The 60,948-nt window shown below is 42.1% G+C and overlaps 1 protein-coding gene and 1 long non-coding RNA gene across 2 annotated transcripts; one reads left to right on the top strand and one right to left on the bottom strand.

The window, feature by feature from the left end:
* Nucleotides 1-28,970: 28,970 nt before the first annotated feature.
* Nucleotides 28,971-49,992, bottom strand: LOC132692944 (L-threonine 3-dehydrogenase, mitochondrial). The gene is made up of 9 exons (XM_078445592.2): nucleotides 49,888-49,992; nucleotides 39,625-39,823; nucleotides 37,547-37,589; nucleotides 37,177-37,247; nucleotides 35,001-35,150; nucleotides 34,736-34,908; nucleotides 33,807-33,897; nucleotides 31,349-31,618; nucleotides 28,971-30,773 (listed from the first exon to the last, which is right to left on the bottom strand). Exons 2-9 carry the CDS (start codon nucleotides 39,806-39,808, stop codon nucleotides 30,634-30,636), a joined length of 1,122 nt encoding a protein of 373 aa, XP_078301718.2. The 5' UTR covers nucleotides 39,809-39,823; nucleotides 49,888-49,992; the 3' UTR covers nucleotides 28,971-30,633.
* Nucleotides 49,993-50,125: 133 nt separating this feature from the next.
* LOC132691888 (uncharacterized) lies at nucleotides 50,126-53,081 on the top strand. Its single transcript, XR_009616043.3, has 4 exons — nucleotides 50,126-50,440; nucleotides 51,148-51,233; nucleotides 51,657-51,760; nucleotides 52,761-53,081. It is a non-coding gene; the product is annotated as an uncharacterized LOC132691888 (long non-coding RNA).
* The last annotated feature ends 7,867 nt before the right edge of the window (nucleotides 53,082-60,948 follow it).

The following is a 60,948-nucleotide window of genomic DNA, read 5'->3' on the forward strand; positions in this document are numbered from 1 at the left end:
TTCTCTACCTTCCGGGGTAGAGGGGGACCTTTGAGAACCTGAGGAAAGCCAACATCTTCTGCCCGAAAAGTGTTGCATCTAATGTGCAGCTGAGTTTGGTTTTCAACTCGTTTGAGACCTGGTTGATACACAGACAGGGTCAAGGGGTGGGAAGGCTACTTGGAGGGTGGGGCAAGAAGCTGGCAAAGGTCTCCGAGAGCCTGGAGAAGGGGGAGTGAAACTGGGAGAAGCCTTAACTAAGGTTAAACCCCGAGACGACAGGAAAGATGTCATTAAAGATGTGAGTAAATTTAAAGATCTAGTTGGCTTAATTCAACCATTCCTGAACCCAGCAGCCTCCCACCTAACAAACAGAAGGCTGCTCTGAGGAGTTCAAACTGGAAGGCTTTTATAGGCAGAAACAAGGACAAGAAAGTAAAGAGCCAAATGAAGAAAAGATTATTTCAGGTGAGCTCACCTTCCCTTAGGGGGAAGGGCAGGGGTCTTATCAAGCAGATGATCTCACTCCTCACTCACGCTGATTAGGAAATTCTGGAGTGTTGGGTTTAAAATTCCTCTCTCCTGGGAGAGGCTAAAACTGCAGTTGGGTAAGATAGGAAGTCTTTCTTTTTAACAATGGGAAGGACTATCTCTCTGACATGGCTGAGAAATAATAAAAAATAATAATATAGGAAGGATACCATATCCTAAAATGGTGGGGTTAGGTGTTAGCAAAGCATTTTTGGATGGTCCTCACCTGATCAGCTGGCCAGGGAAGACTCCAGCAGAAGACGAAGAAGAACATAATTCAAGAAAGGCTTTGGGAGTAACATGAAGTATCTCTACTTCCTTTTCTCTTTGGGTCTTAGTAAATAATTTATCACGTCACGTTGAACTCCCTGTTGTGGCTTTCAAACTTGGCCATTGTAATGGACAGACTATAAGGTTGTACCCACAACCCATGCCTCCTGGGGGAAAACCTCTCCCCTTGAATGTAAGCAAGATCTTGCTTCTAGCCAATAGAAAGCAAGCAAAGATGAAGGAATGTCACTTCCTTAATTAGGTTACATTATGTAAGACTCCAGCTTGCTAGCAGACTTATTCTAGAGACTCTTCCTTACTGGCTGGATGAAATAAGTGGCCGTGTTGGGGAAGCCTATGCGGCAAGAAACTTCCCGAAGTCTCTAGGAGCTGGGAGTGCCTTCTGGGAGCTAAGGGTGACCGTTAGCAACAGCTCACAAAAAGCCAGGGCCCTTGGAGATATAATCTCAAGGAAATGAATTCTGCCAGCCATCTGAGCTCAGAAGCAAATTCCTTCCCAGTCAGGCTTCCCAACGAGAACCCAGCCCTGGACAACACCTTGTTTGCAGCTTTGTGTGACCCTAAGCAGAGATCTTTACCTGGACTCCTGACCCACAGAAACTACAAGATAATAACGATGCCTTGTTTTAGCCACTAAGTATGTTACACAACAATAGATAACCAATATGGCCATGGCCTGAGAAAATAGATAAATGGCTTTCTGTACCTGGGTTGTAGTGATTGGAAGTGTCCATATCAGTTGACAAAAGCAGAGAGATTCCAGGATGCGGATAAATGGTCTCTCATTGTGTCTCGGGAGTCACTATGTTGGCCTTGAGCTTAGCATTTATAAAGTCCTGGACATTATACTGGAAGAGAATTCCTTTTATCCTATGCATTCATTCTATATCTAAACCTTCTCCCTGAAACCTGTTATTACAAGCCACTATCTAGACTTCAGGGAACCTGGATTTGTTTCATCCTCAGAAGAACCCAAGATAGAGATGAGATGTGCAGGAATTACTGATGGTTGCAGAAGCACAGCCCGCAAAACCTGTTCAGGTACTTCAGTAGAGTCTGAGTTGTCCAGATTGAGTAACCCTACCCATCTGGAGAGCTTTTATGTAACTTTGGATTACTTGCGTCAACCTGAATTCTGGCTACCAAATCCTTCTCTGATCTGGCAGTTTTCCCCTTAACTTTTGATTCATGGCATTAATTATTACATAAAGCTAACATCTGTGTAATACTCAGTGATGTATTTCTTCTCTTCTATTCAGCTAGCGTTTATTAGGCATCAACTGTCATGCCAACGACCAGGGGAGTTGACAGATGATGGAAAGTAACCCAGGTTGTTTATAGGACTTGCTCGCTCACATAGGTCACAAGTGACAGGGCTGAGGCTTGACTCTGGTCTTCTGGCTGCAGAATGCTTCTGGTCATAATGTGATATTGCAGGAAGATCCCTAACCCCTTTCCTTCAAGGCTGTCCTTAATCTTTCCAAGAACATTCCTTCTTGCTCCTATTCAATTCAATCCAGTAGACAATCATTGAACACCTACCATTACAGTCTCAGAGACAAATACTGGGCTGAATGGACCACCTAAGGAACCTCTTAAGTCTGAATATCAAGGCTTTTGAGAGGCTGTGAAGATGGCAAATGGGGGCTTGTGTCCCTACACATACCCTGTCTGGTTTTCAGGGCTCCATGTGTGGGTGGAAGACTCCACCCTTGGATGCCCTCGGGCTCTGTTGATCAAGATCAGGCCTTCCATGACAAGTTCCTGAGAGCAAAGATCTTGTGACTGACTGGGTTTATACAAGAGCCAAGGAGAACTAGGACTCTGTGCTGGGCGTCAGGGTAGGGCAGTATGATACTGTGATATGACAAATATATATATAGAGAGAGAGAGAGGCCTTCATCCCCAGACCTTGGCCAGAGTTCCTAAAACCCTCATAATTTCCTAGGTGACAAGAGTGACGGGAGCATCTTATTGGTTATAATATTTTATTTTTGTCCTTAGCTCCCGAGATAGCTCTAGACTGATAAAGATGAAAGACACAACTTTTGTTATTTGCAACATGCCCCTGTCAATGCCACCTGAGTTTATGTGAATGACGTGGCTTTTGGGAAACCCCTCAAGATGGGGTTGCTGGCCAGGGAAACCAACCTGTGTCCAGAGGGTTGGAACCTTCGGCCCCACCCAACTTCCAAGGAGGGGACAGGGACTGCAGCTGGAATTGATCACCAACAGTCAATGATTGAATCAGTCATACCTGCAAAATGAAGCCTCGATAAACACCCTACCTGAAGGAGTCTGGAGAGCTTCGTGGTTGGTGAGCATGTGGAGGTCCCGGGAGGGCAGCATGGCTGGAGAGGGCATGGAAGCCGTGCACCCCTTGCCCATACCTTGTCCGCTGCATCCCTTCCATGTGGCTGCCTCTGAGTTGTATCCTTTGTAATAAACCACTAAGAGTAAGTAAAGTGAATTCCTGAGTTTTGCGAGCTATGCTAGCAATTATCAAACCCAAGGATGGGGTTGGGAGAGACCCTTGAGGTCTGGACTTACACTTGACGTCTGAAGTGAGGGCAGGATTGTGGGAGTGGGCGCTTAACCTGTGGGGTCCACACCAACTCTGGGTAGTGTCAGAATTGAACTAAATCATAAGACACCCGGTTGGTCCACAGGTACTTGGTGTGGAAAACCCATCTATCTGGTGTCAGAAGTGTTGAGAGTAGAGGAGACAATGTTTTCCCTTGTTGGAGGTTTTTACTTTTATGAAGACATTCCTCCACCATCACCACTCCCGCCAGGCTCAGCTTGCTCTCCTAGAGCTCAGTCTATCAGGAGCTTTGTCCACAAGAGTGGCAGGGACCCTGGAAGGTTGTTTGGGGTTGAGCACCCAGGGCTACTTCTCCCTTCCCTGCTTCCTGAGCTCCCACAAATCCTCCTGAGTCTCCTTTCCTCCATCTACTGCCTGGCCCCCACCTCCTCTGGGTCCATCCCTTATGCCTCCTGCCTCCTGATACCAATCCCCACTTTGGAGCACCCTCTCTTCTCTTTCCTCCCTGAGCACAGTGTCAGCAAGGACAACATCCTTTTTGGAGTTGCTGTCCTTAAGCCGTTCATCAGGGTGTTGCCTGAGCCTTGCCCCCTCCTGGATGGCTCCTAGAACACCTTTGCACAGGTCCTTGGTTCTGGGGACAGACCTGGAGGACTTCACCGAGGACTCTCTCCTTTTCCTGAATGTCCCCCTGCCTGTGCAACCCGATCCTGGCCCTTCATCACCTGCCCCACTGCATGCTCCAGGGCTGCCTCCTGTGCTGACACCCTAGACCAAGGGATGGGTACTCCTAAGACCCACATTCTCCTTTATACAGACCTCCTCAGCAGCACCTGCAGCCCAGGCTCTGTGTGGTGCTGGCCGCTATGGGAGGCTGGGAGCAGGTTTCTCCACCTTTCTTTTCTTTTTAATGTTTATTCATTTTCTGAGAGACAGAGAGAGACAAAGCTCGAGCAGGGGTGGGGCAGATAAAGAGGGAGACACAGAATCCGAAGCAGGCTCCAGGCTCTGAGCTGTCAGCACAGAGCCCGACGCGGGGTTAGAAATCACAAACTGCGAGATCATGACCTGAGCCAAAGTCGGACGCTTAACAGACTGAGCCACCCAGGTGATCCTCTCCAGCTTTCTTAAGGGATCCTGGTGTCTTGACTCCTGTGGCGTTAAGTACAAGCCAGCTGTTCCCGAGCAGCGGAGAGAGAGTATCAGCACATGGCCAAGGATGAGAGCCCTTGGTGAGGCAGTAACTGGATGGACTTGTTCCCAGGGGCGGAGGGCTGTACAGATAGAGCCTGGCAACCTGTCGCCAAAGGCGGGCAGGAAGAAATATACCCAGACTCTGCCACATCAGACTGGACAAGACTGGCCCTCCTCACCTCTGAATGCATCCTTTCCATCCTGGCTGAATCAGGTTCGTTGAGAGGCAAAAGTCTTGAAATGCCCCTTTTGGATCCTGCCCTCAGAATTTCACTGGCTCCATTTGGAGGCTGGTGAGTGCCCAGGCTTCCAAAGAACTAACACTTAACTTACGTGCATCTGCTCCGTGGCAGGCACTGTGCTCTCGAGACACTTTTGCATTCCTTTCCCACAGCAATCCTCTCAAACAAATACTATTTTACACGATGTTCATGTAGCACGCCTGTTTCCTAGCATCTAGTTCAATAATGCGTAAATGTGTTTTGGGGGGACTGAGAACACTCAGCTATCAGAGAGCTAGCTCACAGCTCAACAGGAGGCACACTTGTGAATAATAACAATGCTTTTCTTGGGAAGAAGGGCCCATGGTAGTCTGGGTCCTCTGAGCATCTGATATCAAGATGGGATTAGATGTGTAAGAGATGTATTGTGCGGGGGAGGCGATGCCTGTGAGGAAAACAGGGGCTCCCAAGAAGTTTGAGAATCACTGCTTTAGGGAGGAAAATGTTCTTTCCTTGAAAAAACAAAAGCCAAGCATAGTTGTATTTCTCTGGCCCTATTTCTCCATGTAGGGCCCCAACCATCAGGTTACTTTTATAACTTTAACTGAAATAGAAGGCACAGAGGAAACTTCTATTTCACTGAGGAAACTGGGTGGGGTGGGGGAAGGATGGGGAGAAAGGAAGGTAAGAGAGACCTGTTTGTCTTACACAAGCATGTGAGCAGAATGGCAAAGCCCACAACCACACATAATGCAACGTTCTGCAGCCACACGTGTCCCGTTTACATCTTCAAACAGCAAAAATGAACTCAGCCATTAATATGACCCCAAGATACAGCCTCTCTATAGCATAAAAAAAAGAAGCAACAGCATATAAAACTAAAATTATGTCAGTGATCAATGTTTGGGTATTTTATTGTGTTTAGACGTTATCTAGATATCCAATGGTTATCACTAAACTAATTCAACAAAATCAGTCCAAGGTTGTAGATTGCCTTAAAATCTTGGAAAGTTATCTTTCCCTTACAAAAACTTAATTGCAGTTGGAAGAAACAGTTTTTCAGAATAATGATTGAATGTAGTTGAACACAAATCTACATATTTAATAATCCTGTTAAGTAATGTTAAGTATTAGATTATTTAATAAGTAAGCTTATCTACATTTGGGAAAGATAAAGTAAAATAAAATGTATGCTTGCACTACACCCTGATAAATAAGTGAAGTGACATGTTATTTTTTAAATAAAAATGATTAAGGGCACATGGGTGGCTCAGTCGGTTAAGCATCTGATTTCAGCTCAGGTCACGATCTCACAATTCTTGGGTTCGAGCCCCACATCGGGCTCTGTGCTGTCAGTGCAGAGTCAGCTTCAGATCCTCTGTCCCCCTCTCTCTCTGCTCTCTCTCCCTCTCTCTCTCAAAAATAAACTTTTGGGACGCCTGGGTGGCTCAGTGGGTTAACTGTCCAACTTCGGCTCAGGTCATGATCTCACGGTTTGCGAGTTCGAGCCCCGCGTCAGGCTCGGTGCTGACAGCTCAGAGCCTGGAGCCTGCTTCATATTCTGTGTCTCCCTCTCTCTCTGCCCCTACCCTGTTCATGCTCTGTCTCTCTCTGTCTCAAAAATAAATAAACGTTAAAAAAAAAAAATTAAAAAGATAAAAAAATAAAAAAATAAACTTTCAACAAAAATGATTAAACTAGTCTCATTTGCCAAAGATTAATTTTAATTATACAAATGTGGATTCTAAAATGCTTCTTCTGAATTGGTATTAGATACTCAATTTCCTTATTTACAACAACAACAAACATACAGAGAGCTGATAGGGTTTTTTTGTTTGTTTCCACAATTTCAGTTACAGGTCAAGATCAAATTGCACAAACACAAGAGTATCACTTACCCTTGTACAAAATATTAATGGGCTGTTCTTCCCAATGATCACAGAATTCTTGACCGACTTGAGCGAAAAAGAGACAAACAGAAAAACTAGAAAAAGACGAACAAACCAGATTCTCTGTTGTCTTTTACTCACTAGAGAACAGATTCAAAAAACTCACAAAATCAAATTCCCTCATTGCTGCTACTTGGGGGAATTGTTTACAGGCCACATGGAAACCAGAAATAAAAAGAAAACACAAGATCAATAGAGAGGAGAAAAAATAAAACTAAAGAAACAAAGAATCACCACAGTTACAGTTCTGTTGCTGTTTGGATTTCCTGGAGAAATCTGGAAAAGACATGCCCAGGCTTATGTCAGCACAGAGGTACCCTTCCCTGGCTACACAGTTCACCTTGCTCTGTCACGTGGATACGTTGTACCTCTAGGTGGATGGCCTTTGATACGATTGAAATATTTTTTTTTGAAAAAGATTAAATTATGACTCTCATACAAACATAAAATACACAAAGATTATGTTTAACTCATTAATGAATGAGGGAACCAGTAAGGTGTTACAGGTGACTCAAAAGAGGGCACACACACACACACACACACACGTGTGCATGCACAATAAAGAATGCCAAAATGAATTTAATAGATGCAAAACTGGCTTCCTTTTTTTTTTTTTTAACTGGTTTCTTGATGAAGGAACCCAATTGTAACTCCAAGTAAAATCCATTTGCATTTCTATGGACAAGAATAATCTGCATCACTTGCAGTTAATTTACAGAGCTGTGAAATAACTAAAAAGAAATGAAAGGCACAGATAACCCAGAAGAGTGTGCTAATAATCTTCTTGCCCATTTCCAGTCCTTTCACAAATTTTCCTGACAGCAACAAGAGATCTATTGTGGACAATCCAAGTTTGAGATGCCATTTGTATGCCCAACTGGAGATGTTAAAAATTCAGTTAGATGTACAAGTTCGCAGTACCGAGGCTAAGTATTATGTTTCACCTCTTTTTAAAAATGTTTTTATAGGGGCGCCTGGGTGGCTCAGTTGGTTAAACGGCCGACTTTGGCTCAGGTCATGATCTTGTGGTCCGTGAGTTCGAGCCCCGCGTCGGACTCTGTGCTGACAGCTCAGAGCCGGGAGCCTGTTTCAGATTCTGTGTCTCCCTCTGTCTGACCCTCCCCCGTTCGTGCTCTGTCTCTCTCTCTGTCTCAAAAATAAATAAACGTTAAAAAAAAATTTTTTTTAAATGTTTTTATATATTTTTGAGAAAGAGAGCATGATCAGGGAGGGACAGAGAGAGGGAGACAGAGCATCTGAAGCGGGCTCTGCAGTGACAGCAGTGAGCCCAACTCGGGGCTCGAACTCACAAACTGTGAGATCATGACCTGAGCCAAAGTTGGACACTCAACAGACTGAGCCACACGGGTGGGTGTTAGATTTCACCTCTTGAGGAAAAGGCTTCTGACCAACATCCCCCTGGAACCCACCTCACCACAAGACTATATACTCCTTCCTATAAATCATATGTGAACTTTTTTTTTTTTTTTGAAAGAGAGTACACAAGCAGGGGAGAGGGAGAGAGGGGCAGAGGGAGAGAGAGAGAGAGAGAGAGAGAGAGAGAGAGAGAGAGAGAGAGAATTTTAAGCAGACTCCAAGTCCAGCATGAAGCCCGATGTGGGCTCGATCCCAACACCCTGGGATCATGAGTTGGACGCTCAACCCATCCAGGAGCCCCATATGTGAACTTAAAAAAGAAAACTATTATTTAGTACCTATTATAGCTTTTTGTAACCGCCTTTTGACTTGTTCCTGTTTCTCTCCACTAGACTCTCAGGCACTCAGGAGAGGGCCCATTTCTTTTTTTAGTGTAGGATCCCCAGCACCCAGCAGAAACCCTTGCCAAGAAAACAATTAAGAGAGATAGGGTTGCAGCCACACTGTTCTACCATTCTGAGGTCTACCTAAGTGTTTGATAAGGAACTTGATAATCCCGTGCTGACGTCACGGTCCTCTGTGTCATACGGTGGAAGTCAGAGAAGAGGTTGGAATGATAAGAATGTAATGAACTGTATCCACTCCAGTCATGAATAAATTAGTTAACAAATTAATGAATGAACTAGTGGCTTGGAAAATCAGGGAAGCATTGAGCTAGGGCGACTGAGCTCGCAGAAGTAGGAATGGCCACGCAGGAAAAGATGTTTTAGGAAAAAGAGAGAATGGATATAGAGGTTCCGAAGCAAAGGAACAGGAAATGTTTGGGAAGCCACAGATTGGTCAGCATTACTTGAGCTGAATGCAAGGGAGCTAGTGGGAATAAACAAGGCTGGATAACAGATAGGAGCAGAAACCTGCAGGGTCCCATAAGCCAGGCATGAGACGTTGTGCTGTGGGCAGTAAGAAGTTAACTGAAGAATTCTGATCAGAGGTATGGCTCAGATTTATTATGCTTATCAGTGCAAATCTTTGATTAGAAGAGGTGAGGGGCGCCTGAGTGGGTCAGTTGGTTAAGTGTCCGGCCTCCACTCAGGTCATGATCTCGTGATTCATGGGTTCGAACCCCATGTCAGAAGAAGATGAAACTAGGAGCAGAGTGATGAAGGTAGCTCATGAGTCTCACACACCACAATCTGGCTAAAATCACTTATTAGTTCCAGTAGGATCTTGTGCATCCTATACATTTTTTTTACATGCTTCTTTCTTTCTGACTTATGTCATACTGGCTAGAACCTCCAGTAGAGTGTGGAATAGTAGTGGTGAGAGCAGTCCTCCTTGTCTTATTCCTATTTATTTATTGATTTTTTTTATTTTGAGAGAGACAGAGAGAAAGAGAGAGCATATGAGCAGGAGAGGGGCAGAGAGAGACAGAGAGAGAGAGAGAGAGAGAGAGAGAGAGAGAGAGAGAGAGAGAGAGAAAGGGAGAGAGAGAATCCCAAGCAGGCTCCACACCATCAGTGCAGAGTCTGATCCGGGGCTCGAACTCATGAACTGTGAGATCATGACCTGAGCCTAAATCAAGAGTCAGACACCCAGGTGTCCCATCTTATTCCTGATTTTAGGGGAAAAGCATTCAATTTTTCACCATTAAGTATAATATCAGCTAATAATATTATATTAATAATATAATAATATTAGAATTTTTGTAAGTATTCTTTGTAACATTGAAGAAATTCCTCTCTGTTCCTCCTTTTTGGGTTTTTTTGGAGAGATTTTATCATAAATGGGTGTTGAATTTTGTTAAAGTTGGTTTTTTTTTTTGCATAGATTGATATGATCATGTAATTTTAATTTTTTAGTTTGTTAATAGGATGAATTACATTGATTTCTGAATATTGAAATAACCTTGTATCCTTGGGATAAACACTTGCAATGGTGTATAATTCTTTCCATATACTGCTTAATTCTATTTGCTAATATTTTGATAGGGATCTTTGAATCTATATTCATTATACATATTGGTCTGTAGTTTTCTTTCTCTGTACCATCTTTGTCTGGTTTTGCTATCAGTATAATACTAACTTCATCAAATTAACTGGAAAGTATTCCCTCCTTTTCTATTCTCCAGAAGAGATAGTATAGAATTAGTGTTAATTCTTCTTTTAACATTCGGCACAATTCCCCAGTGATTGTACCAGAAGATTTCCTTTATGGGAGTTTTTACTCTGCTTAGTCTCTGAGTCCCTGTGGTTTGGTTTCTGACATTAATTTGGGGAAAATCCTCAATCATTATTGTTTAAAATATTTCTTTTGAACGGGAACCTTCTTGCACTGTTGGTGGGAATGCAAACTGACGCAGCTGCTCTGGAAAAGTGCGGAGGTTCCTCAAAAAATTAAAAATAGATCTACCCTACAACCCAGCAATAGCATTACTAGGAATTTACCCAAGGGACACAGGAGTGCTGATGCATAGGGCACTTGTACCCCAATGTTTATAGCAGTGCTTTCAACAATAGCCAAATTATGGAAAGAGCCTAAATGTCCATCAACTGATGAGTGGATAAAGAAGATGTGGTTTATATATACAATGGAATACTACTTGGCAATGAGAAAGAATGCAATCCTGCCATTTGCAGCAACGTGGATGGAACTGGAAGGTATTATGCTGCCTGAAATAAGTCGATCAGAGAAGGACAGATATGTTTTCACTCATACGTGGATCTTGAGAAACTTAACAGAAGGCCATGGGGGAAGGGAAGGGGAAAAAATAGTTACAAACAGAGAGGGAGGGAGGCAAGCCCTAAGAGACACTTAAAAATTGAGAATAGAAAAAAAAAAAATTAAAAAAAAAAAAAAAAGGGGCGCCTGGGTGGCGCAGTCGGTTGAGCGTCCGACTTCAGCCAGGTCACGATCTCGCGGTCCGTGAGTTCGAGCCCCGCGTCGGGCTCTGGGCTGATGGCTCGGAGCCTGGAGCCTGTTTCCGATTCTGTGTCTCCCTCTCTCACTGCCCCTCCCCCGTTCATGCTCTGTCTCTCTCTGTCCCAAAAATAAATAAAAAACGTTGAAAAAAAAATTTAAAAAAAAAAATTGAGAATAAACTGAGGGTTGATGGGGGGTGGGAGGGAGGGGAAAGTGGGTGATGGGCACTGAGGAGGGCACTTGTTGGGATGGGCACTGGGTGTTGTATGTAAGCCAATTTGACAATAAATTCTATTAAAAATAAATAAAACAAATTAAAGTAAAATATTTCTTTTGTTCCTTTTTCTCTTCTTCTGGCATACCCATTATGTGTGTGCTATACTTTTCACAGTAGTTCCACGATTCTTAGATATTCTATTCTGAGGGTTTTTTGTTGTTTTTTTTTTTTTAGTCTTTTTTTCTCTTTGATTTTCAGTTTTGGAGGTTTTTATTGAGATATTCCCAAACTTAGATTGTCTTTCCCTCAACCATGTCCAGTCTACTAATAAGCCTTTTAAAGGTACTCTTCATTTCTGTTACAATGTTTTTGATCTCTAGCATTTCCCTTTTATTCTTTCTTAGAATTTCTCTCTCTGTGCTTACATTACCTATCTGTTCTTGTGTGTTGTCTCTTTTACCCATTAGAACCCTTAACATAGGAATCAAAGTTATTTTAAATTCCCAATCTGATAATTCCAACATCCTCGTCATAACTGAATCTGGTTCTCATGCTCACTCCAGCTCTTTAAACTGTGTTTTATACCTTTTAGTACGTCTTGTAATTTTTTGGTAACTGAGCATTAAGTATTAGGTAAAAGGAAATGCTGTAAATAGGCCTGCAGGAAAGTGCTGGTAAGGTGTGGGGGAGGAAGGAGCTTTCTATAGTCCTGTGAGTAGGTCTCAGTCTTATCTAAGCCCTACCTCTGGACTGTGAATTTCACAAAAGCTTCTTAGTCCCACAGCCCCACCCCCCTTAGGTGGGACCCGCTGGCTAGAGTGGGCTGGAGCTGGGTGTTTCCCTTCGACTATATGGAAGGCTAGAACCAGGGCAGTTAACTGATAGAAGCAGGCTCTGGCTAACCAGTTTCTCCTTGTTAGGAAGAACAGAATGCTCTGGCATATTTCAAATTTGTTCCATTTCCCCCTCTTCCTGCCAGACTCACGAGGGGAATTTTTTCTAATGTTCTTGTGAGAACCCAATCAAGCTCCTGAGTAAAATTCACAAGAGTAGGGGGCCCTTGATGACTAAGTCTACCTGGAGTTTCCAATCTTACCCATGCTGAGCCTCCAGCAGCTCATCAATTCCAGTGCAAGCTTCCTACCTCGTGCAAATGCCATAGAGGTTTGCGCTCCCGGCTTCTGCTCTGGGGAGTTGTAATTCTCTATATTCACCTGTCAGTTTCTCCGATTTTGGAGACAGCAGTTTGCCCTGTGACCTCACTTTTCTGACAGATGTAAGAGTTGCTGATTTTTTCTGTTGTGAGGACAGAGTCATGACTTCCAGCATCTTACATGCAAAACCGGAAACAGGAAGTCCTTATGGGATTTTTACAACTATGAATTCAACTTCCTTAACAATTATAGGGTTATCCAAATTACCTATTACATGCTGCATGAGATATGGTGGTTTGTGTTTTTCAAGAAATTGGTCCATTTCATCTGATTTGCCAAATTTATGTTCGTAGAGCTATTTGGAGTATTTCCTTGGTATCCTTTTGACATCTGCAAGATCTGTAGTGATATCCTCTGTTTCATTCCTTTTTTTTTTTTTTAATGCTTATTTATTTTTGAAAGAGAGAGCGAGAGACACAGAGTGCAAGCAAGGGAGGGGCAGAGAGAGGGAGACACAGAATCTGAAGCAGGCTCTAGGCTCTGAACCATCAGCACAGAGCCCAGCAAGGGGCTCTGATCCAGAAACTGGGAGATCATGACCTGAGTCCAAGGCTTAACTGACTAAGCCACCCAGGCGCCCCTTGCATGTTTCATTCCTGATGCTGCTTGGTTGGGTCTTTGCTCTCTCTTTTTAAATTTGTTACCTTCCTGGAGGATTGCCAACCTTATTAATCTTTTCAAATAACCACCTTTTTGTTTTCTTTCTTTTTTTTTCTTTTTTTTTTTTTTTTTCTGTTTTCAATTCCATTGATTTCTGCTCTTATTTTTATTTTCTTCCCCCTGCTGGCTTGGGGTTTATTTTGCTTTTCTTCTTCTAAGTTCTTGAGGTGGTTCCTTAGATGACAGATTTGAGGCTTCTCTTTTTTTCTAATATATGTATTTAGTGCTATACATCTTCTCAGCACTGCCTCACCTGCTTCCCACAAATTCTGATATGTTGTATTTAAATTCATTAAATTGTATCTAAATGTATTTTTTAAATTTTTTTAGGAACACTTATATCTTTTTTTTCTTAAAATTTTCTTAACTTTTTATTTTAATTCCAGTTAGTTAACATACAATAATGTTAGTTTCAGGTGTGCAGTACAGCGATTCAGTATTTCCATACAACACTCAGTGCTCATCACGACAAGTGCTCTCCTTAATCCCTATCACTTATTTCTTTCAAACTTCCTTGTGGACCCATGGATTTTTTAGGAGTGTGTTGTTTCATTTCAAAGTGTTCAGATATTTTCCTGTTATCTTTCTGTTATGTATTTCTACTTTGACTCCATCGTGGTTAGAGATCACATTCTATATGATTTCAGTCCTTTTGAATACATTGAGGTTTGCTTTATGGACCAGGATATGGTCTATCTTGCTAGAGGCTCCATGGGCACTTGAAAAGAATGTGTATTCTGCTGTTGCTGGGTGGAGTGTTCAATAAATATCAATTATGTCCTGTTGGTTAACACTGTTTTTGAGTTTCTCTTATAGTCTGACAAGGGCGGAAGTCTAGGCTTTCCACTTGATATTTGTTCGTGTGGGTGGGAGCTGGGCCACATTTTTTTTCTGCGGCCTTTGCCTTCAACAGAGTGATTATTTTCTTTTTTTTTTTAATTTTTTTTTAACATTTATTTATTTTTGAGACAGAGCATGAACAGGGGAGGGTCAGAGAAAGAGGGAGACATAGAATCTGAAACAGGCTCCAGGCTCTGAGCTGCCAGCACAGAGCCTGACGCGGGGCTTGAACCCACAGACTGCGAGATCATGACCTGAGCCGAAGTTGGACGCTTAACCGACTGAGCCACCCAGGCACCCCCAGAGTGATTATTTTCTAAATTTTTTCTGTCTTGTTAGGTTGCCTCTTTCCTGATTCTTTGGCTAGAGAGAGCAAGCTTTTCTTGGGCCTCTTTTGTCTGTACCCATTGGCATTTCCAGGTTGCCAGCTTCTCTAGCAAATTCTGATATGTTGTATTTAAATTCGTTAAATTGTATCCAAATGTATTTTTTAACTTTTTTTTAGGAACACTTATGCAAGGCAAAAAGAAAATCCAGGGAACTAAGCACCATGTCATTCTTTGGTCTCAGGTTCCCAAGTCAGTCTGCCCTCTTCTCTACACCTTTCAGAGTAATCTTATGTTTGTGAGGCCAGCATGATTTCGGTAACAAAAATCTTATGAGGGCATACAAAGAAGGAAAATTATAGACTAATGTCCCTCATAAACATAGGTGCAAATATCCTAAACCAAATATTAGCAAATCAAATCCAAAAATGTAGAGAAAACTAGTATCTCTAGGAATGCAATTTGATTTAACCTTCAAAAATTAATCTATGTAATCGGCCACATCAACAGAATAAAGGAGAAAACTCATGTAATTGTTTTAATAGATGCAGAAAAAGCATTTAATAAAATCCACAGTAAGAACACTTACAGCAAATCAGAAAGGGATTTTCTTTAATCTAATAAAGGATATCTATAAAAAGCCTACAGCAAATATTATACTGAATGGTGATATCTTGAAAGCCTTCCGCTGAGACGGGAACACACAAATGTACCTACAGGTATCCCTTTCATTCCACCTCATGCTCAAAGTTGTACCCAGTGTTAAAATACAAGATAAATAAATGCATAAAGATTGGAAAGGAAGAAAGAAAGTTGTCAAGATTCACAACTGACATGATTTTTTAAAAATAGAAAATCCAGAAGAATCTATAAGTAAACTATAAAAATTAATAAGGAATGTCAACAGGCCAATACACAAAAGTCAACTGTATTTCCAGAAGAAAAACAAAACAAAATAAAAAATTTTAGAAATACTATTTAATTTTTTAATGTTTATTTATTTTTATTTAAAAAATTTTTAATGTTTTATTTATTTTTTAAAGAATGAGAGAGAGACAGAACACGAGCAGAGAGAGAGGGAGACACAGAATCTGAAGCAGGCTCCAGGCTCTGAGCTGTCAGCACAGAGCCTGAGGCTCAAACTCATGAACCTGAACTCATGAACTCATGAACCTGAGCTGAAGTCCAAAGCTTAACCGACTGAGCCACCCTGGCACCCCTAATGTTTATTTATCTTTGAGAGAGAGAGAGAGAGAGAGCACAAGCAGGGGAGGGGCAGAGAGAGAGAGGGAGACATAGAATCTGAAGCAGGCTCCAGGCTCTGAGCTGTCAGCACAGAGCCCGATACGGGGCTCTAACTCACAAACTGTGAGATCATGATCTGAGCCAAAGTCTGATGCTTAACTGACTGAGCCACCCACGTGCCCCTAGAGATACTATTTAAATTGCATTGAAAAAAAAAAGGAGTATCTAGGAAACTAACCATGATAAATCCTAGAACAGTGGTTTACTTTTGAGAGTGGGGGCAGAAGGGAGCCTCTGGGGTGCTGGAAATATTGCATATCTTGATTTGGGTGGTGGCTCCATAGGATATGTGTATGTAAAAATTTCTTAAACTCTAGGAAATAATTGATAGGCAAGAGTTCTTTGAAATTAATGCCTTCTGCTCTGCAAAAGACAATGTCAAGAGAATGAGATAACAAGTCACAGACTGGGAGAAAATATTTGCAAAAGACACATCTGATAGAAGATTGTTATCCCAAATACACAGAGGACACTTAAAACTCAGTGATAAGAAAATGAAAAATCTAACTAAAAAATGGGCAAAGACCTGAACAGACACCTTACTAAAGAAGACCTATGGATGGCAAATAAGTGTATACAAAAGATATTCACATCACGTCATTAGGAAATTGAAAAAGCAAAATGACAATACCACTAACCACCTATTAGAATGGCCAAGTTTTTTTTTTTTTTAATCTTTTTTAAGTTTATTTATCTGTTTTGAGAGAGAGACAGAGAGAGAGAGACAATGGGGAGGGACAGAGAGAGAGAGAGAGGGAGAGAGAGAATCACAAGTGGGCTCCACACTGTCAGCATGGAGTTGAATGTGGGGCTTGAACTCACAAACTGTGAGGTCATGACCTGAGCTGAAACCAAGAGGTGGACGCTTAACCAACTGAACCACTGGGAACCCCAATATGGCCACATTTCTAAACACTAGCAACACCAAATGCGGCCAAAGATGTGACATTGATTGCTGGTGGGAACTCAAAATTGTGCAGCCATTTTGGAAAGCAGTTTGGCAGTGTCTTATAATACTAAACATATTCTTACTGTACGACCCAGCAATCTGATTGGTTGGTATTTACCCAAAGGAGTTGAAAACTTAACATCCACACAACAACCTCCACAAGGATGTTTATAACATCCCTATTCATAATTGCCAAAGCTTGGAAGCAACCAAGATGTCCTTCAATAGGAGAATGGATAAACTGTGGTACATCTACACAATGGAACATTATTTACCACTAAAAACAAATGAGCTATCAAGCTGTGAAAAGACACGAAACTTAAGTGCGTGTTATTAAATGAAAGAAGCCAATATGCAGAGGCTACATACCTATGAGTCTAACTATATGACATTCTAGGAAAGGCCAAACTATGGAGACCTTAAAAAAAAATCAGTCATATTTGGGGCCACCCAGGGACACACACACACACACACACACACACACATCAGTGGTTGCCGGGATGGAGGGATGAGTAGGTGGAACACAGAGGGTTCTTAGGGCAGTGAAACTGTTCTGTATGAGACTATAATGCTATATGCTTGTCATTATACACTTTTACAAACCCATAGAACCTGCAACACCAAGAGTGAGCCCTAATGTAAACTATGGACTTTGGGTCATTATGATGTGTCAATATGGTAGGTTCACTGATTGTGCCAAATGTACCACTCTGGTAGGGGATGTTGATAGTGGGGGAGGTTGTACATGTTGGGGACCAGAGGATATATGGGCACTCTCTACTTTCTGCTCCACTTTGTTGTGAATCTGAAACTGCTCTAAATAATAAATACTATTGAAGTGATTAAAAAATTTTTATTAAGCTCTAAAAAAAAATTTAACCAAGCTCCTCTGCCCATAGAATTTGTACATTCTTGTGCATATATATCTCAATAGAAATTAGAGAAAGAAATAAAAACCACAATGAGGTCTTATTAGTCATTCACCAGAATAACTGAAATTAATGACCCTGCCAATGCTAAATGTTAGCAAGGATGTGCAGAGCTCACGTCCTGTTCGTTGGCACTGTTAGGTAGAATACACCAAAAGTGAGCTTACACTAGACCCAGCATATGCTATATAGAGCCTAGGTCTACACTCAACAGAACTGAAAACTTACATTCACCAAGAGATACATACAAGAAAGCTCATGGCACCCCTATTCATAATAGCCCCCAACTGGAAATAACCCAAATGTCCATTAGAATTAAAATTGATTTTTCTGGGGGTGGGGAGGATTTAATGACCTGGTTTTCTCCCACCCATTTCCCCAGTGTTAGTATTATTATTACTACAGGAATAAAGGATTCCTGAGAACCTTCCGCCCTCCCTTCCCTTGGGCCCCCCCTTGACAGGACTCATCCCCACCAACCCCCACCCCTGGATTTTTGGGGAAGAAAAACAAGTGAAAGTCACTGCAGAGGGTAAGGCTCAAGTGTCAGGGAATCTGAGAAGTGGTGCAGAGGCTGGGCCAAGCCCCCAGGGATCGAGGGGGAGTATCCAGGTTTAGCAGGCCTAGGAAAGTCCCTCCTCCTACTCCCAGACCCACTCTGGGGTCTGCAAAAGGAGGATAATCAGTGTTGGGCTCAGAAAGGAGGAATGGAGGGCACACTCTGCCCAAACCCAGAGGGGCATATTGCAAATCACTATAATCCTCAAAAGCCTATTGTCTTTGGGAAAATTGATTTTTTTTATGTTGATTTTGTCATATTCTGCAATACTATACAGCAGTGAAATGAACTATTATGTCTATACATAGTGACATGGATGAATCTCATGAACACAGTGTTGAGCAAAAGAAACCAGGCACCAAAAAAAGGACTCTACACTTTTATTTATATGTAAGTCCAAGACAACGAAACTTATCTGTAGTGTTAGAAGTAAGGGTGTTGTTACCTCTGGGGCAAGATTGGTAGTGACAAAGAGGGGGTATGGGAGGGGTTCTGGGAACTCATATATTTTATGTCTTGATTCTACGTAGTGGTTGCATAGATTTACACATCTTTAAAAATGCATCCGTTTGGGGGCGCTTAGGTGGCTCAGTTATGCGTCCGCCTCTTGATTTTGGCTCAGATCATGATCTCATGGTTCGTGAGTTCGACCCCCCACATTGGGTTCTGTGCTGACAGCATGGAGCCTGCTTGGGATTCTCTGTCTCCCTCTCCCTTTCTCTGCCCCTCCCCCACTCATGCTCTCATGCTCTCTCTCTCTCTCTCAAAAATAAATAAACATTTAAAAAAATAAAAATGCATCCATCCAGACACATAAGATTCGTATACTAAGTTATGTTATACTTTGATAAAAAGTGTTTAAGAATATTGGGATCTAGTAAAATTACATATGCATTTACCCTCACTAGAGTCGGTAGCAACACATGGCACACAGGTGAATAAAATAAGGGGAAACAAGATTGTAGATATGCACGCATCTTTTAAGTGAAAAGGGAGAAATACCAAACAATATTTTAAAATGTCTATGGGAATAGGATAGGTGTAAGTGATATATTTTTTAAATTATGAAGTCATTCTGGGTTCCCTGGTATTTGTTGTGAAAAATGCTAGCAAAACAGAAGCACTTACTAAAGAGACTATTAAAACACAAAATAAAGGGGTGCCTGGGTGGCTCAGTGACTTCGGCTCAGGTCATGATCTCACAGTCGGAGAATTCAAGCCCTGCGTCAGGCTCTGTGCTGACAGCTCGGAGCCTGGAGCCTGCTTCAGATTCTGTGTCTCCCTCTCTCTCTGACCCTCCCCCATTCATGCTCTGTCTCTCTCTCTGTCTCAAAAATAAATAAACATTAAAAAAAACCACACAAAAAATAAAAAACACTGTTTATCTGTGTGAAGGAGTCTTTCCAGGGAATTGTAAATTGGCTTTATTGAAGGGAAGTGTTGGAAACAGTTTCTGTACAATTATATAAACTATTACCACACGACAGGAATTCAACACTAACAGGGACAGTTTTTAAGTCTTTTATTAAAACAGATTCTCAAAAATTATTCATTTCTGCCCTTCAAACAGAATCCCATCTGTTTCAAGACTGACTACATATGTCAGCATAGTACTTCATTTCCAGAATTTAGTAAACATTGCAAAGTTAGTTTCAAAGCATATGGCAGATTTTTAGCAAATTTCCTTTTCCCGAACAACTCTAGGGCTTAAGGAGGAAACTAGGAATTTTCAAACTGTTGCAATAGGTTCTACCTATTTCACTGAATGGAATCCATTTTTTTTTTAATTTTTTTTTTAACTTTTATTTATTTTTGAGACAGAGAGAGACAGAGCATGAACTGGGGAGGGTCAGAGAGAGGGAGACACAGAATCTGAAACAGGCTCCAGGCTCTGAGCTGTCAGCACAGAGCCCGACGCAGGGCTCGAACCCACGGACTGTGAGATCATGACCTGAGCTGAAGTCGGATGCCCAACCGACCGAGCCACCCAGGCGCCCCTGGAATCCATTATTTAACAATTATGTATTCCCCAGCAAGACACCAAATAATTTCGCTTTCATAGGAACGTGCTAAATAATTTTAAGAAAAGTATTTTGACACTAATGGAAAAAAAGAAATGGAAATATTGGCTCATCTTTTATTATAACTTTAATGTGTCTCAAGAGAAGTGGCATCCTTAGCAAGTCTGGTGCCCGCCTTACCTGTCCACCCACCAACAATGTCAAAGGCAGGTAGTTGGCCCAACAGTGGCCAACAGTGGCCAACAACGGCTGAGCTTCCTTCTTCATTTCAGCCCTCAAAATGACACCCAGGGCAGGGTGGGGGCTGCCCTTGGACTCCAGTAGGTACAATTGCAACCATATCTATCCATCATAGCTACCTGTGCTAAGACTCACATTGTCTTCCACACTGTAATGTCTTTGAAATCAGGCTGCACCTTATAACTGCTGTTGACTAGTGAAAGTGTTAATAGTGTTGGCATCGCCTACAAGGCACCTTCAAAAGCACAGTCTAGAAATCTGCAGGGTGGGTGTCAGATTTCAAACCCTTGGGAGCCAGAGGGGTGTAGGTTGGGGTGAATCAGATCTATTTAGCCACATTCCTGAAGTAGGTTCAAAAGCACACTAACTTGGTGTAATTGTAAAGCTGATTTACAGCACCAATGATTTTTAGTTTTTATGAATTCTTTTAAGAAATGCCCTATCATCAATACTCCTGTTGGCAAAGAGAATAATGCTGGGTAGAAAAAGAGACACTGAGTCAAAAGAGACGCAGAAAAGTCAGACCCCAAGTCTTAAGTATACCAAAGATGCATTTGACTATTTCTCTTTTTATGTATGCACAAGTGATAAAAATCTGTATCTAGTACAGTCAAAAAGAGTGCTCCAGTAAGATATAAAATAAAAATTCCAAGCAATGTAAAAGCATTGTCTGTTCAGTTGGAAAAGTTTTTTGTTTCTTAGTGGAAAAATGGTGTGTTACAAAAAATAGCATATTCTAATGACATTTTAAAATTATGCTTTTAATGATATATTTTCTCAGTGCCTTGAGTGTGAAAAAATTGGGAAAGCACAATTCTTGGGGGAGGGGAGCTTACCCTGGTGAATTCTTGCACACTGTAAATTATCCTTAAACTTTTCTCAATAATCTATATAGATTCCTGAAGTTACATGAGAAGTACACTTAAATTTATTTTTTTTAATGTTTATTTTTGAGAGAGAGACAGACAGAGACAGAGAGAGACAGAGCATGAGTGGGGGAGGGGCAGAGAGAGAGGAAGACACAGAATTTTTAAAGCAGGCTCCAGGCTCTTGACTGTCAGCACAGAGCCCTTCGCGGGGCTCGAACTCACAAACCGTGAGATCATGACCTGAGCTGAAGTCAGACGCCCAACCGACTGAGCCCTACCCAGGCAGCCCTACACTTAAATTTAAATAAAGAACTGGGAAAAAATAAAAATGCTTGTTTCTTGTTAATAAATTTCCTAAATCTTTTTTTCTCAAGGACTTAAATATATCAATAGAGAATATATTACACGTGCCCCAATATAAGGCAAATTTTTCTTCCAAAAGTATTCCTTAGAGAGGGTCGTTTTATAAATGAGACATCACAAAGTCTTTTCAATACCCTAAGCACCTCAATAACCTGAACAGAATGCTATCTGGGGAAATCTATTTTTAGCCTCAGACGACCTTCAGCGATGCTAATTACCTGGTGCTGGTGGAAGAGACTATAAAGACGGCGGTAAATTAACGTATTTGCGAATGCTCCCTGGGATCATGAAGCTACAATTTCAAGTGTTAGGTGTTTAAAAATCCCTGAAAGCAATACTGTAAGTGACTGTGTGGCAATCACAGGATGGATTTTGAATGGTATTATGCAGAGGAGTACTTGTGGTTTGGGATTAAATTTCCACCCACAGCATCACACATGGATTAAACAAGGCTGCATGTAGGGACGCCCCACTGGCTCAGTCAGTAGAACATGTGACTCTTGATCTCAGGGTCACGAGTTCAAGCCCCATGTTGGGGGTAGAGTTTACTTTAATAAAACAGAAACAACGCTGCATGTCAAACAAATTGGAACAAAAGATTATTTGCTCTTGACTTGTGAAAACACAAAAGTTAATGTCAAAAGTGAATTTGATATTTGAATAACATTCACGAAAGGTGAATATAACAAGGAAAAATCTCGTTTCTTAGTTAACAGATGAACAAATTTGAAACACACAACTAATATTAAAGGTATATATTTTATAATCTCATCTACAACCCTAAAAGCTATATATTTAAGCTGGGCAGAAAGGCTTTGTGGGATCTTCACAGTGGAAAGATGAGGCATTGCCTGTTTAATTTAGTCCCCTCATGGTCAAGCACACATATTAGAACCACAAAAACTCACATATGTCTATTTTCAAAAAAGTGAGTACCCAAAATTATCTTAATAAAATGTGATTTAAAAACAGGATTACTATCTCATGGGTGGCTTATGGAACCAATACCCCGAGCTAGAGGTAGTTACCCAAGATCTGGTATCTTTATTACATTAGTTCAAATCTCTTTCAATTAGACTCTTAAGATTCTCCAGCAAAAAACTAAGTTTATATTCCCCAAAATTTTTACAAAATAAAACTTTTTTTTTTAAAGCAAAACGTTTAAAGAAATGTAGACCATATCATGGTAAATAAATATGTACCACAAGAAGGAATGTTGATGGTAGAGCAGAATTTCTAATTTCATACATTAATTCAATTTTTTCTCAATAGCAGTTTCTTTCATTTTTAAAAAAAGTTCATTTACTTTGAGAGAGAGAGAGTGAGTACAAGTGGGAGAGGGGCATAGACAGAGGGAGAGAGAAAATCCCGACGCAGGGCTCCATCTCACGAACTGGGAGATCATGACCTGAGCCAAAATTAAGAGTTGGACACAGGGGCGCCTGGGTGGCTCAGTTGGTTGAGCTTCTGACTTTGGCTCAGGTCATGATCTCCCACTCCGTGGGTTCGAGCCCCACATCGGGCTCTGTGCTGACAGCTCAGAGCCTGAAGCCTGCTTTGGATTCTGTGTCTCCCTCTCTCTCTGCCCCTCCCACACTCACACTCTGTCTCTGTTTCTCAAAAATGAATAAATGTTAAAAAAAAAAAAAAAAGAGTTGGACTCTTAGACTACTGAGCCACCGAAGTGCCCCTCAATAGCATTTGACTACATAAAATTAAGAGGCAAATAGTGTTCACATACACTGGCCAAGTAATTGTATTTCTAGTTTCCACACTTAGCCAAAAGGCCAAGAAGCGATTGTATTTCTAGTTTCCAAAGAAAAGCAATTAAAATGTAAAATTGTTACATAATTATAGTATTTTATTCAATTATTAAGCAGCTATTTTTTAAGTGGTAACTATTAAAACTACATTTAAGTTACTTGGAACACATATGAGAAGACTGGATGGAAATATTTTTAAAAAAACTAGTATGTTAGGTGGCAAAGGTTGCAAGTGATTCTTTCCCAAGAAGTTTGGCAATGTTGTCTTAGCCCTTTTACAGTTTAAAAAAGAAAAAAAAAAGTTTGATTGTCTGATACTATACTGTAGAAGCACAGGGGGGAAATATAGATACACATTATGCTGTTAACATCATTTATTGATTGGGTTTAGAGAAGACAACTTTTTTTTCATTATATATCTTTAATTGTTTGAATTCTTACTATTTTGAAAAGATCTAAAAGGGTTTTGTTTGTTTTTGAAGACTCATGCCCTTACCATAAAATACACTAACAAATCGGCAACTTGGCCTATGCAAGTTAAAAAACTATTAGCGTCCACCCTCTTCTACAGGAAATGTCCAAAACAGCAGTAATACTCTCTGCCCAGAGCCTGCTTCTCAATGTTGAACTTTCCTGATGGCAGCCGTGAGCTGTGCCGTCTGTGGAGTGACACAAAGGCACATTGCGGCCATGCCACACAGAAAACATGGCAGCACGACTAACGACCACGTTGGTAGTCTGGGGAAATCTTCAAGATCTAAGACAGCCAAGCAAGCAAAGTCAACCTTTATAGTCTTCCTTTTTTCATCTAAAATCAAAACACTATTTTGTAGTTAAATCCCCACTTTCCCCTTCTAAGAAGCTCTTCAGATCATTTCCTTTTTTTTTTTTTTTAAAGTTTAATGTTTTTATTTATTTATTTCGAGAGAGACAGAGACAGAGAGCCTGAGCAAATGCAAGCAGGGTAGGAGCAAAGAGAGGGGGAGAGAGAATCCCCAAATGGGGCTCGATCCCACAAATAGTGACCTGAGCCTAAATCAAGGGTAGGACACCTAACCAACTGAGCCACCCAGTCTTCCTTCCCCAGATCATTTCCAAATGAACCGTAAAAAACCTTTTCTCCCAACAGAAAGGAGTCTTTTATAGCACAACATTGAGTCATCTCCTGGGATCCCAAGATGTGCTCCAGATATTGCATGTTTAAATAGAAAGGGCAACTCTAATTTTAGTCATTTTAAATTATTTATTTTTTTAAATGTTTATTTTGACAGAGAGAGAGAGAAGGAGAGAGTGAGTGGGGAAGGGGCAGAGAGAATCCCAAGCAGGCTCTGTGCTGTCAGTGCAGAGCCTGAAGTGGGGCTCGAACTCACAAACCGTGAGATCACGACCTGAGCCGAAATCTAAAGTCAGACGCTCAGTCGACTGAGCCACCCATGCGCCCCAAAATTATTATTTATGAGATAGAGAAAGTGGGGAGGGGCAGAGAGGGGACAAAGGATCTGAAGTGGGCTCTGTGCTGACAGCAATAAGCTGGACGTGGGGCTCAAACTCACAGACCATGAGATCACGACCTGAGTCAAAGTTGGATGCTCAACTGACTGAGCCACCCAGGTGCCTAATTTTAGTCTTAGAGTGCAAAATGCCAGTGCAGAACTCCTATATTTTTAAGTATTCATTATTCTTTTACACTCCTCTCAGGTTTTCCTCAAGGTGCACGTATAGATTTAGAAAGACTGAAGGAAGCCATTCTAGAACAAATCCCTCCAAAAGGCCCCAATTGTGAGGTCATTCAAGGAAGCTGGCGGAAACACTGGAGACTAAGGTCTCAGAGTCAAAGGTCAGCCTCAAGTCAGTTGCTTCTTCCCTTCTCATGGAAAGAATTCACTTCTGTTCCTTTATGATAATAGAGAGTAAATCAGGGGAGCTTAAGAACTATTTTTCAAACTGTGAACAATAATAAATGAGCTTCAAAACACACTTATCTACACAGATATTTGTAACAGCATTAATCCATAACTGAAGCATGCAAACCAGCTAAACGTCTCCCAACTGAAGGACAACATGGAGTAGACCCATACAACGTAGTACTATGAGCAATGAAATGGATGGAGTATTGACACATGCTACATCATGGAGGAACTTGGATGCTAAAACTTTATGCTAAATTAAGGAAGCCAGTCCAAAAAAGACCACATATTTTATGATTCCACTTATGTGAAGTGTCCAGGACAGGCAAATCCACAGACATGGAAAGTAAAGACATGCTTGCCTAAAGTAGAGAGGGCTAATGGGCACCTTCTTTGTGGGATGTTGATATGGCCTAACATTACAGTGATGGTTGAACAACTCTGTGAAGATACTGAAAAATCACTGAACTATAAAGTCCAGTGGATGCCAACGCAGGTTGTTCCTGACTTTGCTCACCCTCCCTCATAAGAACTAACGACTCTTCGAGAACAAGACGCCACTGAGAGAATCCTAGAAGAGGGCTGAGGCAGTAGCACACCTCTACCTCTCATCACACAGACCAAGACATGCTGCATTAGAAGGGTAACGGGGGCAGCTACACGTTGAACTCACCGCCCCTTCCCCAGGCCAGTGCAGCGCCACACGGAGGGAGGCCTCCCTTGAGCCTCTCGGTTCTTCCAGGAGGAAGAGAACCCAAAGGTAACCACCAGCTACCGCCAGCATTGTGGGTCACTTTACAGGAGCCTCTACTCTAATGTTGCACCACAGGGATTGCTGGGGAATCTACAGGGCTCAGCCACTGGGAATTTGATTGTGACAGAGGGCAGAGGGGCTTGCAACACAGCAGCACACAGATTTTGGCAGACCAAGTTCATATCTGTAGTCCCCAAGTAGTAATCCCAGCCAGCAGCACTGCTCACCTCCAGAACCAAGTTGGGGATGCACTCTAAGGGCCTTGGCAGGGTGTAGATACATCTGCCTGATATAGATCCTGAAACTACAAAATTTGCCAGCCTTAGAGCCTGGTTTCCCCACACCCAGGCAAGGCGTTGAATCACAGTCCCACCCACTGGAGATAGTGTCTTGCAGTCCCATCAGACCAGAAGCTGGAAGCTATGTGGTCCAGCGGTGGTTGAAGTGACAAGCAGGTGGGCAGAGCCAATTGCTCCCAGAGCAAAGCCAGTACCATACATGGGACAGTCCTGTGCGTACACATACAGGCAGGGGGATTAATCCATAGCCAAGGCTGAGGATAGCTCCTGGCCCCTCCCACCTGAAAAGCCTTGACTTGCATCTTGATAATGATGTCCTTTTTTTGGATGTGCAGGGACACCTAAAGCTCATGCAGCAAGATAAAAAACATCAAACTAAAAAGCTCTGCACAGCAACAGAAGCCATCAACAAAGTGAAAAGACAACCTCCAGAATGGGAAAAGTATCTGCAGAGCACACATCTGATGAGGGGTTAATGTCCAAAATGTATAAGGAACTCATACAACTCAATAGCAAAAAACCAAATAACTCAATTCAAAAGTGGGCACACTACTTACATAGGCATCTCTTTAAAGACATACAGATGGCCAACAAGTACATGAAAAGGTGCTCAATCACTAGTCATTAGGGGAGTGCAAATTAAACTCAACACTGAGGTATCAGCTCACATCTCTTAGCATGATCATCATCAAAAAGACAAGAGATAACAAATGCCAGCGAGGGTGTGGAGAAAACGGACCCCTTATGTACTGTTGCACTGTTGGTGGGATTGTAAACTGGTTCAGCCACTATGGAAAACAGTATGGAGGATCCTTCCAAAAATTAAAAGTACAACTACCATATGATCAACCAATTCCATTTCTGAGAATAGATCCAAAAAAGCCAACACTAACTTGAAAACACACTTGTACTCCCATGTCCACAGCAGCATCATTTACAAGAGTCAAGACATGGAAACAATCTAAGTGTACATCAATGGCTACATGAATAAAGAAGTTATGGTATATATACACAATGGAATATTACTAAGCCATGAAAAATGAGGAAATCCTACCATTTACAACAGCATGGATGGACCTCGATGGCATTATGCTAAGTAAAATAAGTCAGACAGAGACAAATACTGTATGACCTCAGTTAACATGTGGGGTGTGGGGGATAAAGTTTAGGAATCCCCCAGGTTTACACCAATGGGTTAACAAGGCATAAACAAATACAAAGTCATAAAATGCTCACTCCTGAGTTTGGGTAAATCAGATTGGCACCACAAGAATGGGGGGGGGTGCAAAGACACCCCAAGAGTAGGGAGGAGCAAATGTGCCAGGATTAGGGAGGTGCAAAGGCACCCCAAAATAGAGAGGGGGTGCAGAGCCCCCAAAATAGAGGGAGAGGCAAAAGCCTAAAATAGAAATGGCACAAAGGTGCCCAATATTCAGGTATATGAAATGAACAAGATTAGATTTTCAGGGCAGAAACACCCCCAATTTAGTACTATGGCAGAAAAGCTGCTTTCACAGAATAGGACCAGGTTAGGTAAATTGGTGAATTGGATTACGGACCACTGCGCTGCAGGCAAATCAGCCCAGAGAGGAGATGGTTAACAAAAGAACAGGTGCCTTATTAACCCTGAGGTTATTCCCACGGTCTTATCCTCTAGGCTAGCTAAGATAACAGGCAAGGCGCCTCCTGTCTGCCATTAACAACCTTCCTCCCGACTTGCCCGGCGCCCAGATTTTGTTTTATATTGACCCAAATCCCAAACACTATATCTTCAAAAACCCCCTTTCCCCTCACGTCCCCAAGTTAATGTTCCCAGTTTGTCTCTTTGTACACGTCCATCACGTTTGTAAGCCTTCTGATCTGAATAAATACGGGGCAAGGACCCTTATTCAGGGGTCTTGTCTTTTCCCAGACATAGCCAACTCTCGCTTTAATCCTGTGTCTGCTCTTTTGCTGGCCAAAACAGAACTTTAGACTTAGAGCCTAGGACAGTGGGAGAAAAAACCCATCCAGTCTCATAGAAAAATCAGTCAGAATTGTGGTTACCAGAGGTAGAAGATGGTAGAAGGGGAAATTGGAGGCAAGTGGTCAAAAGGTACAAACTTCCAATGATAAGAGAAATAAGTACTCGGGATATAATGTGTAATGTGATGACTGTAGTTACCACTGCTGTATGAGCTATAGGACAGGTGTTAACAGTCAATCCTAAGAGTGCTCATCACAAGGAGAACTTTTTTTCTTTATTCGTTTTTATCTTTTTTTCATTTTATTGTATTTCTATGAGATGATGGCTATTAGCTAAACCTATTGTCATAATCACTTCCCAATCAAACCACCACGCAGTACATCTTAAACTTATACAGTGATGTACATCAACTATTTCTCGATAAAACTGGAAAAAAACCCAAACAAAACTATACATGAGTAAATTCAACAGCATATGAAATATATCTCAAAGTTGTAAAAAAAAAAAACAAAAACAAAAAACAAAAAAACGGGACACCTGGGTGGCTCAGTCAGTTAAGCATCCGACTTCGGCTCACATGGGGCTCTGAGCTGATAGTGCAGAGCCTACTTTAGATTCTCTCTTTCCCTCACTCTCTGCCCCTCCTCTACTTTCTCTCTCTCAAAAATAAATAAACATTAAAAAAGAACTCATTACTGTTTGGCTTTAGAAAATAATACACGTCAATATAAGCTTCATTATATTAAGTAGGATAAAAAGCTATATCAAAATAACTATTAAAAAATTTAATTATTAAAAAAAAATTTTTTTTAACGTTTATTTATTTTTGAGACAGAGAGAGACAGAGCACGAACGGGGGAGGGTCAGAGAGAGGGAGACACAAAATCTGAAACAGGCTCCAGGCTCTGAGCTGTCAGCACAGAGCCCAATGTGGGGCTCGAACTCACAGACTGCGAGATCATGACCTGAGCCAAAGTTGGCCGCTCAACCGACTGAGCCACCCAGGTGCCCCAATAATTCAATTATTTAGAAGTTCTCCAGTTAAAAGTTAAATAGATTTTAAATCCAGTTATACCTCCAAAAAAGTTCACATTTCTACCCTGCAGTTAAAAATACCACATACAGGGGCACCTGGGTGGCTCAGTTGATTAAGATCTGACTTTGGCTCAGGTCACAATCTCATGGCTCATGAGTTCAAGCCCCACGTTGGGCTCTGTACTGACAGCTCAGAGCCTGGAGCCTGCTTCAGATTCTGAGTCTCCCTCTCTCTCTGCCCCTTTCCCACTCACACTCTCTCTCTCTCTTTCTCAAAGATGAACATTAAAAAAAAAAAATCCAAATACAAAACATTGACAGTAAGCACATAATAGAAATGTCTTTTAGTCCATGACAGCTATTGTCCAATATGCTCATGATTAATCTTGGAATTTCACTCTCCAGTAATTCCACAGGTATCCGGAGGTAGCTGGAAAAAAGTCAACCTGTATATATTTACATAGGAATTGCTTCAGAGGGTATAGAGCAGGTCTTCTGAAAGCTCAGCCTAAGTGTGTAACAAAAAGGCTATCACAAGAAAAGTTCTCTTTAGAAAATAGTGTTTGGACCTGGTCCAGCAGGCCATAGCTGGAATAGAATTACCAGTGGCTTTTTGAAATTCCCACCCCCATTTGTTGAGTCATCTGAAGGGATGGGGCCCAGAAACCTGAACATTGAGAGAAGCTCCTCGGGGAGATTGACAAGGCCAGGTGAGAGAACTACAGTCCTGGTAATCAACACTTAGCTCACGACCGGGAAGGTAATCAAAGTAGGAGGTGCTACCCATTATTAGTTAGATCATCTTTGATACTCCTAATTTCCTACAGATATGTCTTTTTACAGAAAAATAAATGAGAAGTGATAATTGTTGAGGAAGTATTAAAATCTCACGTATATTATGAACATGGGATTATATGTCAAACATTTTTAAAGTCCTGATGGGATAGTAAAGTATACTTATAAATTAGGAGATCATCTTGGATAGTCTTTAAAATGTAATCTTTGGTCTCTAGTCAAGAGAATAATGGAGTCTTAGGAGTGATACGAAAATTAAATTTAATTAAAGACAAACATCACATACTTCCACCTTCCCCAAAATGGTCACTTCATCTTAATTAACCTAAATGGAAACTATTATGACTTAAGCCTTCATTCTGTGATATGCGTGTTTGGGCAAGTTTAGGCAAACAGCAAAGATTGAGAACTCCTACCACCAAACCTATAGCACTTTGAAAATGCAAAAGCCTACTTGATTCTCCAATCTGGCAATTCAATATGAGCTGCCAAAATTTCCTCCAATTAGTCCTTCCACTCCTGATAATCGAGGTTCCTTGGGGTATATAACCTTGGGGTCATTATGGTTTTCCCTTGACAGCTGTCCAGGATACAGGAGTTCTCTCTTATGATTCTCTCAGTTAGCTTGGGCAACTCTGGTATCAGAGCCATGGAAGTTCAACATCGTCGTCACCAGCTCTGGAAGATCAAAGTCGTGTTTCCACCCCCAGTCTTTCCGAGCATTGCTGTCATCAAAATTCATCGGCCAACTATCCGCTAGGAAAAGACATGGAACAGAAACTTAAGTTACTCAGGCTCTAGATTTGCAAAAAGGTCTAGAACATTTTATATGAAGGTCTCCTGTACAAGGTACACCAAGGAAATTCACTCTTTGAAATTCTTCCTTTGAGCAGACCAGAGTGGCCATCATGTGCATTCACAGTCACCTTCTCTTAACATGCCTCCTGTCAGACACTGTGAATTGTGACACACTATGAAAATGTGACACGAAGTTGTAAGGTAGGAATCTTATACTCAAACAGTGCTCAAGGGCCACAGTGGCAGAGTCCCAGCATTGGAAACCCCAGGGATATTTTCTTACGCTGTCTGCTTATTTTACGTCTAAACTATAAAATGGCAAAATGCTGATAAGCTGTTTATTTGGAACAGAACTATTCCACCCCCTTTAGGTAGGATTTCCCCAAACTGCAGCAACTGTTGGCTCAACAGCAGCTCCTTCTACAGAAAGTGTCAGGCCCTCCTTATCCGCCACGCTTTGTGTCCTCAGGGGACTCTCAGCCCAGACTGAAGCTTAACTTTGGTTGTCATGGGGTTTGCAACAATGTACCAACCTATGGCCTGTCGAACAGAATCCACATTGTACGTGATCTGGAATTCTGGTATGTGCTTGAGAAGCTCCTGGGCCAGGTCCTCAGGGGTAAAACTCATGGCATTGACATTGTAGGTCCTCATGGACAGGGACTCTGCCGGGGCCTCCATGACTTCCAGGGTGGCCCTGAGGCAGTCATCAATATACATCATTGGGAGCCGCGTGCTGGATTTCAGGTTGCACTCAAATTTGCCATTCTTTACAGCATCGTGGAAGATCTGGACTGCATAGTCTGAAAGAGAATCCTGTCTGTGGGTCTTCTTAAAACAGTGAATGAACCTCTTGCATTAGGGCAGTGGTTCTCAGAAGCCTTAGTCTCAGAACTTCTTTATGCTCTTTTTTAAAAAAAAAAAAAAATTTTTTTTAACGTTTATTTATTTTTGAGAGAGAGAGAGAGAGAGAGAGAGTGCAAGCAGGGGAGGGGCAGAGAGACAGGGAGACACAGAATCTGAAGCAGGCTCCAGGCTCCAAGCTGTCAGCACAGAGCCTGACAGGGGGCTCAAACCCCTGGACTGCGAGATCATGACCTGAGCTGAAGTCGGAGGCTCAACCGACTGAGCCACCCAGGTGCCCCTGAGCATCCAACTCTTAAAAATGTTTTTTTAATGTTTGTATTTATTTTTGAGACAGAGAGAGACACAGCATGAGCAGGGGAGGGGCAGAGAGAGAGAGCAAGAGCGAGAGAGAGAGAGAGAGAGACACAGAATCCGAAGCAGGGTCCAGGCTCTGAGCGGTCAGCACAGACCCCGATGCGGGGCTTGAACCCACAGACCACGAGATCATGGCCTGAGCCAAAGTTGGACGCTTAACCGACTGAGCTACCCAGGTGCCCCAGAACTTCTTTATGCTCTTAAACAACACTGAGGACCCCCCTCCAGGAGGTCTTATTAGTGGGAGTTACATCAGTACCTACCGCACCAGAAATTAACTGAGAATTAAAAAAAATATTACTACATTTTAAAATGACAATAAACCCATCACATGTTCATATATATATGATATTTTATATGAAGAATATATTTTCCAAACAAAAGAAAATTTAGTGAAAAAAATGGCATGTTTTACTCATTTGACAATCTCTCCGCTGCTTGGTTTAGAAGGAGACAGCCGGGGTCTGCGGCCTGCTTGTGCGTCCAGGCCACTGGGCCACCACACATCACCCAGCCTTTTAAAAAAGTCCTCCGTGCCCTCATAGAAGGGAGTGAAAAAAGGGCAAACAACATCTTAGTACTGAGATGAAAACAGTTTTGACCTCTGAGACCCCCTGAAAAACACCAAAGATCCCGAGGGATTCCTAGGAGAGGCACTGTATTAAGGCAAAAGCTTTTTCAAAAGTAACCCAAACCAAAATCTCCTTTAAAATCCCTCAGATTTTGTCAAGATTTATCTTTTATATTGTATCTCAGGACCCCTCATATAGGGGTTACTGAATATAATGCATGCTTGAGTCCAAATTAATTATAATACTTAAGCTCCTTTTAAAATGCATCTACTGGGGCGCCTGGGTGGCTCAGTCAGTGAAGCGGCCGACTTCGGCTCGGGTCATCATCTCGCAGTCCCTGAGTTCGAGCCCCGCGTCGGGCTCTGTGCTGACAGCTCGGAGCCTGGAACCTGTTTCAGATTCTGTGTCTCCCTCTCTCTGACCCTCCCCTGTTCATGCTGTCTCTGTCTCAAAAATAAATATAAATGTTAAAAAAATAATAACAAATTAAAAATAAATAAATAAAATAAAATAAAATGCATCTACTCCTGAAACCAATATTGCACTGTATGCAAAAATTTTTTAAAAATCATAAAAAATAAAATAAAATATGCAACGTATACAGTCCATTTTCTGCATTAAGAAACAAAGCTCTTGGGGCGACTGGGTGGCTCAGTCAGTTAAGCATCCAACTTCGGCTCAGGTCATGATCTCAAGGTCTGTGAGTTCGAGCCCCACATCAAGCTCTGAGTTGTCAGTACTATTTCAGATTCTGTGTCTCCCTCTCTCTCTGCCCCTCTCGTGCTCACACTGTCTATCAAAAATAAATAAACATTAAAAAAAATTAAAAAATGGAAAAAAAAAAACACCCCAACCCTCTCTGCATGAAGAAACAAAGGGCTGCATTTAAAAAAAAAAAAAAAAAAGGAGGCTATTTCCTGTTTGGTGTCTTCCTACATTGCGGGTGACAAATATGTCCTCACACCCGATCTGATTCCAGCACTGTGGGTGGCCAATCCTGAGCTGGATTTGCAGCACCAGCATGAGCTGCCCTTAACAAGTTCAAGTCAAGAGGATTCCCTGAGCTTCTCAGATGCACCTCCCAGAGGGGATGTGGGACATCTGTGAGCACACAGCTAAAAGACGGCCAGTCCCTCACCTCTTCACAGCACTAAGAAAGCCCTTCTCACATGGGACAGAAACAGAAAACAACACTTACCAGTTGTTCCTCCACCAGGCTGGGAGTCCGCGGAGATGATTCCAGGGTATCTCAGGCATCGGAAATCTAACCCATACCGGTAATGATAATACTAGAGAAAAGAGAAAAACTACTTTAAAACCAGTCTTTTCAATCAGATAGAGCAAAGAAAACAAACAAACAAACAGAAAAACGCTTTTTTTTGGTGAAAGATCTTTCCATGCAGTTCTATTAAAATATTCCTTAAGGAAAGGAGACTGTAGGATTTCTAAGAGTCACTCATTTTTCTTTAATAAATAATCCTGAGGTTTTTGTCTTCAAAAAATCATCACTCTGGTGACATATTAACACGGTAAATAATAAATCAGCCCGCACTAAGGACTTCTGACTTTGTTTGGAAGCAAGTCACTGCTCATTGTCCTGAACAATTCTCCACGGGCATGTTCCTTCAATGCAGCACTGGAAAGTGCAGGGGGTGGGGGGGCAGGGGGAGAGGAGAGCAATAACTGATATATCAGCTAAAGGAGCAAACACCAATTGACATTTGCTGTAGAGTTATAAAGACAACGATTATTTAAAAAACTAAAACCCAAAGTCATTTGACGTTCTCTAGAACACAAAGTTTTAAAATCACCTCCAGTAACTGCCAGTACCGGGAGCTTTTTGAAAGACTGGACCAGCACACAGAAGAGAGGCAGCAGTGGAGAAGAGAGTGCCATTTGAGAGGCCTCTAGGAAGGGCTGAGTGTTATCATGTGGCCAAGGGCTGAGGAGTTCTTCTGGAGCTATCAGGACCCGCCACTTGGCAAACACAATCAGTTTAGGAGCACTTCTGGGGGCTGGGAAGGGGCGGGGGCAGGGAAAAGTCACCCCAAGGATGAATCAGCAAGTGTTCGAGGCAAAAACGAACAGAAAAGGCAACACGGAGTTATCTTGCCAAGCAATGCTTACTTCTCCCATGAGCTCCGCATGGACCTTGGACACCCCGTAGATAGTCCTGGGCCTCTGAATACAGATATCGGGAGTTGGATTCCGGGGAGAAGTAGGTCCAAAAGCTCCGATTGTGCTAGGCACAAACAATCGCAAATTGTGCTCTGCTGCAACATCCAGGACGTTATGCAATCCTGAAACGAACAGACATGGTCACAGTCTGAAAAGTCTCTTCCCGGTGAACTGTAAACACTGGCAAACAGATCATTTGGGGCAAGAAACTTACCAGTGATATTTACAGCTCTGGCCAAGGACACGTTTGCTTCTCCAATGGCACTGAGCAAAGCGCTATAATGAAACAACCAGGTAATGCGGTTGTTTACCACGATCTCCCGAAGATTCTTGTAATCCAGAATGTCAGAATAAATAAATGGGCCTACGAGGAACACAGCAAGACCACAGATGCGCAAGTTTGGGGTTTAAAAAGCTACTTGAACTTTCTCTCCCTCTCCTGTTGACTTGTGAATTCCAGTAGGGTCAACTTGGTAACTAAACCACTTGGACAATATGCAGCATTTTTCTTATGAAAAGAGTAACAAACCCCAACCACCCCACAAGTACTAATAGCTAATGCTTACACAAGACCTACGCTTGCCAGGCACCGTCCTATGGGCTTTCTCTCTCTCTAGCTCTCCTACAGTTTTTCAGGGAGATACCTTTTTTTTTTTTTCTTTTTTTTTCAACTTTTTTTTTTTTTTTTTTTTTTATTTTTGGGACAGAGAGAGACAGAGCATGAACCGGGGAGGGGCAGAGAGAGAGGGAGACACAGAATCGGAAACAGGCTCCAGGCTCCGAGCCATCAGCCCAGAGCCTGACGCGGGGCTCGAACTCACGGACCGCGAGATCGTGACCTGGCTGAAGTCGGACGCTTAACCGACTGCGCCACCCAGGCGCTCAGGGAGATACCTTTTACTGAGGAGGAAACTGAGGCACAGAGAAGTAAGAACTAGTTAGGATGAAACAGACAGCAAGTGGAAGAACTGGGGTCACAACCAGGCAGCTGGTTCCAGAGTTGGTGCCGTTAATACTACCCGACATGCGCACAGTGATTTCACTCTGTTGAAAAGTTACCTATTTTGAAAGGAATATAAAAGTGGAGTTTTGAAAGAATATACAGCTCGGTAGAGAAGAAACATAAGCAGGAGTTCATCATACCCGGTCAGGCTGGAGGAAGAGCCAGTTTGGTTCAGTGGCAACTTCCCCCACTGCCCCCAGGGGCCACATGAGAACACTCAACCCTTCCTAGAGGCCCCTCGAATGGCACCCTCTCCTCCATTGCTGCCTCTCTTCTGTGTACTGGTCTAGTCTTTCAGGCTCCCAGTACTGGCAGTTGGTGGAAATAATTTTCAAACTTGGTGTTATGGTAAGTACCGGTAAGCCACATGCTGACGTGGAGCCACCAAGGACTCGCAGACGTTATAAAAAGGTTTCCAAGGTAGGAGAAAACTTGAGTAGAGGAGTCTGGAGGCCTTGTGTGTATGCCCAGTAATTTAAGAGCAAGCCTATGCAGAAATAGATTAATTTCGATTAATTTCTATAAATTTTTAAAGCTCCCTTTCCTCATTAGAGCACTTGATTTTTATTTATTTTCCCTCTGAGCCAAGAAGTTAACTAAGCACTCAAAAAGGCAGGAATCAAAGTTTGTATTCCAAAAATACTATCCCAGATAACACCCAAAATATTATTCCAAAACTTTACTTCATGTTCAGAACTCTACTGTTCTTGTAACACTTGAGCAAACAACAGCATCACTGCAGACATTTCCCAGAACTACTAGGGACAAATGTATGAGATTTTTATTCTATTTTATTTTATTTATTTATTCATTTATTATTTTAATGTTTATTTTTGAGAGAGAGAGAGAGAGGGAGACAGAGAGAGAGAGACATAGAGCATGAGCAGGGGAGGGACAGAGAGAGAGGGAGACACAGAATCTGAAGCAGGCTCCAGGCTCTGAGCTGTCAGCACAGTCCCACGTGGACCTTGGACACCTCATAGATGATCTCAGGTGAGATCATGACCAGAGCCAAAGTTGGATGCTTAACTGACTGAGCCACCCAGGCATCCACAACATAGGAGATTTTTAACAGTGACACAACTCTGCCTCAAAAGTGCTTTCTTCCTTTCTTTTCTTTTCTTTTTTTTTTTTTTTAAAGTAGGCTTTACTGCCAGCATGGAGCCCAACACGGTGCTTGAACTCACAACCCTGAGATCAAGACCTGAGCTGAGCTTGAGAGTTGGACACTTAACCAACTGAACCACTCAGGTGCCCCAATAATGCCTTTCTTTTCATCACAAGCCTGGTTATGAGCTGTTGTACACAGTGATTCCATGAACTGCTTCTTTAACTGCAATCTGAAAATCAAGAGATAAAACAAAAGCAAGACATATTGATCTCTTACCACCATGGAAGATGTGATCAGGTGGTTTCCTTATGTCGGACAAAATCACATTGTCCTTCCCAAACCGTTTCCTGAAGGACAAAATCAAAACACATGAGTAGGTACATCTAGGATATAACTGGTCCGATGAAAACACTCTTTCAAACAGGGAAAAGGACCAGCGTGGGAGAGGATGAGCCATGGACCTGTTACAAGTGTATGATGTTAAGAGGCAAAATAAAACGTATTCTAAACGGCCAATTAGCTGGGACACCTTTAAAATGGTAAGGGGCAAGAAGGAAGAGAAAAATTAAATAATAAAATGGCACTGAAGGCAAGCTGTACATACTGAAGAATTCAGATTTTCAATCTTAGCTTTTTGGGCTCTTACCTCAAAAAGTTAGCAAGCCCCACTCCAAGCTGGCCAAGACCCCCTAGATGAAGAAGAAAAAAGTGGACCTTTAATCCAAATCTAACCGATTCAATTATTCCCAGAACACAATGACACACGACGACTATATGACAATCTCAGCTAATTAGGGAAAGTGCTAGTCTGACCTGACAGAACTAAATTACCTCCTCCAAGCTAAGACAGAGATCAATGCAGGTAACATTAGTTTCAGAGACAAAAGAAAGCAAGGGTGAAGGAAGAGAAAAATCACAAGAAAGCCGGACAACCTCCTAGCTCCCTGGGCCAGGAATTGCCTCTCATTATTTGATGGGCTCTGATGCTTGTGTGCGACAGGTGCCAAGACATTCAAATATAAGGGTTTGAGGTCAGCCTCCAGTGGGATTATCCAGAAGCCCATCCTCCAGCAGAACTGGGCTGACAGGAGAGGGGAAAAAGGGGACAAACTAGGAAGTCATCTGAAAAAGGGGCAAACATCTGAATCGACAAGGAGCTATGAAGAAAATTAAAAATGCATCTTAGAGCTTCCTGATTAGAGGCTTAAAAATGCCACTGACGGGGGCGCCTGGGTGGCTTAGTCTGTTGAGCGTTGGACTCTTGATCTTGGCTCGGGTAATGATCTCACGGTTTGTGACTTCAAGCCCTGTGTTGGGTTCTGTGCTGACAGCACAAAGCCTGCTTGGGATTCTCTCTCTCTCTCTCTCTCTCTCTCTCTCTCTCTGTCCCTCCTCTGCTTGTGGACATGCTCGCTCACTCTCAAAAGTAAATAAACATTGAAAACAAAATATGCCATTGACAGAAGTGGGAGAGATTGGGGCTATGGGTACATTTGGTGGAATGTAACTGCAAATTCCATCTGAGAGAAATAAACGAGGTGGAGAGATACAGAAAGCGGGGTTTCCTGTAAGCACTTGTTACCGTGGGACTAGAACCAAGCCCACTAACATCACCACTGGGTTCTAGAAGATGCTCTGTTGGTGGAGGCAGGAAGGAGTAAACCAGAGAAGCAGGTAAACCAGGGAGGACAGTGCAGAGGGGAACTGACTACACCTGAAGTCAGTCTCCAGCAGGAGAAGAGGCAGCGGCAGTGACAGAAACACACACACACAGTGTGAAGAAGGTAGGAAGCCAAGGGAAGACAACCTGGCAGGAAGGAGGAAATAAAGCGTGCCCGTCAAATCAGAGGTGGGCTTGGGGGGGCTGGAAGGATGCGGAGCGCCCTGTGAAGCCCAGAGCGAGGAGCGTACATCAGGGGCTGGGTGTACACGAGGCCAGGAGCACAGGGTGTGAGTCCAGCGGCGAGATCAACAACGTTGTGCGATGTTGGCAACGGGTTCCTCAGGCCCTGACCTGCCTTCTCTGTTGCCCACACACAAACACGCAGCAGCTGCTTGGGACAGGTGACACCAGGTTCAGGTTGAGGGGTTTGGCCAAGAAAAGCTGTGCCTGATGCACAGTCCATGCCCCAGTCCCTGCATATGACCTATCTGTTAGCCCTCGCCCCCCAGGCCATCCCAGCAGACAAGGACACCGGAGCTCCACAGCAGCTTCTTGGCCCCCAGGTCCCTCTATCCTCCCTTCAGACCATAAAAAATTACAACAAGGAGGGGCACCTGGGTGGCTCAGTTGGTTAAGCATCGGACTCTTGATTTCGGCTCAGGTCTCGCGGTTCGTGGGATTGAGTCCCCCATTGCGCACTTCGCTGATAGTAAGTACGTAGCCTGCTTGAGATTCTCTCTCCCTCTTTCTCTGCCCCTCCCCTGCTCATGCTCTCCCCACCCCCCTTTCTCTCAAAATAAACAAACAAACATTAAAAAAAAAAAAAGATTGTGACAAGAAAATGAAGCACCGGAAACCGTGACAAAATAAGGATTTGGGGCTTGCAAGATTCTGGAGGAAGCCAATAGCGGAACAGGTAGTTTCTGATGAATATGTTAGCTGGTGACCTGGCAGCCCTTCCAAACACAAAGTCACACAGAGACAGCACAGAAAAGAAAATAAGAATCAAGTTTCAAATGTGGAAAAAAGAAACAAAAAACAAGAACAAAAAACACCCCAACCTGTAATTAAGACGCGTGGCTGGTCTGTTCCAGAGAAAGAAGAAGAGTAGAAGTTGGCATCTGCTGGAATTTGCCGAGGGGAGGTGCCCAGAAACCGGGCCAGCGGGGCAGAGGTCCAGCAGCCACAGGCTGGTCTCCCCGGCATCTGGCCCACAACCTGCCGCAGCATCCTGGCGACCGGCATCGCTCTTCAAATACCCTGCAATAATAAAGGAGCAGAGCTCACTACACAATCTTCTATTCTCCCAACGCGTCCAGACTCAAGCTCTTTAACTGAAACGAACACTAAGATTGTCAGCTCATGACCCAAAAACTGTTTGGCGTTGTGAACTGAACTAAAGAGGCTACCGAGTGGGAAGCCGGTCAAGAGCCTGCCATGAGCCGTGCTCTGTGAAAAGGGCATCAAACACTGTAGGCAAACAAAAGCCGGGCAGAGATTTAGAACTGAAATCGCACAATGCGGACATCAATGGCATCTAAAGGTCACAGCGGAGGTGACTGTATATACAGCCAGAAACACCAAGTCAGTGGATTCCAGTGAAGCCTTCAAATCTTTACAACTGTTACCAGTCTGCCCACGCACCATCACAAGGCACAAACAGGTCCCAGGTTTCATAAGCCAGTGCCCTGTAGATCTTGTGCTAACACTCAGATGTTACCTTGAGAATGAACCAGACTAGAAAAGCACTCACACAGCCTTGGCGATATTTAATAAGCTGTAACTACTTTGTTTACTGCCATCTCCTTAGAAAGGATCATTTAGAAAAGTCATTTTTGGGGCACGTGGGTGGTTCAGTCGGTTAAGCATCTGACTCTTCTCTCAGCTCAGGTCATGATCTCATGGTTCGTGAGTTCTGGCCCTGCGTCGGGCTCTACACGGACAGTGCTGAGCCTGCTTGGGATTCTCAGTCTCTCTCTCAAAAACAGATGAATAAACAACAACAACAACAACAAAAAAGCCATCTTCTCCTTTCCTTCCAGATCACGTACATTTTATTTTAGTCTCCCTCCTCTTCCTCACCAGTTTTATTGCTTACTGACCATGAAATCAGTTCTGGCCTTAGGAGGCCAAGATGGTCCAATCATACATGGCTTGAGACCAGATCCGCATGCAGGGCTTCCATTTTCCTGATTCCATGCCCTGCACCCAGACAAGCATGTCACAAGAGTAAATCAGAGCTACCCCGCTTGCTCTGCTGGTTCCGACCCTCTAAAGTCAGGCCTACCGCACTCTGCACACGGCCCTGTGGCTTCCACAGTAAGCTTTCCAACAGAGCTGGGAGATAAAGCTTCAGAGCCAATCCTGCTGGCCTGCCCCTTTACAAAGAGCTGACCAGATCTCCACCACCTTCTGTTTTGCATCATACAAGGAGAAAAGGTAGATGCCAGTTTTAGATCTGACCTTGGCCAGCTACCACGCTCCGCTCAGCGCCTTGAGGCAGGAACAGTAACACAGCCCTTAAAGCATGGGGACCCTTAGTCCCAGCCAACTTTGCCAAACAAGCAGAGGAGAGCCTTCTGCTGGAGCCTCTCTAGCTTGCTGTGGGGGTGGTCAGGACTGGACAAAAGGCCCCCCCTCCTCTGGACTGCATTACAGGAAAGGCCCAAGCATCTCAGAAAGACCTTTGGAGAAATCATCCTTTTAGTCATGGTTGTCACCCGACACCAGGTAAGAACAGTTTTCTTCTTCTTCTTTTTTTTTTTTTTTTTTTTGCGGGGCCGGGTTGGGAAGCAGAGTGGAGTAAATTGTAATTTTTTTTAAATTGGAAACCAAACACACAACTTGGAATGGATTCGAGGCAAACTGTGCCATAGCACTTTAAGTGGCTACACAAAATTTAAAAAGCAAGTGGGGCGCCTGTGTGGCTGAGTGGGTTAAACATCTCTTGATTTCTGCTCAGGTCACGATCCCAGTGTCACAGGATGGAGCCTCGCGTTTGACTCCAGGCTGAGCGTGGAGCCTGCTTAAGGTTCTCCCCCGCCTCCTCTCGCTCATTAAAAAAAAACAAAAACAAAAACAAAAAAAAAACGCTCTTCAAAAAGTAAGGAGCTATCAAAAAAATGTTTCTAGTATGGGACCAGTAGTGCAAGAAACAGCGTGTGAATACCTGGATAATACACCCATTTTGCAATAGTGCAACGCTCAAGTACATATTGCTGACTGTCCATACTCCACACTGAGTCTTGGCTCCTCACTTCTACAACATGCTGACATTTCCTAAAGAAAACTACTTAAAAAAAGGCATAACCCAGATCTTTCCTCCTTTGACCCACTCCATCTCAGTTTAGGTGTTCAGAAGGGCCCAGATTAATCCAGAGGCAGCTGCATGCCACATGTGACTAGATCAGTTTTCTCAAGGTTTCAGGACCATGACAGTAAGATAAGGGAAGGAAACACGGTGGAATGAAGTCCTAATTGCTATACATGCATATTGTTGGACAGCAGGGGGAAACCTTTTACAGACAAGTTACCAAAAAAAGGCAAATAACTTGGAACACATTGTGCAGTATCTGCACGTTGCTGTCACTGCGTGTACGAATCTTCATAGTTGGACTGAATATCTGCTTCCCTGATCATTTTATCAGCCTACCACCTGCTCACTTTTCCACCAAATTTGTCATCACATGGCCAAGCCCCGCACTCACACAGCCATTGCCATCCTTAACAAACACGCGGACTGCTTCTCCAATTTCTTCTTCACTGTGCCTTTCATTTTTTTTTTGCCATCATTATCAGAAATTCCAGGAGGTCAAGTGTGTCCTTATCATCAGCATCCACTTCACTGATCGTGTCCTGTAACTCTGCTTCTGGGAGATTCTGCCCGAGAGACCCGGTTACAGTTCCCAATGCTTCTGTTGTTATGGTTCCATCACCATCCTTGCCAAATGGTGGAAAAGCTTCTTGGGATTCTGCCGTCTGCTCCTTGGTGCTGCATGCTGGTCTCTGAGATGCCACCACCCAGCATGCCCCACTCGGACCCAGATCTCTGACGCTTAAAGCTGCTTTTTTCAGCAAGTGGCAAGGGGATGGCAAGGAAGCCAAGAAGCAGATAGATTTGGCAGAACATTTAAATATTAAAGACAATTCTCCATTCCCCATAGCAAATAATGGATGGCTAGTTGAAAAAAGTGGGTTTGTTTCTTTTTTTTAATGTTTATTTTTGAGAGAGAGAGAAAGAGAGAGAGAGAGAGAGAAAGAGAGAGAGAGAGAGAAAGAGAGAGAGAGAGAGAGAGAGAGAGAGAGAGACCCCAAGTGGGGGAGAGGCAGGGAGGGAGGGATACAAAGAATCCAAAGCAGACTCCAGGCTCTGAGCTGTCAGCACAAAGCCTAACATGGGGCTCAAACTCACGAACCGCGAGATCATGACCTGAGCCAAAGTTGGACGCTTAACCAACTGAGCCACCCAGGCGCCTCTAGTTTTTTTTCTTTTAAGGTTAAAGAAGGGGGGTGTCTGGGTGGCTCAGCTGGTTAAGCGTCCAACTTCGGCTCAGGTCATGAGCCTGTGGTTCATAAGTCAGAGCCATGGGCGGGGCTCTCTGCTGTCAGCTCTGAGCCAGCTTCGGTTCCTGTCCCCCATTCTCTCTGCCCCTCCCCCCCCTCAAAAATAACCCTTAAAGAAATGAAAATAAAGGTTAAAGAGACTGAAGTCAGGGAAAAAGCAAACCTTGAAGATACAAAAGACTTGCGACTCCATTCATCTCTTTCCCCACAAGGAGAAAGCATGGAGGAGGCTCACATTCTTAAACGAATATAAAGCATTTTAGGTTAACAACGTGGACAATTCATAACTGAGTTGGTTCTTCTTATCTCACTACTACTAACAGCTAACATTTGAAACTCGCACTCCCACTATGTGCCACGGGCCAGGGAGTCAACCAGTTAGTTCTTAAACACCAAGCCGCAGTACTGTCGCCATCATGGGACCGCTCTGACTAACCATGCATGGGCACTGAAAACAAAACTGCCAACCATCTATAGCATGTCGCATTTCCAAGTCAAGATTATCACCTCGCTACTTACGGCCAAGTTCAATTTCATAGTCTTAAGGCAGCAATTCTCAGGTTTTCTGGTCTTAGGACCCCTTTACGTTCTTAAAAATTGAAGACGAAAAAGAGCTTTTGTTTATGTGGGTTACATCGGACGTTTGTTGTGTTAGAAAGCAAAATCGAGAAACATTTATCATAAAATTCACTTAAAACCAGTAAACAGATACACATATTTTTATGAAAATAACCACATTTTTTAAAAAACCTAGTGAGAAGAGTGCCACTGTTTACATTTTGTACATCTTTGTTGTTTGGCCTAATGGAAAACAGCTGGATTCTCACACATGCTTCTGCACCCCATCTGTGACTTAAACTGAAGTATGTATAAAAAACTCCAGCACACGGCGAAAGAATGGGGAAAGGGAGCAGTGTTTTAAAAGCCTTTTCAGGGGTGTCTGGGTGGCTCAGTCAGTTGAGCATCAGACTCTTGATTTTGGCTCAGGTCACGAGAGTATAGTGAGTTCAAGCCCCACGTTGGGCTCTGAGCTGGCAGTGCAGGGCCTGCCTGGGATTCTCTCCCTCTCTCGGCCTCTCCCGACTCGGTGCTGTCTCTCTCTCTCAAAATAAATAAATAAAACTTAAAAAAATAAAATAAATAAAAGCCTTTTCAGAGAATTCTGGATAGTCATCTTTGCTATCCCAAACTCAACACATGGTAGTTTCTTAAAGGTTACCTGCAAAGTAGAATCTGAAGCCATTATCAATGCACCCCATTACATTAAAACCCACTGGTCTATCTAGTGCTTTGAATGGATCCTTTACCCCTGAATGATTTTGTAATCTCATATACTGGTTCAGCAAGTTAAGCAGGGCTTCCAAATGTTAACACACTTCACTATACAATATCAACAAGTCACACTGATCTCATCAAAAAACTTCTAAATACTGGGAAGCTATCAAGCTCGCAGTGGTGGATATAAGTTACTTGGCAATAAATACCATTAGCTGTTTTCTTGAATTGACAAGCTCACTTGGTTCATTTTTTTAGAAAATGTATTCCAGGGGCGCCTGGGTGGCTCAGTTGATTAAGGGCCCATCTTCAGCTCAGGTCATGATCTCACGGTTTGTGAGTTCAAGCCTCGCATTGGGCTCGCTGCTGTCATTGGGGAGCCCACTTCGGATCCTCTGTCCCCCTCTCTCTGCCCTCCTCCCCCGCTTGCACGCACATACTTTTTTTCTTTTCTTAATGTTTATTTTTGGGAGAGAGAAAGAAAATGTATTCCAACCATCCAAGTATGAATAGCCCTAGATTTTCAGTTATTCATTGAAACAAAAATAATTTTCCATGAAAAACAAAGGGGGGGGTGGGGAGGGAGGGCAGTTCACCTCACAATTCAATCATTCAGGTGCTTTACCTCAAGTAAGCTGTCCCACCTCGACATAGAACAGGTGCATCCACTTACCACATGGCATCCTAAAAAGATAGGTCCTCCAGGGTCAAGATTTAATAAAGCTTCACATTTTTACTATTATATAAAGGGCATTCTTAAGTAAATCTGGCAAATTTTTCTTTTCTTTTCTATTTTTTTATTGAAAGTCCACGAAGAAGACCATCTACTGGTCGTTTGATGCCACGGCCTCGATTCCTGTAAAGGCACCCAGTGGTTTTAGTCACCACTGTTTTTGCCCCAGCAGTGCAAATTCAATGCAGTCGTCCCCAGATAAAGCCTGAAATTTAAAAGTGTTATTCCACGCTGAATACTTTGGCAGCACTTGTATTTGCTGCCAAGCACTTCCTGAAGAGATGCTCGCTGGTGAGCGGTTTGGTGCTGATACCAAAGGGATACAAACTAAATGACAAATCTAGCCAAGGCTGCTAGTTCTTCCATTGATTTGTAAGGTAAAATTCACTTCTGTTAAGATACTAACGTGGTCTTCATGTGTGCAGCGAAAGTTTTAATTTGACAAGCTTCTGTATTATTAGAAAGTGACAGTGCTAATGATTCCTTTCAATGCTTTTTCATCCCAACAAGGCTTTATTGTGTTTCTCCAGCCACCGCAATTGGATAACCTAGCCTGCCCGAAGCTTCAATAGCTTTTTCGTTGCTAGTTTGGAAAGCTGTGACAAATCATTTCTGGCTTTTAAAGAGCTCATCATAGCTACATTTAAGCCATTCAATTCATTTTTTTCTTTAGAGGACTCTGCATGGTTGATCTCAGAATAATGCTACTGGTACCATAATATTATTCAAAAAAGGTTCTGCTGCATAAGACATATAATGTAAATTTCTAACATATGTAAAACTGACACAATCTGTCACATTTTTACGTCTTTTTTAGTTCTGTCTACTTCTCTGGAGTAAATTCCTCCCTTCCATTATTCAGACAATTTTGATAGATCATTTCATCCCCCACCCCCCAGCTTTTATAGACATGAATGGTACATTTTTGAGTAGAAAAAAATCAAGTTTTCTAATATCTTCCTGTTTAGCCAACAATCTATCCTTATATATAAAAAATATATAAATATCCTTTATTTTAGAATAATTTTATATCATTTAAAAATTTAGAAAAGTTTTCAAATCAAGACTACAAAGCATACTTACTTTTTGTGGGTTTTTTTTTTCCATATATGCAAAACTCAGAGATTTCAAAGTAATGACTTAATAAAAGAAAACGAGGTCACAGAGGTGATGGTAGGTATAACTGGATAGCTAGTAAGCATGGAGTAGAAGTACTAAAAATAAACTGAGTTTATCTCTGAAAACACATATTTATACTCCAAGCCTACTTACCCTTAGAAAGTTCTAGAAACATGAGATTCTAGAAGACACAAGCACACATTTCATTAGCCATCAGAGGAAAGGCTCATCACAAGTCATGGAGACTCCCACTGTATGCTTGTCAGAGAAAGAATGAAAATGGTGAATAACATCTCAGTCTTATTTTTAAAACAGTTTGACCTCATAGACCCTAAAATCCGTCTCATACTTTGAGGAGAGCTGCTCTAAAGTAAAATTTGCCTTGCCAACCTAGTTATTAAATGTATAAAGGGAAACCATGAAAGATTCTCTGTCCCTCTTTAAAGATCAGATTATAGTCCGTAGACTCGCTCCCAAGCACCTTGTTTACTTTAACTGCAAAGGGATGAAAAAGAAAAAGGTCAACAACAGACTCCTCCCCAGAAATAATGAAGTGCCTCCCAAACCCAGGCCTCTCCAGGGTGGTTACTATACCACTTTTCCCATCTCCTGGCATGTACCCTATCTGCATGAACCACAGAACTCTAAGACAGCAGTGACATCAGGAAGAGAGTGGGGGTGATACAGATAAAGACTCAGAGCTCAAGTGGCTTTGGTCATTGTACAGATATGGCAGGGCTAGTTAAGGAATTAAGGAGAATAATACTGAGGTCTCTAATTTGTGCTACAGTAAGAATGGGCTCCCTGGAGAAGCAGATCAGGTGAGAAGACAAGGAGTTTGGATTTGGACATGTTGGTTTTCGGTGCCAGGAGACAATATGGCTGTCTCTCTCATAAAGTTGTGAGTGCTTATGAGCAGTTCCTAGGAGTACCTGATGTATGTCAGTACTCACCAAATACCGTGTGGAATAGATAGACCGGAAGGAGAAAACAGGAAATATCAAGGGTTTGTCTACACCACACAAAAAATACAGAATGCCCCTGTTCTCTGAAAAAAAATTACTTCAGTTTCTCAGGGGAAAAACTTACTTCACTTGTGATTGCTCTGAAGATAGATAATTCTGTTTCAGGAATATTAAAAGAAACTCTAAATTGAAACACTTCAGTCCAACAAAATAGGCCTTTTCCTTGAGGGTACACCATCAATTTCCCTTCATGTGCTTGTTGCCTTGTGATCTCCTTCGATTCTAGCCCTAATCATTCTTAGCCATGGAGATAGTAACTAAGAACTATTAAGTAATAACTCCAGCACTAACGCATGAAGGTAAAAGTATCCAGCCACTGACAGATGAATGGATAGACAAAATGTGGTATATACACACAACAGTATATTATTCAGCCTTGAAAAAGGAGATCGTGCCACATGCCACAACATGGATAAACCCCCAGAACATGGCAAATGGATGAGTCAGTCACAAAATGCCAAATACAGTATGACTCCACTCTTACGAGTTCTATAAGGTATCTAAAGTAATGAAAATCACAGAAAAAGGAAGTAGAAAGGTAGTTGCCAAGGAGTGGGAGATAACAGGGAAGGAATATCAGTGTTTAATTAATTGACATATGCTTTCAGTTTTCTGAGATGAAAAAAGTTCTACAGATCTGTTGCACAGTAACATGGATATACTTAATACCACTGAATTGTACATTTAAAAATGGTTAACGTGGTAAATTTTACATTATGCAATTGCAACCACAATTTAAAATAAAATTTAAATTCATTTTTTTAAAAAATGTTTATAAATAAGTTGAGAGGGAGCACTGTGTGCAAGCGGGGGAGGGGTAGAGAGAGAATCCCAAACAGGGTCTGGGAGCCTGACACAGAGCTGGAGCTCACCAACCCTGAGATCATGACCTGAGCCGAAAGTAAGAGTCCAGCGCTTAACCAACTGAGCCACCCAGGCACCCCTAAATGCACTTTTAGAAAGTTTCCAGCACCAACAAATGGTCTGCACAGACATATATTGCTGAGGAGCTAGAAAATTTGCCCAGTAGAGATCAATGCTGTCTCCAGAGACCTAACAGTTCAGTTGGTGCCTACCAACTCCAGTCTCACCCAAACTCCCAAGCCCTTTTCCCACTTAACTCCCCAATTTGTTCTCCTCCCTCTGCTGAAACCTCTTTTGTTCTACCGGCTTCATCTTTTCTCCCAGTCTCAGGTGTCTCCAGGACCCACCGGTTGCTCCCAACCTTCATTCCCTACTCCTCAAAGTGGGGCTTCCTAACCCTGCAATCCGGGAAACGGCTTTCAAGGAAGATGTGCCCTAGCCTAGTGGACGATTACTTTCTTTGCTCCAGTAAACTGCTGACCACGCCCACCTTCATTTCTCCCTCTTAGCCTGTTTTAAGGACCAATAACACTTATAAAACACATGCAAGGCAATCTCTCCTTTCAATCTTCCGGTTGACTAAATAATACTAAATGTGTACTCTTAACAGTACCGACCCAAAGAAAAACCAGGCACCTCATAACTACTGACCATTGATCAAACACCTGCTTTCCTGAACTCTTACTGAACCCTCACGGTAACCCTGAAGCTGACATCTTTTCTCCGTTTGGCAGGATGAATTGACCTGTCCAAGGTCAGGCAAACACTAATCAACAAGAAGGCGTAGGAAACCAGATTCGTTGAGTCTCAAACGCTCCTTCCCACCACCCTTACTCTTCTCCTACAAGAAAAGAGATGCGATCAGGTACCCAAGAAGACGACAAAGAGGAACATCCCCGTGGTCGCGCAGAAGGTACCCTCCACATGCCCCCCAAAACCCCCTCCAATGCGGTTCCTCTGCGCCCCTCCCCAGGAGGACACCCGAGCAGCCTAAGGGGTTCAGGACACCGCCAACTCTCTTGCTGTGAGAGCCTGCCTACACGCCTTTGCCAAACTTCAAGTTTCCTCAGTTTTAGAAAGGGGAAAATGATGGGACCACCACACTAGATTACTGAGAGGATTTAATGGAGCAATCTAGTTAGAGCACTTAGCCACACTGCTAAACGCAAAGACTCCATCAACGAGCTGGTAAAATCTGGACTTACTGTGGGTATGAGCAGAAAGCCAGAAATGGTCTAGAAAAAAATGCCAGAGTTTTAAAAAGCATGAGATACAGAGGGTCTCAGAGGGCAGTCCGGCTCTGTAGAGCGGGTGTCCTCCTCCCATGCACACTTGCCGCGGAGAGGGGACCCAAGAAGACGCTGGGGGTGAGCCGCACACGGGTCTCCCGACCTCAGCCTGGCTCCGGGGAAAAGGGTGTGGGGTCCCATCCTCCCTGGGAGTTGACCGGGTAAACCGGTTTTACAAGAACAGCCGCGCCTATCTCTACTCCTTGGTGGAGGTTGCCCTTGCAAAGTGGAAGGGGTCGGGGGTCGCGTCCGGTCGACCGAGCGGCTCCCAGTCCACCCCCGCCCCCGCGCCCCCGGCCCCGGGCTCCCGGCTCCGCGGCGACGGCTGGAGACCCGCGCTCACGGCCGGGTCACATCGATCGGAGTCCCAACGGGAGCCGGGGAAGGCGGGGGGCGGTGGTGGATCTGCTCCTGGGTACAGCCGCCGGGGTAGCGTCCGGCCACCTCCGCACTGACCTTCCGAAGGAGCCTCCCAGAGATGCTGAGCTGCGAGAGCCCACGCTGCAGCAGCACGTGACCCGAGATCCTAGCGCCGCGAGCGGAAACCCGAGCGCCTTTATCCTCTCTGCGCCCGAACCCGCCCCTCCGCTCACCAATCCCTTTCTTCAGCCCGCGCCCGGGCGGCGGCTCCAGGTCAGCAAGGGGCCGGGGTGCGGGAGGGGTGTGTGCGGAGGGAGGGCTCCCGTTGCCTTGGCAACCCTTCCCCGCCAGTATAGGCCTCCGCCTCCGACCGACCCGGTGGAGAATTAAGCCACTGCGAGGGACGCGCGCGGTGTACCGGGCTTCGGCGGTGCCAGCCTGCCAGGCTTCACGGGGCACCCTCAGGGTGCCGGCAGCTCTGCGAGGGCGTCCCACTACACGGAAATCGGCCCCGCCGTACGCCTGAGAACCGGCTCGGGCTGCTGTTGAGCGGCTCCGCAGGGAACCTGGGGATGAAGGCGGGACGCCGAAGAGGAAGCTGGAAGGATTGGCTCAGGAAATACCCCGGGACCCGGAGACAGGAGACCTGGTATGGGAAGACCCTGAGCGAGTCATTTCATCTTGGTTTCCCACATGGGAAACATCAATGTCAAAGTAGATGGCCCCCAAGGCCACGGACCAGCAGAGTCAGCATCACCTGGGAACTTGTTAGACACGAAAATCCGGGGCCCCATCCCAGACCTGCAGAGTCCTGATCTCTGGGGGCGGGGTCCCGCCAGCTGTGTTTTAACAAGTCCTCCAGGTGATGCCCATGCGCGCTAAAGTTGGAGAAGCGCTGGTCTCAGGCCCCAGTTCTCAGACTTCGCTGCCTGTTAGAATCACCTGGGAGTTTTTGACTCTCCCAATAACCAGACGGTACTCTGAATCAAATGAATAAGAATCTCGTTTGTGGGGTTGGGGGAGGAGGAGCCCAGGCTTAAGTATTTTTTAAAAGCTCCTCAAGAGATTCCAATGTGCAGTCAAAGCTGAGACAAAGCAGTGCCCATCCCCCCACCCGGATCTACTGAATCACTGTCTGCGTTTTAAAAGATCCCCAAGCGATTCTCACGCACATCAGGATTTTGGAAAGCAGCTCTAAGGAAGGTCTCCTCCAACATTAAGAATCTATGACCTCATGAAATAGGTCTAATTTGGTTTTACAGACACTTAGAATGCTCCATTCAACATTTTCTCATATGACATAATCCTCATTATGTCTTTCTCTGTTGCACTTGAACTCTAAAATCTTAATTACAGGCTTTTTAACCTCTCAGGAGACTTCAGAGATTATGAAGTGCACCATACCCCCTTCACAGTGGAAAAGGCAAAGACCCTTCCAGAAGGTAAAGACATTTGCTCAAGGCCAAGGGACTAGAATGCTGCCCCAGGCACTGGGTCCTTTCTAATACATCGTATCATATCACGAGGTTTTGTTTTGTTTTGTTTTTGTTGTTTGGTTTTGTTTGTTTGTTTTCCTCAAACCTTGTGATGGCATCAGAGATCCGGAGCTTGCTTTGAGTGGGGTTGGAGGTGGGGAAGTTGCTGAGTGGAGCAACCCACTGACTTCGCTGCTGATCGGGATCCGGGATGGGGTAGGGGAGAGAGAGGCGTGGCTTAAGCCTTTGTTTCCGAGGACCAGGGCAAGGAGGAGGGTGGATTTACAAGGGACTGAAAGCTGGGTGGTTTCTGGCTACCTACCATCAATTTCCTCTCTTTCTCACGGAAACAGTCTGGTAGTAACATCATCAGCCCTCTTCCTCTTCCAGCCAAGAGAGAGGCACTTCCAGTGGATTTGAATCCTGGTTGGAGTGGTTAGAGAGGCTGAAAACAGCAGAACCGGTCCCCAGCAACCGAGGTCCCCTCCAAGAAGGTCAGTCCTGCCTGGGGGCCACTGCCTGGGGGCTTCCAGACTCCCAGACACCTTTCCAGGCTAATTCTCCAGCTTTGCCAAGTCTGTCTTCCTCATATCCTTTGGATTAAGTCATCAGAGCAGGTTTCTGTTACTCTAATTTAGATTCTGATAATATTCAGACTTTCCCTCCATTTTCAGGGTTGAGGTTTTCATTCTCAGATCACAAACCCAAATAATAAAAAATAATATAAATATCCTCTAGTCTATATTGATATAAACACTGAGTAAATAAATGAAGTAGAAGAGACAACTCTTTCTTACAGAAGAATTCCAACAAATAAATGTAGAAGAAATGAGGGATATAGACATTCCCTGTAAGAACACCACAGCAATAGTTGCTTCAGGGAGCAAATTCTCCCTTCCTCTACATTTTGTTCAGGCTCTCAAAGGATTGGATGATACCAACTCACACTGAGTAGGGCAGTCTACTAAACACACTTATTCAAATGCTGATCTCATCCGGAAACATCCTCACAGACACCCAGAAATAATATTTAATCATGGCACCAGGGGCACCTGGGTGGCTCAGTCGGTTAAGCGTTTGACTTTGGCTCAGGTCATGATCTCGCGGTCCGTGAGTTCAAGCCCCACGTCGGTCTCTGTGTTGACAGCTCAGAGCCTGGAGCCTGCTTCAGATTATGTGTCTCTCTCTCTCTGTCCCTCCCCTGCTCATGCTCTCTCTGTCAAAAGTAAAGATTGGAAAAAAATTTTTTTTAATTTAAGAAATTAAAAAACAAACAAATAAACAAAAAAATCATGGCACCATATGGCCCCATCAAGTTAACATATAACACTAACCATCATATAGTCTCCATAGTTTTGCCTGTTCCAGAATGTCGTTAGCTGAATCATACACTATGTAGCCTTTTCACATTGGCTTCTTTTACATAGTAATATGCATTTAAAGTTTCCTCCGTGTCTTGTCATAATTCTGAATAATATTCATTGCTTTTTTTAGCACTGAAAAATACTCCAATATCTGGACATACTACAGTTTAACCATTCACCACTCCCTTGTAATCTTGGTTGCTTACAAGGAATCTTGGTTGCTTCCAAGCTTTCTCAATTGTGAAGAAAACAGCAGTAAATATCCATGTGCAGCTTTTTGTGTGGACGTAAGTTTTCAACTCCTTTGGGTAAACACCCAGGAAAACAACTGCAGGATTGTTTGGTAAGAGTATGTTTAGTTTTGTGAGAAAACTCCCAAACTGTCTTCCAAAGTGGCTGTACCATTTTGCATTCCTACCAGCTAATAATAAAAGTGCTTGATACATCTTCACCAGCATTTGGTGTTGCTTTTATTTTTTTTAATTATTTTTTTTTTTACACTTATTTATTTTTGAGAGACAGAGCATGAGTGGGGGAGGGGCAGAGAGAGAGGGAGACACAGAATCCAAAGCAGGCTCCAGGCTCCCAGCTCCCAGCTGTCAGCACAGAGCCCCTCGAACCCACAAACCGCGAGATCATGACCTGAGCGGAAGTCGGATGCTTAACTGCCTGAGCCACCCAGGTGCCCCTGGTGTTGTTTTATTTTTTACTTTTTTTTTTTTAACACGTATTTATTTTTGAGACAGAGAGAGCATGAACAGGGGAGGGTCAGAGAAAGAGGGAGACACAGCATCTGAAACAGGTTCCAGGCTCTGAGCTGTCAGCACAGAACCCGACGCGGGGCTCGAACCCACGGACCACGAGATCATGACCTTAGCCGAAGTCGGACGCTTAACCGACTGAGCCACCCAGGCGCCCCTCTGGTGTTGTTTTATATATTCACTGTACATGTGTGGTGGTATCTTGTTTTAATTTGCAAATCCCTATTGACATGATTTTAAGCATCTTTCCATATACTTGCTTGGCATCAATCTTCTTTGGTGTGATATATGTACAGATCTCTTGTTCGCTTTTAACTGGTTGTACATTTTCTTATTTTTGGGTTTTAAAAGTTTTAAAAAATACTTTTTGAATAACTGTCCATTATCAGATAGGTCTTTTGCAAATAACTCCTCCTTCTCTGTGGTTTGTCTTCTCATTCTCTTAACAATGTCTTTTGCAGAATAGAAGTTTTTGTTTTAATAAGTCCAGTTTACCAATTGTTTCTTTCATGAATTATGCCATTGGTGTTGTAACTAAAAAGTAATCACCATATTTAAGGTCATCTAAGTTTCCTCCTATGTAGGATTTTTATAGTTTTGTTGTTTACATTTAGGTCTATAAACCATTTTGAGTTAATTTTTATGAAAGGTGTAAGGTCTGTGTCTATATTATATATTATATATATTTATGTGTGTGTGTGTGTGTGTGTATATATATATATATATATATATATATATATATATATGGCATATGGATGTCCAGCTGTTTCAACACAATTTATTGAAGACTCTTCTCTATTGTGTTACCTTTGTACTTCTATGAAAGATCTATTGCCTATATTTGTATAACTTTCTGGGGTCTCTGTTCCATTGATTTATTTGTCTATTCATTCTATACTGTCTTGGTTACTGTAGCTTTATAGTAAATCTTGAAGTTGGGTAGCATCAGTCTCCTGATTCTGGCCTTCTCCTTTACTATTACGTTGACTATTCTGCTTCTTTTGCTTCTTCATATAAACTTTAGAATCATTTTGTCAATAACCACATTTTTTTTCCTTGGGATTGCATTGAATCTATAGACCATTTTGTGAAGAACTGACATGCTGCCAGTATTGAATTTTCCTATCATTAACATGGAAACTATCTAGTTCTGTGATTTCTTTCATCAGATCTTATAGTTTTCCTCATTGAGATCTTGTACAGATTTTGTAAATATTTCATTTTGGGGGAGGTGTGAATGTAAATGGTATTGTTTTAAATTTCATATTCCACTTGTTCATTGCTGGTATATAGGAAAATTATTGACTTTTGTATATTAACCTTGTATCCTGCAACCTTGCTATAATCACTTATAAGCCCATTTTCTTGTCAATGCTTCCTGATTTTCTACGTAGATTATTATGTCAGCTGCAAAAACAGTTTTATATCTTCCTTTTCTATATGTATACCTTTAATTTCATTTCCTGTCTTATTGAGTTAGCTAGGACTTCCAATATAATGTTGAAAAGCAGTGGTGAGAGGGGACACTTTTGCTTTGTTCCTGATGTTAGTGGGAAAGTTTCTGGGTTTTTTTGTCTGTTTTTTACCAATAAGTATGACATTTGCTGTAGGCTTTTTGTAGATGTTCTTTATAAAGCTGAGGAAGAACTTTCAGTTTTTATAATGAATTGGAATTGCTTTTGGTCAAATACTTTTTCTGAATCCATTAATAGGATCATGTGATTTTTATTGTTTTTCTGTGATGTGATGAATTACATTAGTTAACTTTTGAATGCTGAACCAAACTTGCATACCCAGGGGATCATGGTGTTTTTCAAATTTATCCTTCTATTACCTTCCTTTTATTGTAAATTTTAATCTATTTACATTTAAAATAATTAATGATAAAAAAGAATTTACTTCTGCCATTTTGCTATTTGTTTTCTGTACATTTTATAGCTTTTTTGTACCTCATTTCCTCCATCATTGCTATCTTTTGTGTTTATTGTTTGTAGTGACTTTAGATTTTCTTCTCATTTCCTCCTCTGTAGATATTGTTTTTGTGGTTACTATGAGCCTCATATATAGCAACCTAAAGTTATAACACTCTAATTTGAATTGACATCAACTTAACTGTAAGAGCTTACAAAAACTCTGCTCTTATGTAGTTCTGTCTCTCACTCTGTTATTGATATCACAAATTACATCATTATACATTGTGTGCTGAATAACATAGATTTATAATTATTTTTTTATGTCTTTGTCTTTCAAATTCTGTAGAAAATTAAAGTGGAGATACAAACCAAAATTACAGTAAGATTGGTTTTTATATTTGTCCACTATTTTACATGTGCTGGAGATATTTATTTCTTCTTATGGGTTTCGTTATCAACTAGTGTTGTTTCACCTCACCTTGAATGACTTCCATTAGTAGTTTTTGTAGACTAGGTCTAGTGGTAACAAGCTCCCTGAGCTTTTGTTAATCTGGGAATATCTTAATTTCTCCATTATTTTTGAGGACATTTTTCTGTATATAGAATTCCTAGTTGACAAGATTTTTTCTTTTAATATATTAAATGTATCATCTACCTGTCTTCTGGCCTCCATGGATTCTAATGAAAGATCAAATTGATAATATCATTGAAGATCCCTTGTATGTGTTGATTCTCTTACTGCTTTTAAGATTTTTTCTGTGACTTTTAGTAGTTCGATTATGTGTTTCACTGTGGGTCTCTGAGTTTATGCTACTTGGAAGTCATTGAGGTTCTTGGATTTTTAAATTCATGTCTGCTTTTCAAATTTGAAAGTTTTTATCCCTTAATTCTTCAAATAATCTTTCTACTCCTTTAACTTTTCTTTCTTTGATTCCCATGTTGGTCCATTTGATGGTGTCCCATCGGTGTTGTAGGCCTGTCCACTTTCTTCATTCTTTTTCTTCCTACTCCTTAATCATTTCAATTCACCAATCTTCTAGTTAGCTGATTCTTTCTTCTGCCTGAGCAAATAATTTGTTGACTCCTGCTAGTGAATTTTTCATTTCACTTGTACTTTTCAGCTCAAGAATTTGTTTGGTTCCTTTTTATAATTTCTATCTTTTTATTGGTATTTGCATTATGTTCATACATTTTCTGGATTTCCTTCAGTTCTTTGTCCATGTTTTCCTTTAGCTCTTTAAGCCTGTTTAGGACAGTGATTTTAATATTTTTTCTAGTTACTCCAATGTCTAGAATTTTTCAGGGAGACTATTTTGTTAAATTTTGTAAAACTTGTTAGTTACTTTGAATGGGTCATACTTTCTTTTTTTTTTTTTTTTTTTAGGTTTCATTTTTTTGCATGCCTTGAGATTTTTTTTTACTGTTATTGTTAAAAATTAAATGTTATAATGTGGTCACTGGAAATGAGATTCTTACCCTTCCCCGGAGTTTGCTAGGGGCTTTTTGTTTTATTATTATTTAAGGTTGTAATAGTCTATTTGTTTTGTTACTTTCCCAAACTATTTTTGCAAGAACTGTATTCCTTGTCATGTGTGGCCACTGAGGTCTCTGTTCCTTCAGCTCCTGTTAGCTTAATGTTTTGGCAGAGATTTCTTGGAATGCTAAGAGCTTAAAAAAAGAACTGAAAACAAACCAAAAGAAATCCTTCTTCCAGTCTTTGCATATCTGTTCTGTGTTGTGGCCCTCCTCCAACACTAGTCTTGAACTGAGCCTAGGGATCACTTGTAAGTGAAAACTTAAGATCTTCTTAATACTTTTCTCAACATGCATCTTCGTTTAGGTATGTATACAAGTTCTTTTGAATGTCTTGATTTCCCAAAGAATCTTCCCCAGCTTTTCCTATCAGGCCTTAAGTATCTTGACTGTTACATATCTTGACTATATTTTGCCCCAGGTGTTTGCTGGTTGTTAGTTCTCCTTACAGTATTTTGGATCAAAGCCCCACTGCCTTTCAGCCTGAGTTCTGAGTTAGGTAAAAGAAAGATAAACACGTTCTGTTAGCCCTTCAGGTATCCTCTAGACAGGTTACAGCAGACTTAAGTGTATTTTTGACTCAAGTGTACTCTGCTCTCTTCAGAACCGGATACCAGGGTCCACAATGGTTAACATAGGCTGACCCTATTTCAAGACTGCCACTGTGCTGGAGATGGGGTGGGACAGTGGCATGTAAAATGCTACAAATTTTCCCTAGTTTTCAAGTCATCTTTTAATTTATTCAGCATTTGCTTTGTTGCTACAAACCTTTGACTGTTTTCCAGAGTTCTGACAAGCTTGGATCTGAACTTGTTTTTGGACGTTTCTGTGTGAGGATACAAGGTTAGATCTGCCTATTCCATCAATTTGTTAATATCACTGTATATGCATTTTCAGTGATTTTATTCCGAACATTGCAATAGTTTAAAAATATTTGTAAACTGGAAAGTAGGTATATTAAAGTCATGTTATTTCATTATACATTTTTAAAATAACAAAATTTACAATATTAACCATTTTTAAGTGTACAGTTCAGTATTAAGTATATCCAAATTGTGAATTTCTACAACGTGAATATACTTAACAATACTGAATTTTTTTATTTCGCAAAACTGAAACTCTGTATCATTGAACGGTAACTCCTTATTTCCCCTTCCATCCAGCCTATGGCAACCACCATTCTCCTGTTTCTACAAATTTGACTGCTGTAGATACCTTACATAATTGAAATCTTACATTTGTCTTTTTATGACTGGCTTATTTCTAAATGAAATATAATAAAAATGTAATAAAAACAAGTTCCATCCATGGTGTAGCATGTGACAGAAACTCCTTTTTAAACACTGAATATTACATTATATGTATATATCATATTTTCTTTATCTGTTTATCCACTGATAGATATAGGTATTTGGGTTACTTGGCTATTGTGAATATCACTACGATGAATATAGGTGTCCACATATCTCTTATTTTAGATTCTTTTGGATATATACCCAGAAGTGGGGTAGCTGTATATGGTAATTCTGTTTTTAGTTTTTTGAGGAACTGCTAATACTCTTTTCCATAGTGGCTGTACCATTTGACATTCCCAGCAGAGTCCACAAGGATTTCAGGTTCTCCACATATTATTTAACCCCCTTTCTAACTAGTAAGTATTTTATGGAAAGACACTTTGGGACTATATGCTTTTCCTCACAAACTCACCTGCCAATTTTAGCACCCACAGATGATGACCACCTAGATCAATTATTACTGTGATGCCTGCAAGATAGTGACTTTCTAATTTTGTCATTCTTCCTATATCTCCTAGTTGGCAATCTATTCTAACAGAGAGATTTCTCTTTTTCTTTACTAATTTATTCATGTCAATACAAACTAGGTAAATAGAATAAGACATACACCTAAATCTTGAGAGATACCTCTGAAATATTTATGTAGAAAGGTCATGTTGTCTACAGCTTACCCTCAAATATTTCAGCAAAATAATAGTAATAACATACACACTCACATAATCAGGAGTGCCAAGTTAAATGTGAAAATTGTTAATTATTCAACTTAGGTGAACAATATATGGGAGATCATTGTACTGTTTTGCAACTGTTTTTGTGGATCTGAATTTTTTCAAAATATAAGGTCTAGACATAGTTTTAATTGAGACACTGACAATACCTTCACGAATATTTGGAAAAAAATTAAAGTCAGCCTATAGGTTTAATTTACCAGCATTTGAATATATTCAAATTTTATTACCATTGTCTATAGACATTTAAACTAGCATCTGTGCAACAGTCCTCTGAGGCAGAGAGCACACCGCACAAATCTTACATACTAAGATAACGGTACCATGTTCAACAAGACTGTTTCATGATTAAGTAAACCAAGCTTGACAAAGCGGCCAACTCACGATGGATGATTCCAGTTTTAGGACATAAGTGAACTTACTACATAGGGAACATTACAAACAATATTAAAATGTTACAGAGACTTTAAAAAGTTTATATTTTTTCCCTAAGACTATATATAGACATGGTTCACATAATAGAAACCTGTACATTACAGCACTCAGAGGTTTTAGCAAAGCATACATTATAGACATATTTGCCATACAGTGCAATTTTATTGTGTAAGACATGAATCATAGTGCACTTAAATCCAAGAGTCACATTCAAATATATCAAGAATACAATCCAAATACCTGGCTATTGAAGAAATACATATTCTTTTTTTATGTAATTAAATTGTGCAAGTACAACATTTTTAGTGTAGATGGTGATAGATCTATAAGGATTCGAAGCAACAGAACTCAGGGTGTATTCATGTAGAATAATCCACGTCTCCAAAGATATGTGCACTTTAAAAGTGAAACAAATGACAAATGTCTTGGGCAGAAAGACACAGGCAGTGTGGCACAACTTGCTTTTATTACAAATTACCAACACAGTTCATCTGTATACTCATAGATGGCTAGACAAAATGGTTCTAGAAGTCCGTAAGCTCCAGGAATTCTTTTTCAGGACAATGTAGTGTCCACAGTGAGCCCCACTATCTTTCACTATACAAACTATAGTTCTACAATGTAGTTCAAAAATGGTACTTTCTTAAAGGGGAATTTAGTTAAGTTCAAACTTTCTAAAACCTCATCCTACAGTTTCATAGGGTCTCTTCCCAGCCATTGGTTTCAAAGAAGAAGATGTGGTGGACACTAGATCATAAGGACTGAGTAACGGTAGTTTTATTCAAGAAAAAAAAATCAGAAAACTGATACTGTAAGAAAATTAGCATTTCGTGTCATCTGAGAATAAATATTAATGGAGAAATCAGTCTTTAAATGTTTTTTAAGATGGTGAATTACATAAAAATACTATCTGGTAATAAGTTAGCATATCAGCTCCGGAGAGGGGAAAAGATCTAACCCATGTCAAAGAAAAAATAAATTATCTATGTTATCTTGAGGTATCTTGAGCATAAACCTGTACCAGATGTACTGAATGACTTCATCCTCTGGTAAATTTCAAAGCTGCCAGAACAGGGATCTACTATTCTAAAATTTGCCAATTTTTTTTTGTCCAGGAAATAACTTCTGATAAGGGTGCTCATAACACCCTCTTAGTTTTCACTCATTAAATCTGGATATGGGTAAATAGCAAAATTTTGCCTCAGGTTGGGGTCTGGTAATAAGTAACCTGGTTAAGACTGACAATAAGGGGCGCCTGGGTGGCTCAGTCACCTGAGCATCCAACTTCAGCTCAGGTCATGATCTCAATGCTCATGAGTTCAAAACCTGCATCAGGCTCTGTGCTGACAGCTCAGAGCCTGGAGCCTGCTTCTGATTCTATGTACCCCTCTCTCTCTACCCCTCTCCACTCATGCTCTGTCTCTCTCTCTCTCTCTCTCTCTCTCTCTCTCTCAAAACTAAGTAAACATTAACAATTTTTTTAAAAAACCTGACAATTAAAATAGCTAATCCTGGGGGCACCTGGGTGGCTCAGTTGGTTAAGCATCCAACTTCGGCTCAGGTCATGATCTTGCCAATCCAAGTTAGAGCCCCGGGTCAGGCTCTGTGCTGACAGCTCAGAGCCTGGAGACTGTTTCAGGTTCTGTGTCTCCC

This window comes from Panthera onca, chromosome B1 (genome assembly GCF_046562875.1).
Source record: "Panthera onca isolate mPanOnc1 chromosome B1, mPanOnc1 haplotype 2, whole genome shotgun sequence".
NCBI lineage: Eukaryota > Metazoa > Chordata > Mammalia > Carnivora > Felidae > Panthera > Panthera onca.

Bases quoted from the DNA above. Each gene is read 5' to 3' on its own strand.
- LOC132692944 (XM_078445592.2), bottom strand. From the start codon at position 39,808: ATGCCGGTCGCCAGGATGCTGCGGCAGGTTGTGGGCCAGATGCCGGGG. The intron at 37,590-39,624 runs GTTGGGGTGTTT...TTCTTCATCTAG, and splicing joins GCCACGCGTCTTAATTACAG to GGGGTCTTGGCCAGCTTGGA. The intron at 34,909-35,000 runs GTAAGTTTCTTG...TGTTCGTTTCAG, and splicing joins CAGAGCTGTAAATATCACTG to GATTGCATAACGTCCTGGAT.